At 36.6% G+C, this 72,089-nt stretch overlaps 2 protein-coding genes across 3 annotated transcripts; one reads left to right on the top strand and one right to left on the bottom strand.

The window, feature by feature from the left end:
- The first annotated feature begins 6,313 nt into the window (after positions 1-6,313).
- LOC128550510 (uncharacterized) lies at positions 6,314-6,964 on the top strand. The gene has a single exon (XM_053529962.1). It carries the CDS (start codon positions 6,314-6,316, stop codon positions 6,962-6,964), a length of 651 nt encoding a protein of 216 aa, XP_053385937.1.
- Positions 6,965-43,709: 36,745 nt separating this feature from the next.
- LOC128556527 (abscission/NoCut checkpoint regulator-like) lies at positions 43,710-71,683 on the bottom strand. 2 transcript variants are annotated; one of them, XM_053541960.1, is made up of 10 exons: positions 71,609-71,683; positions 65,899-66,020; positions 63,027-63,086; positions 57,424-57,602; positions 55,459-55,553; positions 51,979-52,159; positions 51,224-51,550; positions 49,589-49,773; positions 48,298-48,401; positions 43,710-45,803 (listed from the first exon to the last, which is right to left on the bottom strand). In XM_053541960.1, the coding sequence occupies exons 1-10, from the start codon at positions 71,654-71,656 to the stop codon at positions 45,728-45,730; spliced, it is 1,377 nt and encodes a 458-aa protein (XP_053397935.1). In that variant the 5' UTR covers positions 71,657-71,683; the 3' UTR covers positions 43,710-45,727. The 2 variants fall into 2 exon arrangements, with proteins under 2 accessions (XP_053397935.1, XP_053397938.1); XM_053541963.1 differs by lacking the exon at positions 71,609-71,683 and adding an exon at positions 71,199-71,586 and having other exon boundaries at positions 43,711-45,803.
- Positions 71,684-72,089: the final 406 nt, after the last annotated feature.

The raw sequence follows: 72,089 nt of genomic DNA, 5'->3' as shown, positions 1-72,089 counted from the left end.
TTTTTCAATTGGTATTTTCCAACAAAAACACCAGACATTGACAAAGAACATGCCGGATGAGCATAAAGCCACTTGATTGACATCTATGTTCTATTTTTAAGCACTTGAGCTCTCATCCATGAAGTGCAATATATTGCATATATCAAAACTGACGTTTAACTGCATCACTTTGTCTTCTTTTTATCACAGTTTAAGATATAATTGGGTGTCAGGGAACATTTTCATTTTACTTCTGACAATTTTTTTTCCAGAAAGAAAAGCTCGTTTGTCAGTGCAAACATCTCTCACTAAATGCCAGGTTTTCTTTTTGTTCTAGTTCCTTATCTCAGTCGACACAGCGTGAGAATTTTAGTTGTTTCGTGGAATTTTGTAATAATATCAAGTGTGTTTAAGCTCCACAATATTTAGTTTCATTCTTTTAAACGTTATTAAGTGCGTCCGGCTTGTGAAGAAACGTTCTAGTTGTATATCAAGTGATGTGCAGATGTTTTACATGCATAATGATGTTAAAGGGAAGAGTACAAAGGAAACAAAGATGTTTTGAGAGTGATATTAGCATCATGACGCAAAATCGTAACAAATAGAGTCCTTTTGCAGCGATGGCGAAATTCTAACTTACGTAATTTTGGTGCAGAGATGCGAAGACGCAAGATGCCAAAAACACAAAATTCTGACACAAAGCCTGACTAGATCTAAGGCAAAGACCTTTATGACAGATGCGAATGCAACAAGTCCTAATACCAAAATGCGAAGGTGACAATTCCTAAAACCAAGATGCGAAGACGCCATTCCAAGTATCAAAATGCAAAGGTGACAAGTCCAAATACTAAGATACGAATGCGACAAGTCCTAATACCAAACTGCGAAGAGGCAAAGTCCTAATACGATAAGTCCTAGTACCAAAATGCGACGACAAGTCCAAGTTCCAAGATGCGAAGACGACAAGTCTCAGTACCATGATGCAAAGACGACAAGTCCAAGTTCCAAGATGCGAAGACGATAAGTCTCAGTACCAAGATGCAAAGACGACAAGTCCCAGTACCAAGATGCGAAGACGACAAGTCCAAGTTCCAGGATGTGAAGATGACAAGTCCAAGTTCCAAGATGTGAAGATGACAAGTCCCAGTACCAAGATGCGAAGAAGACAAGTCCAAGTTCCAGGATGTGAAGATGACAAATCCAAGTTCCAAGATGTGAAGATGACAAGTCCCAGTACCAAGATATGAAGACGACAAGTCCTAGAACCAAAATGCGAAGACGACAAGTCCCAGTACCAAGATGCGAAGTACAAAAGTCCTAGTACCAAATGCGATCACGCAAAGTCTTATTTACACAAAAATCTAGTACCAAAATACGAAGACGTCCTTATTTTTGCAAGTGTGTCAGGATTTAGTTTCTTTTTATTTGGGTTTGTGTCATTGTATCGAGACTACGTGTGTGTGGGTTTGTTTGTTTTGGGGTTTTTTTTTGCAAAAGAATTCTTTGACTTTGTATGAGGACTTTGTGCATTTGTATCTTGGTAATTGCGTCTTTCCATCGGTTCCACGACTTTGTACACATACACACCATTTGTTTTGTAATCTTACAAGTAGTATGCCAGTAAATAATAATTGTTGAAAAACTGAAGGACCTACTTGAGGTTTGAGTCATTTTTCATTCATGAAATTGAATTAATCTCTTCCGATAAAGCTCCCGATTTTTCAATACTGGTATCAGTAAGCCCCAGACATCTACCGGTTAAGGCGACGGGATCAATTGTTCTCTATTTGTTCAAATGACATTGACGACTCTTGTCACTATATTGTTATCGTCTACCCCTTCCACTACTCCCTTCATCAGTTTATCGTTTAACATTTCCTTATCTCGGCCAATTATACCCGGTGTTTACCCAGTCCTTATATAAATTACACTTGTCTTTCGGACCTTCATTCATAAAAATACAAAAATGTACAATTGTATTGATAAAGCCTTTATTATCCCACGTTAGCAAGGTCCCGGGGATTCTGTAACAGAGAAGTATTTGAGCCGCGCCATGGGAAAACCAACATAGCAGCTTTGCGACCAGCATGGATCCAGACCAGCCTGCGCATCCGCGCAGTCTGGTCAGAATCCATGCTGTTCGCTAACAGTTTCTCTAATTATAATAGGCTTTGAAAGCCAACAGCATGGATCCTGACCAGACTGCGCGGATGCGCAGGCTGGTCTGGATCCATGCTGGTCGCAAAGCCACTATGTTGGTTTTCTCATGGCACGGCTCATTTGTTCAAAGTTCATTCATATTTCCCATTATTTATCTACAAACCGAACTGTATTGACATTCTAGTTTCATTGACTTTAACCTCATACATAAGAAAACCTAATTTTAATGTTTGAACTATACAGATCGATCGGTTTCCCAAGACGAATGTCTATACTTCTTTTAAAATCTTTTCACTAAAGGATTTATACTTCAAAAGACAAATATTTATTTTTCGACTCATTCTTGAGGTATAGTATCTAACTCATTAATATTAATTTACGTTTTAAAAATCCACAGGATTAAATGTGCACTCAATAAAAAGCAGGTTTCTTTCAAAAGCTCGACATAACAACGCGCCCATGGCGATAACCAATTGACGGATTTCTGTAACCAAGTTCTGAATCATTCGCGACTGCCTAGGTCAGCTATATCTAAATATTAAAATATTTACTTACATGTATATTCAAATTTGAGTTGTTAAATTAGAAATTTGTTTTAACGAAAGAATGGGTAAAAATAAATAAAATTGAATTGAAATAAACACACAGTGGCAGCTGAAACAGTAAAAAAAAAGGAGCCGACAGCATATTCAGTAAAACAAATAAATTGATTCTACATCTAACCCTCTTCTATTTAATAAAATAGTCATGTATGGCAATTGTCTATGGCAAGCCAATTGTCCAATAATTACGTGAACCCTAGTTCACGGTCGAAAAACTAGGATTAACGATCGATAAACTAGGTTTTTCGAACGTAAAACTAGGTTTTTCGAATACTAACTTATATTTTCGAGCGAAAACATAGGATAATGCCGTGAACCATAGTTCACGCTCGTAAACGTAGGTTCACGATTGTAAACCCCAGTTCACGGTCGTAAACATAGGTTCACGTTCGTAAACTATGGTTTACAAGCGTGAACCGGGGTTTACGAGCGTAAACATAGGATAACGATCGTAAACATAGGATAACGACCGAAATTCATAGTTCAATCGAGAAACCTAGTTTATCGAACGTAAACCATGGTTTACGATTGATATACTAGGATTATGAAATCAACTAACAATTTCGGCCGTAAACCTATATTTACGAGCGTGAACCTAGGTTTACGGCCGTGAACTACAGTTTACCTTCGTAAAACCGTGTTTATCGATTTGTAATTATATGGCAAGCCAATTGTCCAATAATTACGTGAACCCTAGTTCACGGTCGAAAAACTAGCATTAACGATCGATAAACTAGGTTTTTCGAATACTAGCCTATATTTTCGAGCGAAAACATAGGATAACGCCGTGAACCATAGTTCACGCTCGTAAATGTAGGTTAACGATTGTAAACCCCAGTTCACGGTCGTAAACATAGGTTCACGTTCGTAAACTATGGTTTACGAGCGTGAACCGGGGTTTACGAGCGTAAACATAGGATAACGATCGTAAACATAGGATAACGACCGAAACTCAAGTTCAGTCGAGATATAAAAAACGTAAATAATCGCTTTAAGTCTATTATTTTCATTAGTTCATTAACCTTTCGTTAAAAGTGATGAAATTACCAGATGTCAAAAAGCCATAAAGGTCGATGATTTAAACAATCATTTGTAATTTACCAACATGACAAGGGTTAAACTCTTTTCAGACACACCAATTTGACTTTTCGATTGTTTTGACTAACCTTTATTTACTATTTCATCTGAAAGATATGACATGTATACACACCGTTGGGAAATGTAGTATGTACCAGGTACGACTTCTATTTGGCGATAGTTGTGGTGATTTTAATCTTGCACCAGTTGAATGACCGATAGGGTACGTTTAAGTGATGGGCAGGCAAACGCCATTAAGTCATTGAAGTAGATTATTTTTGACTATAGGCTTACATGGAGATTAGCATAAATTGGTTGTTCTCTTACATTAAAAGTTCGTTTGTTATGCACCAGTTCAAATGACATTTCCGTTGAGATGCATATTAATGACATCTTTTCGATAAAATGGAATGTCTGTTTTTTACCTACATCTTCATGAGAAAGGTGCAGCGTCCTCCCTTTTTGCGTGTTCCATCTTGTGATTTTAGTAAATGCATAAATATTGACATTTGGAAAGTTATAACGAAATTTTCTAAAGTCAGTCTTCAAATAAAGTTCAAAAATATGGCTTTAGAATTACTTTTTGCTGAATATTTCAACTACATTAGATCACTTCACTGGTCTTGTCCCTTGGTATTTCTTAGTGACGATACTCGAAATTATGGAACAAAATATCGTTAAGGTCCATTTACCTTTAAGCCTTTATGACATAGAAATGAAAATAATTATATTCTTAGATTCTTGCCTCTTTAATATATCACTGTTAAATAACAATGATAGACAATGATACATATTCCTTTAATTTCCCTGGTAAACCCCTTGTCTACAGGTATACATCTGAGTAACTACAATAATGTTATAAACTATATACATCAGTAAAAGATCAATTATATTCTTGCCTATACCAGGCAAGAGAAGCCCGCCCGCTTAGCTCAGTAGGGAGAGCGTTGGTCTACGGATCGCGGGATCGTGAGTTCGATCCCCGGGGGGCGTATGTTCTCCGTGACGATTTGATAAAAGACATTGTGTCTGAAATCACTCGTCCTCCACCTCTGAATCATGTGTGGAAGTGGAGAACATGTTTGTACTGGTACAGAATCCAGGAACACTGGTTAGGTTAGCTGCCCGCCGTTACATGACTGGAATACTATTGAAAAAATGGCGTTAAACCTAAAACAAACAAACAATACCCGGCAAGAGAAGTGTTAAACTGTTCGCTCACGTGCCGGTGATAGATAAACCTCCACGCAGGAATGGTACCAATAAGGCTACTACAAATTTATTAATGGTTCTTCGGAAAATTTTAATAAAAGACTGAGCGAGCAATTTTTTTAATCGTTTTTTTTCTCTTAAGTTTGATATTTGAGAGGCGGTACATTTTTCATGGAGCTAGCGGAATATTTTTCGTATTTATCTATTTTAATGACGTTTCCAAATAATACCACTACGTAACATACACATGTCTATGAATGTAGATATTTTATCGATAATCTAAAAAAGTATTTACATAGTTTTAAATACATTAATTTACAAATTTGAGTGTACAAAATCTGCTAAAACTATATCTAGTCTCAAAATCCCAGATTGAAATTGTCTTGTACATAATTAATTAAATTGTGAGTTTAAGCCATGTTTGGCGACTACGATTTTTGCATTTACAGGTAAAATCATAGTCAACAAAAATACACACTCATGGCGTACACTGTTACTTTCAAAAATGCAACTATTCTAATGCAAAACATAATTGTCATTTTGTCAAATGCAAGACCAATGATTCTGTTTGCATATGCGCAACTTAATATAACTAAGTTTCCATTTCACCAAAGTCAAGACTTATAATTTAGCTCTTAAATAAGCTAAGGTTGAATATTCAGGTGCAGTTATTCTTTCCTAACAAATATTTTCACTAAAGTTGTTGTTACGTTAGGGTATGTTTTCAAGAGACCTGTAAACACAGTTCTAGTTCTTAGGTGACAAAGTTATCTGTACAAAGTGATTATTTCTGAAAAATTATGATAATATCTAACATCTGGTTCTAATGAACAATGTGGTATGAAAGATAAATCAAGGTAAATAGATCTACTACACTGACTTTTCAGGTTCAAAATCAGATATTGTTAACTTTTGAGAGAATAGAAATAGCCACAACTCCAGTGAGAGCCATATTTTTATCAGGTTGGCTTGTCCCTGTACATTCAGTCAGGGCTCTTATATTTCGGTTTTCTCAGATCGTTCAGCATGACTTTTATGTTCTGTCACTCACAGGAGGAACATATGGTGCCGACATGGAAGACCGAAAGAAAAGGGTAATGAACACTATATGGAATACAAATCGGCCAAACGCGAATTTAGAAGATACCACAGATATTGCACGGCACAATACATGACAGAACTAGACAGGGAAATCGACCAAACTGCAGAGCTTGACTCGCGCATGTTTTTGGAAATTAGTTAATAATAGACGTAAACAGTCATACCGTAAATTAGGCGCCGGTATGAAATTTAATGACACGGTATTTTGGGACCAACAGGAAATTACAGAACAATGGGGACACTACTTTAAGAAACTATATACACCTACTGTTGACTCCACGTATGACCCCAGCTGGAAGACAACTGTCGAAGAGAAAGTACGCGAAACATTAAACAGGTCTGTACCGGATCAAAATGTCAAGATTGTGCCGGAATCGATTACAAGTATGTTGCAAACATGCCCGTTGGGAAAAGCATCTGGAGCTGATGACATTGCATATGAGCATCTAATATATGGCTGTGCGTTTGCAATAACTATACTGACTTCCTTGTTTACCGGTATGCTTCGAAATGCATATATACCAGACGTAATGAAACGTGGAATTATTGTGACAATGCACAAGGGTGGGAATAAGAGCAGGGACGATCCTAACAACTACCGTGCAATAACACTTACATCAACTGTTCTTAAATTATTTGAAATGGTCCTCGTAGAAAGAACAAAACCTTTTATTTTACAAAGCTTAAGTCCACAACAAGGTGGCTTCCAGGAAAAGATTGGCTGCTTAATGACATCTTTTGTGTTAAGAGAATCCATTTGGTTTATCAAAGAAAATTCTAGCAAACTTCATATCTGCTTTCTAGACGCAAAGCAAGCGTTTGATCGAGTGTGACACTCTTCACTCCTCTACAAACTCACCCAAAGTGGGCTAGATTCTACAACACTTTTAGCATTTTCTGAACTGTACACAAATATGACCAGTTGTGTAAAAAATCAACACTTTGCATCGGAATGGTTCAAAGTAGAAGAAGGCACTCGCCAGGGGGGCAAAAGCTAGCCACTACTCTAACTTCTTTTCATAAATGATTTAATCATAAAGCTGCAAGAACTTGGTTGCGGAATGTGCATGTATAACATGAATATATCATCACCAACCGTGGCAGATGACATGACGCTCATATCATATTCAAGTAGGGCCTTAAGCATTATGCTTGACATCTGTTATACATATTCCCGTCAGTGGCGCTACGAATATAATGCCAGTAAATGTGCAGTTATGGTATTCAATGCAAGCCCAAGTTTCTACTCAAAACCGGAAGTATGGTCCATAGGCGGAAGCGAAATAAAAATGACACTAGATTATACGCATTTAGGCATTAAGACAGACAGATATTTAAGCACTAGACAATGTATGAGGCTGGTGTGAAATTGAGAGGTACACTTTTAGGAATTTCTAATAGTGGATTGCACCCAGAGGGATTGAACTGTATCACATTGTATAAAATTTACAAAGCGGTGGTTTTACCAAAAGGCTTATATGGGTGTGAGCTGTGGAATAATATGTCGTCTACAGATTTACTTCAACTTGAGAGATCCCACAGATTTTGCCTAAGGTTTATCCAGAAATTACCAAATAGTACCAGCACAGACTTTACTTTAAGTGCTATCGGCTCAACGTCAATTGAAAGTGAAATTGATTTATAAGAAATTACAATTTTTTGGCCAACTGTGCAGACTACCTATACATTACCTTGCGAAACTAGTGTTTACTAACAGGTTAATTCGCTTTCTTAACTATGATACACAGACACAGGGGTATATACCAGATATTTATAGGCTTATACAGAAATATAATCTAATCCACGTTTTGGTAAGATATGTTTCTCTTGGATTATTTCCGTCGAAACAAAAGTGGAAACAAATGCTTAAACAGAACATTATTCTACGTTCAGGACTTGACACTATAAACAGTTTGTGTAACGATGAAGAAGAGCATCGAGCCGACTGTCTTCTTAAGGTGAATGAGCCATGTGCTTTATGGAAAATAAGTAAAATAATACCGAGTATGTATATTTATTGTGCTTCCGCCGTTAAAGCTATAGGAAGGTTCTATTCACGAACATTCCCTCAGACTTGTTTAAAATGCAATAGTTTAGTAAATGATCTTTTGACTCACATGCTTTGCCATTGTCAGGGAAACATAGGCGACACTATGAAATTATGGAGTATTATAGTAGATGATTATGGGTTGAGCTTTTTCCGAGAATTCGTCTGACAAACCCCGTCAAAACAAGTTCAAATAATTCTGTTTGACCTTATTAATACTGACGTTGTAGATGATGAATGCATGATTTCACCTAAAAGTATTAGAATTTTGAAAGTCTTGCATAAGGTTTTAGAGGATTTAAGATGAAGGTTGCAGCATTGATAGGAGAAGAACTTGTTAGCATTCTGGCCTCTTGTGTTTCGTTTCGGCAAGTGGTTAAATGGTAGTGCTACATACAAGTTGCTTTTTTAAAATTAAGTTCAAAAATGCTTCTCAGTTAAGTATGATATAAATTTGTCGTAAGATATTCAGAAAGCAGTTATAAAAGAACAAAAGTTCTCTTAATATATAACTTTTGGTATACATGACTGTATGTCTTATTAGCTTTATTTATTAGCATAAAGAATAGAGCTGTAATGAGAATTGTACAAGTTTACATAAACAATCATGTAGACATAATTATGTTAAAATTCGTTGTGCGGGCATATCTGAAAGTATTTTGTTGGCTTCTTACCAATTTTTATTTGAATACTCGCATCCTAAATCACATATGTGTTCATGTTTAGGTTTATTTCAGTATAGGTTTAGGTCAGTATAAGTCATTTTTGAACCTCTTATACAGACTCTTTTTTATATTATGCATATTTGTATCTGCATTTGTTTGCAGAATGATCGTTTAATAATGTATTTGATTTATATGTGTTGATATGACTTGAAGTTTGTACTTTGTACTGTTTCTTTATCTTGTTATACTTTTGTATACTTCTTCTATATGTAATCTTCACATTGTGGAGGATATTAAATAAATAATAATAATAATAATAGCTTGAACATTTCGGCCTGAGTGGTCCCAATATTCCTGCTTTCATAGCTTTCGGTATTGTATACACCAATGCATGGTTATTTTGTCTATTGACAGTTCCTGATATGCAGGCTATATAACCTCAGATCCCCTTTCTAAATTCCAGTCCATTGTTTTCTCGTTTAGGGAAAACTCATTATTTTAAAGTTAACTGCGTTATTTTCACTGGGGACCATATGCCACTTTTCATGGAGTTACATGCTAGTGTATCATTCAAGGTTCCATGTGCACCGCCGTATGAACATACCTGCGGATGTCTCTTAATTGTTTTTTTTTGTACTTTTAGCATGTGTAAATGTTGAGTTCTGCTCAAGCCGGGGCTAGAGGACGTGGGCAGTAGCATCCATTTCCACTACCGTCATGACAGGCTCATTCAAATCGAGCCTGCAACATTTTCGTTTTTGTCGTGTTGGGCGACATGTGGAGTTTCCACTTTTTCTATTTTAAGTTAAAGAAATGTTTAAATTCCATTTACTGTTATTGATCAGCAGCACAATCAGAAAACATTTTTTTTAATTCGTTTTCTGTACATCAGAGCGAGTGAATTTATTTATTTTTCTTATTTACCTTTCAAACTTGTTAATCAATTGCTAAAAACATTAGGCAGGCTACATAATCCACCACAAGCAATGTATTTGCAGATTGGGTTGATTTACCCTCACAGGATCAGTGTAGGCAACTCCATTCCAAAGACAGTGATTTATCTCAGGCTCCCACATGGTTTTGATTGATACTGGGTCTAGTGATGTAACTAGACAGTCTTATTCACTGGAACAACTTGGTTTAGACATTATGAGCTATGCATCTTTTTTGACCATAGGTTTAAATGTCAAGAAAGTAGTTATTTTACAAGACTTTGTGCTACATAGAAACTGTGTAACTTACATGGAGTACATAGAGGCGTGTGGAATTGTTTTGTAGTGAAGGCATTCACCTGTCAAATGACATTGGATACCCCAAATACATGTGGAGTATACGGGATTGTATTATCCGAGCGAATCAGTGGAGTCCGAAGGAAGCATTTGACAAAAATTTGTAATATACACATATTAAGTGTGTTCATCAAAATACGTTTAGGTGTACATTGTTTATGTAAGGTGCATGTTACACTACTAATTTATAGCTCCACATGTGGAATACGTAAGGGTATTAAAATTCGGTGTTGTATTTATTTGTAGTGTGGTTTACAATTTAAATTAAAGTATTAATGGATTGAGTATATATATATAAATCACGATTTTAAAGACTTGATTCTTGAATATGCACCGGCTATACTTTGCGGTAAGCTGCATTTATTTGCAATTTTTCTCTTTCTGGATGGTTGTATTATTTCTTCAGTAGAAACAATGAACCATGCAGTCAAAGTATAAAGCCAGCTTTAAAGAAACAGAAAGAAAGCAGAAGATGCATGAAGGATTAACAAATATTATGGATGAAGCTTTTGAATTTTTTTTGTATATTGCAAGATACTGCTGTAAAGTTTACGACATGAGACACTGATCAAAGGAAGTAAGTATTTATATAGATATGAACTGAAGAATCTTATTGGCAACTCGGAGTTACTGGAATGCTTCATTAAAAAATTTCTATATCAGTTTCAAAATTTAATGAAAAAGACAGTAACGACTTCTTCATACAAGAACTTTGTGACAGTTTAGTAAAAGTATGCAGACATATATTGGAAGTTATATGAAGCAATTGGGAAACATTTTATTACAGTACCTTTCTCCCAGTTTAGAAAGGATTACTTAAGATTTGTGAAAAGGGAGAAGGCTAAAGCATTATGGAAGAAGGTAATTGGACAAAAGGATATGAAAGTCTGAAAATGTGACCATGTCTTTTATAATGAAAGGTAAAGCATTGAGAAACGGGTGTCTCATTTGAAACTGAAAGCAAGTGCATTATGTGACAATATGTTTTATACATTTTTTTTTTTTTAAGTGAAATATTGCTCACTTTACAGTCTTATGATTGTAATGTTTCATTGAAAATTAAAAAAAAAATAATAATAGGAGACAGGCTCAGAGATATTTTGATTGAAGATGAATGTGTCAGGTATATTGATTCAAGTGTGTTGAATGACAAAGCAGATTTAAACAATAATGAAGTTACAAATGGATGTGTACCTTTGTTGCACACTGAAGATAGTGGTTTAAATAATGAAAATATAACATCAACTGTAGATGAAAAACATGATGATGTAATTCAAACAGTTAGTGAACAAGTTATTGAAGACAGCACTGAACCGCATACTAGAACTGTCACAGGAGTGGCGAATTATACCCCCACAATACGGCCTTGTCACAGAAGTAAGCCAGTGTCAAAGTTGCACGTCTTGTCCTGTATTTGATAATGTTACACCTGTGTATCAAAAATGATTTAAATCTGTCAACACTGCAAAAACAGTTCTACTGTTCTGGGTCAATGTGACCTAGACCTTTGACCTACTGACCTCAAAATCAATAGGGCTGGGGTCATATGATGGTCAACTTTCATGATCCTAGGCCCAATTAGTTTAAAGTGATTATTCTTTTTCAGATGTTGTCAGCTGTAGCCTGAAAGGATTGCAAGCTATGTGGATATTACAGTTCCAGAATACACACTAGACATGTTCAAGACATTTTTCAGAACATTATTTTGAAAAAAATTTGACAGTATTTCTAGTTTTCCTGGAAGGCCTCAGGTAACACTAGAAAAGGACTTAATGATGTTCCTTTGGTATATGGGTACATTAGAAACTGTAAGATGAATTGCAGACAGATTTGACGTTTCCGAGTCAAAATTAATTTTGTTTCCCATAATAGGAGAATGCTGGATATTTTCTGTCGGGGGTGTAGCACTAGTACACTTTTTCCCAGAAAGTCAAAAAAATAGCAAGAGGGCCATGATGGCCCTGTGTCGCTCACCTGAGTACTATTGCTCAAAATGATATGATCGTTTCAAACCAATCTCATTAGAAGCTGCTAAGGTGTATTCATTTAGATAAATAATAAAGGAGGTAATCTGTCATAAATTCAGTCAATATGTATCTTCACTGATTGTCCAAGTCCATCTGTTGACATAAATGAAATTTCAGATCAGTATCTTCATTAGTTACAGAGATATACCCATTTTAATTTGAAATAAAGGGAGGTAATTTGACATAAAATCAGTCCATAGTTATCTACCCTGATTGTCTCAGTCCAACTAATGACAATAATGAAATTTCAAATAAGTCCTATAAGTACTTACTGATATAAATCCTTTTTGATTACAATCAGGGGAGGTAATAAGATATAAAATAACTCTGGAACCTACAATTGGATCTGACAGGTTCGTCATGGAATCCAAGATTTATTGTTGTTGAAGATATTTTGGAAGTTTGTATCAAATCAAACCATAAATGAAGTCTCTATATGGCTGCAAAAGCCAAAATAGCCAATTTTGGATATTTAAGGGGCTATAACTCTGGAACCCATGATGGAATCTGGCCAGTTCAAAAAAGGAACAAAGATCTTGTGGTGATACAAGTTGTGTGCTAGTTTGGTTAAAATCAAATCATAAATAAAGCTGCTATTATGCAGACAAGGTCAAAATAGCTAATTTTGGCTCTTTCAGGGGCCATAACTCTGGAACCCATAATGGGATCTGGCCAGTTCAAGAAAGGAACCAAGATCTTATAGTGACACAAGTTTTGTGCAAGTTTGATTAAATTCAAATCATAAATGAAGCTGCTATTGTGCAGACAAGATCAAATAGCTAATTCTGGCCCTTTCAGGGACCATAGCTCTGGAACCCATGATGGAATCTGGCCAGTTTAAGAAAGGAACCAAGATCTTACGGTGATACAAGTTGTGTGCAAGTTTGGTAAAAATCAAATCATAAATAAAGCTGCTATTGTGCAGACAAGGTCAAAATAGCTAATTTTGGCCCTTTCAGGGGCCATAACTCTGGAACCCATAAAGGGATCTGGCCAGTTCAAGAAAGGACCCGAGATCTTATGGTGATACAAGTTGTGTGCAAGTTTGGTTAAAATAAAATCATAAATGAAACCACTTTCGTGCAGACAAGAAATTGTTGATGCACGCACGCACAGACGAAGGACGACGGATGATCACAAAAGCTCACCTTGTCACTATGTGGAGGGTTTTGCAGTAGGGTTAAATAGAAAAGAAGAAACAAGATATGCCAAGAATATAACATTCAAGCAGTCACTGTCAATTTGATTTGACTGGCTTTTTTGTTCGGAATCTACATGAAATCGTTTATAGTTTATGATATAGTCTGGTTGATTTTTTCTTTATTTCTTTGTCTTACCTGTAATGTATATTTTAAATACCATTATTTAAAATTGTAGTTATAGGCCTATATATTCTTTTCCAGGGCATTTGGAACCAGAAGTAAGCTGCGAAAACTCAGCAGAAAATGATTAATGGAAACACACTGGTTGAGGTACTCCATGACAAAGGATGCCGTGTTTTGTGTGAACTGCTGTTTGTTCAGAGGCATAGACTAACTGGAGAAAACTGTTACAGCTGGTATGTGGATTTGGAAGAATATTTTCATGCTGATAAAACATCATGCAGGTGAAAAATACCATCTGGACATGTCTGTTTGTGCCAGAAGCTTCATGGATATCTTGTCTGGGAAATGTGTGAATCGATTAACAAAACAGAGCGAAGGAATTGGTAAACAAAAATCGATATATATTGTCAAGAATTATTGAAGTTACTGTACTTTGTGCAAAGCAGAATATACCATTGCATGGACACAACAAAAATAACAGCAATTTCACGGCTGTACTAAGGACCTTTACATACAAGAGCTGTCACAGGAGACAGCGTGCTCGACTATTTCGATGCTGGATAGTGAAACTGGGCATATCTGAGGAAACTAGAGCTATCACTGGAGTGTTTATGACTCCAATTGTGGATGAAGATATTGCACAATAGCCTGAGTCTATGTCAAAAATATCAACTTAAAGTAATAAGAGAGGTAAAGATAAAATGTATCAAAACACTATATAAGTATATCCTAAGCAAAAAGGGGCATAATTCATTAAATATTGGTGCCAGAGTTATGCAGCTTGTGTAATACAGTGTGGGTGATGATGTTGAACAAATGTTTTAAGGATAACATGGTGTAATAGCCATATTTCATATCTTGTAACTGGGTGGTAATATTTAAATGAAATTTGGTCACTTTAAAGACATACAAAATTAAAAACGTTTCACCGAGAGATTTTTCATAATTTATCATTTTTGGGGGAGATAATCGGTATTGAAGTTAATATTGATGCCTATGGGAAATATATAATTTCTTTGATTATAAGAATCTGAACTTGAGTTTCGAGAAAATTTTGCGGTAGAAAGCTGCATTATATTATTCTGATACAAATATCAAAAAGAAATCTAAAATTCACCGTAGGGAAAAGGAGAAAATCATTTTTTCTAGTTTTCAGGGGAGATTACTCATGAAAAACTAAAATTATCAGGGGAGGTAATCTAAAGGAATTTTTTGAGAACTCCTGTCACTATATAACTTGTCAATATGCACCTTATTTCTATCGTTTGACATTTTCAAAGCTTACATTATCAAGTTTTATCTACGCTTTTGGTGAAATTGAGGCCTATTACGGGTAGTCATCCTTAAGTTTGAATCAAATTCATTCAGTTATAACAAAGACAGAGTGAAAGTGCATCAAAACTTTAACCTAAAATTCTAAGTAAAAAGGGGGAATAATTAATAAAAGATTGGTGCCAGAGTTATGCATGATAAGGGTAATGATGTTGAACAATTGTTTAAGTTTGAATCAGATCCATTCAGTAATAACAGAGATAGAGTGAAAGTGCACCAAAACTTTAACCTGAAATTCTAAGTAAAAAGGGGAATAATTCATGAAAAATTGTGCCAGAGTTATGCATCTTGTGTCATATGATGTGGGTGATGATGTTGAACAACTATTTTAAGTTTGAATCAAATCCATTCAGTAATAACAGAGGTAGAGTGAAAGTGCACCAAAACTTTAACCTGAAATTCTAAGTAAAAAGGGGAATAATTCATGAAAAATTGTGCCAGAGTTATGCATCTTGTGTCATATGATGTGGGTGATGATGCTGAACAACTATTTTACGTTTGGATCAAATCCATTCAGTAATAACAGAGGTAGAGTGAAAGTGCACCAAAACTTTAACCTGAAATTCTAAGTAAAAAGGGGGAATAATTCATGAAAAAATGGTGCCAGAGTTATGCACCTTGTGTCATATGATGTGGGTGATGATGCCGAACAACTATTTTAAGTTTGAATCAAATCCATTCAGTAATAACAGAGGTAGAGTGAAAGTGCACCAAAACTTTAACCTGAAATTCTAAGTAAAAAGGGGGAATAATTCATGAAAAAATGGTGCCAGAGTTATGCACCTTGTGTCATATGATGTGGGTGATGATGCTGAACAACTATTTTAAGTTTGAATCAAATCCATTCAGTAATAACAGAGGTAGAGTGAAAGTGCACCAAAACTTTAACCTGAAATTCTAGGTAAAAAGGGGGAATAATTCATGAAAAAATGGTGCCAGAGTTATGCACCTTGTGTCATATGATGTGGGTGATGATGTTGAACAACTATTTTAAGTTTGAATCAAATCCATTCAGTAATAACAGAGATAGAGTGAAAGTGCATCAAAACTTTAACCTGAAAATCTAAGTGAAAAGGGGGGATAATTCATGAAATATTGGTACCAGAGTTATGGCCCTTATGTCAGATGATGTGGATGATGATGAGGAATAAGTATTTCAAGTTTGAATCAAATCCATCAAGTAATTACAGAGATAAGTTGAAAAAAGAGAAAGTGCACCAAAACTTTAACCAAGGTGGGGACGCGGAAAGACGCCGACGCCGACGCCGGGGCGAGTAGGATAGCTCTCCTTATACTTCGTATAGTCGAGCTAAAAATGACAAAATTCTAGAGCAAATCATTTAGACAATGCACAATATAACAGTTAATACACTTCACCAGAAATCCAAAATGAATTGATTGGTATTTGCACAAGTAAAGGTAAAGAAGCAACTTTTGGAAGACTATGGCTCGTGCCCCTGGTACTAAGCCATCATGGTTGATAAAGCAACTGACAAATCTACAAAAGAACAACTGTCTTTTTGTGTGTGTTTCGTCAATGGGAGTTGCGCAGTCAGAGAAGAATTTCTTGGATCTGTCGTGTGAATCAAAGGAGTCGCACTTTGCGCGTTCATGCAAGAAGTCTTGGTTGAACTTTAAACTATATACATGGTTAGCACAGCCTTGAAAAGGTCCGGAATTTTGGGTGTTGTCCTAAATAGTCCCTAATTTGCATTAAAAGCCCTAAAAAGCCCTAAAAATCCCTAATTCTGCCTATCTTCAGCCCTAAATTTCCGCGCCCGCAGATTGCCTGATTTGTAAGTTGTAGTATTTCATTCTATTTTAAAATCGTTCTATTTAAAGAACAGTAACATTGATATCGGCGATAAAATCCGAAGACATCCAATTATTGAATGATGGGTATTTGTTTTAAAAGCAACGTATGAGTGGCGTACATTGAGGAACAGAGCATCAAATTTGGTAGTCGGGTATGCGCATGTACCTGGCATACATTGCCTGCAGCCTGTTTTTCCGAGATAGGCTGACTGACAAACAATAGTGGAAAGTTGAGGTAAAATGAGTTCATTGGTAATTTTTATGATATGAAACCATGCATAAAACAAATATCTTGAGGACAGGATCCTTCGAGAACATCGAAATTATAAGGCTAGAGAAGTGTATTAATTAGTCCTAAATGAAATATTTAGTCGAACTGAAACAGTATTCAAGTGAAATTATTGGTAGTATGGGATATTGATGATGTTGTAGTACTGATGTGCTGGTAAATCTGTTCGAAGTAAATATCAGTGTACACCATTCATATTAGCAGCTGTGTCACAAACAAATCCGCCCTTATTAATGGCGTCGAATCGTCGTTTGCATCGCTTTTCAGAAATTATAATAAGAGGGTCATGATGACCCTGGATCGCTCACCTGAGTAATATGAGCTACATGTTTCAAATGTCAAACTGATGATAAAATATAACGAAAGTCAGTGGGTCACATTCATGGTCAATGAAATTCAGTTTTACGACTGATGTGCAAAACTGTGTATGTCATCAAAATTTCAAGGCTGTATCTTAAACAAGAGGGCCATGATCATGGCCCTATATCGCTCACCTGGTTAAATGGTTGCTATGAAGATTTGTATTTAAGCTTGACCCCGGGGTCATGATTTGAAAAACTTGGTAGAGATCCACTAGGCAATGCTACACGCCAAATATCTATATTTATTTATTTATTTGGGTTTTATGGCCCACCAACACAGTACAGGTTATATGGCGCCAAATTTTATTTCTAGACATTTTTTGGAATATTTTCCTATGTACAATCAAGTAACCCCTGGGGCGGGGTCAATTTGATACCGGGGGGGGGGGGGAGGTCATGATTTGAACAATTTTTGTAGAGGTCCTCTAGGCAATGCTACATGTCAAATATCTAAGCTCTAGGCCTTCTGGTTTATTTTTAGAAATTTTTTGAAGATTTTCCGATGTACAATTAAGTTACTGCTGGGGCGGGGGTCAATTTTACCCTGGGGGTCATGATTTGAACAAAGTTTGTAGAAGTCTACTAGGCAATGTTACATGTTAAATATCTAAGCCTTCTGGTTTATTTTTAGCAAATTTTGAAGATTTTTCTATATACAATCAAGTAACCCCTTATGGCGGGGTCAATTTGACCCTGGGGGTCATGATTTGAATAAATTTTGTAGAAGTCTACTAGGCAATACTACTTTGAAGATATCATATTTTGAAGGTACATTTGTACATATTTTGAAACAGATTTTGCAAATACATATTGCAAATAGTGAATACTTTACTTGCTACTATTGCTTCTTACAATTTCATAAATTGGCGGTGTATATGATTTTAGTTAAGACAGCGCAACCTTTGCTGCAAACTCAATGTTAATGTGTATTACATTTTCAGTGGTATTTGTTTCTGAGACTTAAATTATAGTATCCAATATACAGCCAGTTTACTCTCATTTTTGATCAATAACTTGTATGGGGTTTATGACCAATGAATTTCAGAATTCATACCGAACCACTACATTTACCAAAAGGGAATACCTAGAATGTTTATCAGTGGCAAAGATGAGAATGTTTATCAGTGGCCAAGATGTATGACATATGTTGTTCAATATGCCAATAGAATGGATTAAACCTACTGAAAAAACGTACAAAAACATATTTAAAATAGAATATTAAATAGATTTCAATATATCTAAGAAAGACAAATGTGACACATGTGAAGAGATAAAGATGGTTGATGACTTAGAGCATATAGATGAAAGCATTAAACATTATGAACAACACTTCGAGGACAAAATCGATACAATAGGTGAACGAGATGCTGATAGAAATTATACAAATGATTTGGTTATATATTTTTATCTAGATAATGTCCTTTAAGTTACTTAGGGCAAATTTTTCAGACTTTTTCTGCAAAAGAAAACTGAACAATTTCAATCTGACAGGCCCATTTTTCTATCGATAAAACTGCATATCATGCTGACGGCTGGCCGAAGAAGCAAAGAGATAGCCAGTGCTTTATAGTATTAGTATTACATTTAGTTAACAAGAGCATCCAACCAATATGTTGAACTTACTTTGGTCCCCAAATAGGAATTCCATAATTACATTTGCACATTACATCATGACCCAAACAGCTGTGTACTCCGATAACATTTTCCTTAGTACATGCGGGTAGCTAATAGCGCAATATACAATGGTTCGGCACGCTGCTTAATATGTGCCTGCTTTTAAATTAAAAGTTATTAAAACTGCCGAAGAAAAGGGTAAACACTTTGCCGCAAATTTGTTTAAAGTCAACAGGAAGCGTGTGCGCGAGTGGTGCAAAAACAAATCAAAAATGTTTTTTTCGGAGATGTTTCTACAAGATTTTCTTTGTTAGCATCTCTGCCACATTTCAAATCTGCCTGGTCCATTTCTTCTCTTCATTGTGTTGTTCCATGAAGTCTTGCTAGGAGTGTATGAAACTGACTTCTGTGGACAGACACCATTTCAGCCAACAATACAAGCTACTTATTCTATTGCAGAGACAATAACAAAATTAAAGCAGATAATTGCTGCTGAAGACGTAAACAAACTGTGTTTAAAGCATGGATTGCATACAAGTACTGCTGATGAATGTGATATGAAACGTGCACCCTGTCCCACCACTGTTAGTATTGAGACTACAACAGGGGATGAGCACAGATGGGCAAGAAGCTGTAATTAGTATAAAGATATGCATGAAGATGGCCTTGAAGTCAGCTTTTTGACTACTGATGCAGATACCAGAGCCCACTGGCAGTGGCTCAGTACAAAAAAAAATTACGACTACAGAGCCATGTCATCAGTTTAATACCAGGCATCTTGCGTAAAATCATAGAAAGCAAATGTGTAATTGCCCAAGGATTTTGATGCCTGGACATGATTCTGTATACAGGAACTATCTTTGCTGCAACAGATTATCACCGTCTTAATTTGAGCAAGAAACTTGTCGACATGTTTTTCTTAAGGGAGCATGGTGATATTGCAAAAATTATTGACAAAATGAAATCCTGTGTCAATATTGTCAAACCTGTCCTCTGCAAGTAACTGCCAACTTCCCCACATGCATCGGAGTGGAGGACTAATAATTTCAGACACAACGTCATTTATCAAATAGTCACAGAGAACATATACCCAGCATGAGGATTGAATTCACAACCCTGGGATCCGCAGACTAACGCTCTACCTCCTATATTTATACTAAAATTTAGAGTAGCATAGAAATAGAATATAAAACTTAATAGATTTCAAGTTTAATCATTTCAATAGGAAAGACCTAATTATCATGCTTACTGTCCTACCAGAATTTGAAAACCAACTGTTGAACTTTGGAATCTTTACCTCAGTTGAAATCTTTATACTTTCAGTCAAGCTACATTCAGAACAAAAGATATAAGAGATGGTCATACTCTGGCCAATGCCTTATCGGCATCTTTTGAATTTCAAGGGAAAGCAAAGACAGTACTTTTCATAAACCTAAAGAAGAATGATTTCTTAAATCTCCTGAATGAGCAGTTTAGATCTTTCATAGACAACTTCCCCAATGCAGCCATGTGTCTTGTTACAAGAGTCGGCCTGCAAGAAGACATGATAACAGTGCTATGTCCAAATGAGGCTGTTAACAGACTAGGAGAAAAGGTAACAATAAGAAATTGGTGCGAGAATGATGTAAACATTGTACAACACATGCCCCTGAACAGTAAATAATGAAAGGGGCAAAACAAACTAAACATCTAAAATCATCAGATAACAGGACTAGGATTTTGAATGCAACTGTAGGTGGAGTTGAGTACAGAATATTCTAAGTATAATTCTGATGGAGATGCTTAAAAATAGGGTAGACTTTATAGTTCTAAACCCTACAGTTTATCTCTCTTTTCAGACACAAGGTTTTTTTCTTGATTTCTGTTTTAATAAAAGATGATACAATTTATATTACACCACATAGGTATAGGAAATCATTAGGCACCAATTTTAAGAACAAGAGGGCCATGATGGCCCTATATTGCTCACCTGTTATCATTGCACTTGAGGACAAGAAGGTCCTCAGAAAAAATATCTAAGTCCAAAGGACAGGAACAACAAAGGGAAGAAATTTAACCAAAAAGAAAAAAAATCTTACAAGGTATAGATATGTTAAAATACACCTAAAACTTGGAGGTACCATCCATGTTGTACCACAGACAACTGGTCTTGTGATTTCCCAACGGCCAAAAATAAAAAAGTTACTAAAAATAAGCTATTTATAGTAACGTAAAAGGAAAGTAATAAAAAAAAAATATTGTAAGTGGACAAAAGAAGAATCTACCAAATAAATCTGTTGACATAAATGAAATTTCAAATCAGTATCTTCATTAGTTATGGAGATATAACAATTTTAATTTGAAATAAAGGGAGGTAATTTGACATATAATCAGTCCACAGTCATCTACCCTGATTGTCTCAATCAAACTAATAATAATAACGAAATTTCAAATAAGTCCTGTAAGTACTTACTGAGATAACTCAATTTTTATTAAAATCAGGGGAGGTAATCAGATATAAAATAACTGGAACCTATGATTGGATCTGATTTGTCATGGAATCCAAGATTTATTGTTGTTGAAGATATTTTGGAAGTTTGTATCAAATAAAACCATAAATGAAGTCTCTACCCTGCAAAAGCCAAAATAGCCAATTTTGGACCTTTAAGGGGCCATAACTCTGGAACCCATGAGGGAATCTGGCCAGTTGAAGAAAGGAAGCAAGATCTTGTGGTGATACAAGTTGTGTGCAAGTTTGGTTAAAATCAAATCATAAATGAAGCTGCTATTGTGCAGACAAGGTCAAAATAGCTAATTTTGGCCCTTTCAGGGTCCATAACTCTGGAACCCATTAAGGGATCTGGCCGGTTTAAGAAAGAAACCGAGATCTTATGGTGACACAAGTTTTGTGCAAGTTTGATTAAATTCAAATCATAAATGAAGCTGCTATTGTGCAGACAAGGTCAAAATAGCTAATTTTGGCCCTATCAGGGGCCATAACTCTGGAACCCATAATGGGATCTGGCCAGTTAAAGAAAGGAACCGAGATCCTATGGTGATACAAGTTGTGTGCAAGTTTGATAAAAATCAAATCATAAATAAAGCTGCTATTGTGCAGACAAGGTCAAAATAGCTAATTTTGGCCCTTTCAGGGGCCATAACTCTGGAACCCATAATGGGATCTGGCCAGTTCAAGAAAGGAACCGTGATCTTATGGTGATACAAGTTGTGTGCAAGTTTGGTTAAAATAAAATCATAAATAAAGCTGCTATTGTGCAGACAAGATCAAAATAGCTAATTTTGGCCCTTTCAGGGGCCATAACTCTGGAACCCATAATGGGATCTGGCCAGTTCAAGAAAGGAACCGTGATCTTATGGTGATACAAGTTGTGTGCAAGTTTGATTAAAATAAAATCATAAATGAAACCACTATCGTGCAGACAAGAAATTGTTGACGCACGCACGCACAGACGGACTGACAACGGACGAAGGGTGATCACAAAAGCTCACCTTGTCACTATGTGACAGGTGAGCTAAAAAGTCTATTTTGACTGTATTTGTGACAAAGTTAATATTAAACTGCCAGGACAGATACCTTAGTTAGTGGAAAAGCAACATTATCATGTAAACATGGAGCTACAATTCCCTGACCCCTGGCCCCAACATGTTGCTTTTTGGAGGTTTGAAGTATGAAGGTGAAGATCATAGGTCAAGGTCATTTATATATTAGTCTTTCTAAAAGGTTCGTTGAATGTGAATATGAACTCAATCGGGTATTAAATGTTGGCTAAAGGAACAAGAGGCCCAAGTGGCCCTAAGTCGCTCACCTGAGAAAGACTGATCTAATTAGATCCTGCTTGTGACAAAGTTTTAAATTCTAAAAAAAGAATTTAATTTTTTTCGTTAATTCAAATAAAACAATTCTTTTCAAAGTATTTCTATTTTTAGATCCAGCGGCCCCAAAAAGTGGCGAAGTGCCCACATTTGAACAAACTTGGGAGAAAACCGCTTGTTCAAAGCATGGATTGCATACAAGTACTGCTGATGAATGTGATACGAAATGTCCCTCCACTGTTAGTATTGAGACTACAACAGGGGATGAGCACAGAAGGACAAGAAGCTGTCCTAAAGATCAAGAGGTGTTATGCCAGTGACCACTCTGGCTGCTGATTGTTGGTTTTATTGACACAAGTTGTCTACAATATATGATAATTTCATGCTGCCGGTGATTTTGAGAGGTGATTTTCTCAATAACTTTCATGTGGATGTCATAAATTTGAATTTTGTCTGATTTCCTTGGATTGTTGTTTTTTCGTGTGTGATAATAATTTATTATCGCATTTATATACTACACTCCATAAGTATAAGCTGGGAGAAAGTTTTTGAGTGTATGTATATACATTTTATGTATTTATATGCATTTTGACGGTGTTTTTTCATTTTAATGAATTTCTAGATTGTCATTCGGTATATTTTGCAAAAACATCAAATGAGCATAAATATTTTTGCATTTTCAAGTGTTAATTTGAAAAGTATTCAAATAACTTAAATACTTTCGAAGTCAGGAGTGATTTAATGCAGATGGGAGAAATTTTTTTATATTTACAAGTAGCAGGAGGTATTTATACTATATATTCATGTCAATATTTAATTTGAATGTTTCTAGCTATTTTAGGATCAAAATTACTTTATTTTAAAAATCTTAACCCTTCTCTTGCTAATCGCGTATATTGACGCGACGGCCAGTCTATTTCCAGACTGCTAATCGCGTATATTGACGTTTTCCGACCTGGTTTAAAAATAGTGATCACATGTCTACCCAGAATGCCTAACTATACCAAAGCGATATTTCACTGGATCGTAGGATGATAATTCCCTCTAAAAATAGCAATTAGTCATAAAATTTCCAACTTTAGGCCGTAATTTACTATTTATAAATCGATTACTGGAAACCACAATTCCTTGCGCAAAATCCAGCACGGCTGCGCCAAGTGTCACACTGACGATGAGGCTGAAATACGGGCAATTTTTGCCGATTCTTCATCAGATAGCGACTTTGAAGGCTTTGAAGTTGATGATTTATATAACGATACGGAACTGCTAATTGACATTCATAATGGCTGGTTGAGAGAAGATTCCCCACCACTGAATTCACCATTCGTTGGAAACACGGGTTAAACGTTGAATTACCTGATGGTCCCACTGTATTGGACTTTTTTGATTTACTTTTTAGTGATGAAATGTGGAATATATTGGTTGACCAGACAAACTATTATGGTGATAGACATGCACAAAATATTTTGAGCCCATTTTCAAGACAAAGAAAATGGGAACCGGTGACAGTTGATGAAATGAAAGTTTTTATCGCGTTGGTTCAGCTATGGGTTTGACACTAAAACCTGACTTGATAGACTACTTGTCTAAAGATGAAACTTGCAGTACACCATTTTTTGGCAACAATATGACCAAAGATCGTTTTCTACTTATACTAAGCAATTTGCATTTAGTCGACAACAACCTTGCAAGCACGGATAGACAAAATATGTCCATTCATAAATATGTGTCAAGAAAAATTTCAAGTGTATGATCTTGAGCAGAAACTGTCTATGGATGAGGCTACATGTCCTTTCAAGGGAAGAGTGGTATTTAGAGTTTATATAACCCACTAAAGCCAAATAAATTTGGCATAAAGATATACCAGAGCTGTGAAAGTTCGAGCAGATACTGTATTTGTTTCGATGTGTATGATGGCACACAAGGTGCTGCTTTATATTCAGAACTCGTAGATACAAATCCCGACCACGGACAGACCACGAAATTTGTTGTAGGGCTATTAGCACGACGGGGACTCTTGCACAAAGGGCATATCATATATGTTGTTAATTATTATAATAGCCCTACACTTGCCAAGGAACTTGATGCTCACGACACTTACATTTGCGGCACAGTTTGTGTAAACAGACAAGGGATGCCTAAAGCTTTTCCAACTGTGAAGCTACAGCCTAATGAAACAGTGTTCAGAAGAAAATGTAATGTTCTGGTTCTAAAATATCACGAGAAAAGAGATGTTCATATGCTTTTTACATGTCACAGTGCAACACACACTGTGCTAAACAAATGAAACCGGAGAACTGGGGACCCAATCTTCAAACCGACTCCGATAGTCGACTACTGCAAGAATATGGGAGGAGTGGATCTGTCCGACCAAATGTTACAATATTATGATTGCCTAAGATGCACAGTGAAATGGTGGAAGAAAGTTTTCTTCCATTTGTTGAATTTGTTGACACTGAATGCTTACAAACTTTATGTGAAGTTCTGCAGTCCGAGTGCTAAATGGTCTCACCAGAATTTCCGGTCATCACTTGTCACAGAACTTGTAAAATCAGCACCCAATGCTCCAAAGCCAGAAAGTACTGCAGGCAGGAAGCCAATGAACCTATGGACAGACTTGTGCCGGAAGGACATTACTCAATATACATTCCAGCAAAACCTGGAGCAAAGCGTGCTCATCCACAACATGATTGTATTGCCTGCAATGTCGGTGTGACGGTCACAAGCGTAGGCAAACAATTTACATGTGTTGAAAATGTGAAAGAGCATTGTGCATTCCAGACTGTTTTAGACTGTACCACACTCGCAAACATTACAAAAGGTATCTCAATCCGCAGTCAGTTCAGGACAGCTCAAGTTTGGACAGTGAATAGTTATATTCGTCTGAGGTCAAACTTATAAGGTCATGCATATTGTGTTTCACTGGTTCCTAGATCTATAATGTGTCAAAACTTTAAAGAATAACAAACACAAGACAACTTGTTGAATTTGCTTTATTCAATGTCTATAAATGAATTACAAATACAAGTGCAAACATAAACATGTGAAAAAAAATAACGTGAATAACAGTTTTACAGACATCTAACAGTGTTCATTATGATTCACCTGTACAGGTGAAGAATTACAAATACATGAAAAAGGTATCAAATAAATTGTAAAATTTAAATAATTATATCCTTCAACAACAAAATTTGATATATTGGAGACAATACTGCGTCATTTTATATAGAGTATATGAGTTACAACAAATTTTGAGAATTTTACAGGTAAATCTAATTAACACCTGTAATTTCACATTTTTAAAAATGAAATAATTTTCAAAGTAATCATTATATGCTTCATTTAATGTAGATGCATTTACATACAGGTTTTATGCCTGTATCTTGAATAGTAAAAGATCTGTTATAATTTGAAAATCATATGTGTATTTCTTTTGTTTTCCAATTAAATATTCAGCACTGTTGCATAATAGAGTGCAATTAGTGAATAGCGGGAGAAGGGCTAATATGATAATGTAATAGACATATTTATGAATAAATAATGGAAGGGTTTGGAAAATCAAAGTACCAGAAATATACCAATAAAAAATTCCCAATATGGGAAACACTACATTTTGATTACTGATGTAATATAATATAGTAAGTACATAATTGAAACAGACTTTGCAGAAAGACTTTTTAGTGCAAAATATCTTGTTAACAAGAGCTGACATCTTACAGCAAAATTTAAGTTGCTTTCTATCAGTACTAGAATACAGAAATAAGATAATCAGGATGCTGATACTGTTTTTTTTTTATAATTGTAATTTGCCTTCCAATATAGTTCTGGATTCTTAAAAATATCCTGATGTGAAAGGAAAAATCATAGTTTCATAATCAAGTTTTGATCTTAACCATCAGGAGAAATAGTTTAAGCTATAGATTAATGTTCCTTTTGAAATCTTGATGTCAGATTTTGCACGAGTGTTTCAAACAAGAGCTGTCGGAGGACAGCAACGCTCGACTATTCAACAGCCTTGTCAATTGAATGAATACAAAAGTTGAAAAAGGGGCATAACTTTGTAAAATGCAAAGTAGAGGTATTGAACCTCTGTACTGCATGTCATATCATGACAGTGAACAAGTGTGTGAAGTTTCAATCCTTTCCAATTTGTGGATACTGAGATACCAGCTTACATACAAAAACTTAACAAAAAACTGCTAAGTCAAAGGGGCATAATTTTGTAAAAATGCCAAGTAGAGTTATGGGACCTTCACAGTGCATGTTAGATCATGACAGTGAACATGTGTGTGAAGTTTCAATCCATTCCAATTAGTGGATATTGAGATATCAGATTACATACAAAAAATTAACCAAAAACTGCTAAGTCGAAAAAGGGGCATAATTTTGAAAAAAAAGAGAGTACAGTTATGGGACTTGCTTAGTGCATGTCAGATCATGGTAGTGAACAAGTATGTGAAGTTTCAATCCATTCCCATTAGTAAGTACTGAGATACCAGCTTACATACAAAACCTTAACCAAAAATTTCTAAGTCGAAAAAGGGGCATAATTTTGTAAAAAAGCAAAATAGAGTTATGGAACCTGTGCAATGTAGATCAGTTCATCACAGTGAATAAGTGTGTGAAGTTTCAATCCATTCCCACAAGTGGTTACTGAGTTACCAGCTTACATACAAAACCTTAACCAAAAATTTCTAAGTCGAAAAAGGGGCATAATTTTGTAAAAAAGCAAAATAGAGTTATGGAACCTGTGCAATGTAAGTCAGTTTGTCACAGTGAATAAGTGTGTGAAGTTTCAATCCATTCCCACAAGTGGTTACTGAGATACCAGCTTACATACAAAACCTTAACCAAAATCGGGACGCGGACGCGGACGCGGACGCCGACGCCGACGCATGGGCGAGTGCAATAGCTCACTATTCTATGAATAGTCGAGCTAAAAATGCCATTATTGCTCGTTTTTATGTGAATGATATCAAATCATGTTTGTGGTCTTATAAAATCATGTGTGCAGTCTCATTGGAAGGGCCACCCTTTACATTCTTGGTGTAGTGTTACTTTAATGTTTATTTTCTTTGTCTGTAAAATAGAATTTATTAAACTGATGAATAGTGAATAAATATGAATCTATTTAAAAACCTTTCAGCAAATGAATTCTACATCTATGCAGTCACCAGGTGCAGAAATCTCACCAGCAGTTCAGCTCCCCTCAACCTCTACGCCAATTCTAGCACAGTCTGAAGCATACCTGGTACCAGCATCAGCAGCCTCTGCAGTAACATATAGGGGATTTACCAAGGTACACTTTCTTAAGTCTAATCTAAAGATATACAGTCTAAGAAATACATTGTATTAAATCTCTTAACAGTTTTTACAAACGATTGTTTATTGTTAAAAAGACAACAGCGACTGTTATAACCAAAATAAAAGATTGTATCAACAGAATTACTAATTGCTGAACAAAGTTTATAACTGCCTCGATAGCCTTGTGGAAGAGCGTCCGCTTCAAGTGCAGGAGGTTGTGGGTTCGACCCCCGGCCGCGTCATACCAAAGACATGAAAAATGGTATTAGCTCCCTTGCTTGGTGCTCAGCATTAATTGGGAAACTGGCCTCTTCTCTCATACCCACATAGCAATGGATTCCATCAGAAATGAGGTGTCGAGAGTGATTAATATAAGTTGTAGAACATTTCACAACTGACCTAAAATAATATATGTATAAACTAAAGTTTAAAAAAAATTTCTCATTTAGTATTTATGCATAGTGTATTAATATGAAATCATACCTGAATATTCATCCATGGCTTGGTTGATATATTTCATCATTTAATTTACATCATTGACTATTCAGGAACAAGTGATGGTGGAACTCAGTCATTTCAGAAAGATTACAAAAAAGGCACGTCCAGAGCATTTCGGATGCTCTTCTCTGAAGAAGAGAGGATTGGCAGTTCGCTGAATGGGCAAAAGGGGTGCAATAATGAAGTGAGGCCAGCCCTAGAAAATAGGGAAAAACTAAAATTTTTGGAAAGTGCTAATTTACCTAAATTTTGTTGGTAATAATAACATGGAATTCTCATTTTCCTTCTTTGTAATAAAAAGAGTTTCAGCCAGTAGATTTATCAGTATCTACATTATGTATATACACTCTACCATGGCTCAACAAGAAAAAATTCAAGCTTTGTATAAATTATGTTCTGCAACAAACAACTGTTGACAGCAAGAGAGCATTATGACATTAAATTGCCACTTGGCATCCAGTTCTTTACTGCTCTGATAAATGTAATCCAGCACAATTTTTACTAAAATATTTCAATGAACATGTGAAAATGAAAACATTCTAGGGGTTCTTGTGGTAAATCATAAAATATACCAAGGTTCATTGTTCAGATACTTGAATGTTATAACTTTTGGGTTAATACCATAGTGGTAATCCATCCTTGCACATATGAACTAAGAAAATTGATAAATTATGTAACTAATCACCTGAAAGCCTTATTTTTTAATTATGATATTGTAAGATTTATATGATGAAAGTACTTATAATTTTTTATAGATTGTGTGAAAGAGCAATGGCGGGATTGTTCCATGGATGATATAAGGACTGTTATCAGGCACATCCTAAAGCCATCTGGAAACACAAAAAAGTTGGGACAAATGAACAATACAGTGTAATTTTTGAAAAGAAAGAAGTGTAAATATTTGGATTGGAAAAAGAGATAGCAAACAGGAGAATGGTTATTTTGTTGTATTTTATTCCATGTTAAGGTTTACCTTGTTTTTTTTTTAAGCTACCTACAGGATCAAAAACAGTGGCATTTAGTGGCAATTAATGGCAAAAGTCATCAAGGATACCATGGCAAAGGCTGGCATTCAGTGGAAAATGTTCCAGTATGCCAATGACAGTGGCATATGCTGGAAACCTGTGCCACTGTCATATTGATGGCAAACTGTGAGTGGCAACTTTGCAGTGGCGAAAGGTGGAAAGTGTTCCAATACTCCATTGATAGTGGCAATCACTGTAAAACAGTGGAACTTTTTTACACCAAATGCCATGGTAATACTGATGGCAAATGCTGGCAATTTCGCAGTGGCAAACAGTGGAAAGTGTTCCAATACTCCAGTGATAGTGGCATGCAGTCACTGTAAAACAGGGGATTTTTTTTTACATCAAATGCTGCAATAATATTGGTGGCAACTGATGGCAATATTGAACTGACGTTTTGTGGAAAACTGTTCCAATACTCCATCAGTAGTGTCATTCAGTGGAAATTTGTGAATTTTTTAAAGATCACATTTTTCAATCCCCCATTTTTTTCAATGTTTTTCACTGATTTCCACAAAGATGCTTGTTCCAATACTCCACTGTTTGCCACTGATTTTTAAGTGGCCAATAGTGGCATATTTACAGAAGGGAAGTTTTATGAAAATACTTCAATTGGTTTAGGAGATACAGAGCTCAAACCCTTGACCTTGACTTGTGACCTTGATCTTTAGTTGACATGGCTGACTCTGAGTTCTTGATGAGGTGATCATTTGACCAAAGTTTCATGAAAATCCTTCAAGGGGTTAAGGAGATACAGAGCGGACACAAAATGGAAGGCTAAAACATTTGACCCTAAGTTGTGGCTTTGACCTTGAGCCAGCATGCACATCGTCCTGATGAGGTGATCATTTCATCCAGGTTAAATAAAAATCCTTCAAGGGGATTAGGAGATACAGAGCGGACACAAAATGGAAGGCTCAAACCTTTGACCCAGAGTTGTGACCTTGACCAATGTGTAGGACCAAGAGGTTCTCCCTTGCACAACATTTACCTCTCAGCTGGGTTATTGTTGCAGAAGTCTGTATAGGTGATTCTCTCGTCACTAATAGTGTCAGTGTAGATAAGACCTTCCTGGTGGGTGATGGGCGAGCTTCACTTTTGCCTCCATGCAGAGTAAATTCCAGGTGTCAGAGAAAAGCAATTTAAATGATTGTGAACATGATTGCAATAGTATGTATGAATAAGACAATCATTTATGGTAGATATACACTATTCAAACCTTGTAGCAATGTGTTGACTTCTGATTGTACCTTCATGTACAATAAGGCCTATGTGTTCACTACTGATGTCCATGATGATCATGAGTTCTATAGACTAAGCTCTCTATATTCCTCAAATAGTCAAGCTCAAAATAAGATTGATGGAGAGAGAGAAACTGAAATCCAAGTAAAACCAACGTGATAGTTTTATTGCATTATGTCTTGACTTACATGAAGTTTAGGCTTAGAGTCTGCCCTATATTACAAGCATAGACTTAATACTTTAGTGTCTATAATCTTGGGACAAGCGAAGCACACTGTTATGTTTGGAATGAGTCTGTGTCTGGGAGAGGTGCATGTGACATTTCAAGTTGTATATTTAGTAATATTCAAGACAACGCAGTAAAGGATAAAAAGAACTTTGTATTTTTTTCTGATAACTGCAGATCACAGAATAAAAATAAATATTATATGTCTCCATGCTTTGGTATGCTCTGTAAAAATTCAATTTAACTTCAACTGAACTTAAGTACCTTGAAAAGGGCTGCACTTTTAATGAAAATGATGCAGTGTAGACTGCAATTGAAACAGCCAGTCGTCATGTCTCTGTGTACACTCCATCTCAATGGACTGCCATCATAAGAACAGCAAGGCCATAAAAACCATATAAACTTAAAGAAATGGATATTTAAAAAATTTTCAATTTTAAACAAATAGCAAGTGCTTTGAAAAATTTTGATCTCAATGACACAGACAGAGAGAAAGTTTACTGGCCTGAAGTGAGAAGGTTTTGTATAAATGCTAGAGATCCCAATACTATTATGCTACAGTATGACTATGATGAACCTGTCCATTTCCTCAATCTGGCCCATCATTTACACAGAGTAGAATTACTGAAAATCCCAACAACGTAGCTTTAGACAGGCAGAAATACTATGATTTGCTATCCCAACCATTTCTGGTATATCTTTGCAGCAATATCATCACAGTACATTGCAACATGTTTCTAGCCCCTGAATGATTAGTCCATACAGTGTCAACACAATCTAGTGCAGGAACCAGTTTTTCCATGCCTGTGTCTGGTACCAGTTTTTCCACGCCTGTGTCTGGTAAGCCTTTACAGCCTCATCATTACACTGCAGTGCCATAATTATGTTTCTCAACCCCTGAATGTTGATTTTCTGTCTCAGTCTATCCATTCTGAAAGTCCTGCTTTGGTGTCAGCTCCGTCTATTGAGGGTGCAGCAGATTCAAGTTTTTCCACCCAAAGGACTACTTGGCAGCCACATCATTACAATCCAGCTTTGTTTTACAGTCCACAGGAATGAATCTATATATCAAAGATATATCTGCCCACTTCTATCGCATAGTAATAATATATTCATTCCGTAAAGACTGTAAAAGTTGGCAGATGGATCAGGGTTTGCTGATTTATATGGTAAGAATTTATAAGAAGGATAAATTGATTTATGAACACTATAGTCTTGTGTATTTTGCAATTGATGAAGAGGCTTTAGGCACTGTTATATAATAGATTTACAAGCTAAAATGCCTCAGCGTATCTGCTGGTGACATGTATGTTTATCTGAAAAGTTTGGCATCCACGCCCAAATTATGTAATTTTGTGCAGTGGAGGCAATGATTAGAACACTCAATATCTCACTAGCAAATCAGCAGAAGAGGTAGCCAGTCTGTTAATTGCTACAACAACTGACTTACAATCTCGGTACCGGCTGAAGCACATTGTATATTTGTTTGTTTTGGGTTTAATGTTGTTTTTCAACAGTATTTCAGTCATGTAACTGCGGGCAGTTAATCTAACCAGTGTTCCTGGATTCTGTACCAGTACAATCCTGTTCTCTGCAAGTAACTGCCAACTTCCCCACATGAATTATCAGAGGTGTAGGACGAATGATTTCAGACACAATGTCTTTTAACAAATCTTTACATAGAACATACGCCCCGCCCAAGGATCGAACTCCTGACCCCGCGATCCGTAGACCAATGCTCTCCCTACTGTCAGAGCTAAGCGGGCAGGCTCCAAGCACGCTGTTGTTGAGCAGCTCTTACAAAGACAAAGGACGAGACACGTGTATACGACATTCAACAATGAAAAGACTACACAGTATAACGAAATCTCTACATCTACCATTATTTACAGGGTGCCATTATCCGATGTGTTTAACATATAAAGTGTAGTTTATACAATTCCTTATGAAGAAGGGTTTTCATAAGTGTGGTTACATAATGTATTTGAGAAAGAATGACAGCTCTTGTCACTTTATTTATGAATTGAATTATTCTTTCATGATAGATAATTTCCAGTTCAGGTTCAACTACCGACAATCCACCACAAGAGATGTCGGTACCCAGCAACCTGACAAACTTGAGAGGTATTGAACTAAGTATGGGCATTGACCCCATTTCAAGTTCAACCACAAGTTTCACTACTCCTGCCATGAGCACACTCACAACCACGCCTTCCACCAGCATTATAGCTGCAGCAGCAGATCCAAACCAGTCTGCCTCATCCTCTAACAACAGGACAAATGGAAGATATACAAAAGTAATTATTATAAAACAAGCAAATAACTCAAAGAACTGGAGTAAGCCGGTGGCAAGCGAAGGCATCAGTTATGGCTTTCTGAAATCAACTTTTAACAGATTCAAGTAATTCTATCTTTTCTCTACAAAATGATAATTATGTATGTCTAATTAGGTAATGAAAAAGGAACAGTGACAGCTCGCATTTTCTTCGAAAAGTCGCTAAACATTAAGAATTTCTATCTTTATGTAATTTAATGTAAAACTTGTTACAAAAACTATTTCAGGCCCAGCTATTGTCCGACATTGCATAAATGATACAAGCAAGGCCGACAAGAAGCTATTGCAGCACGTCTACACTGAGCAAGAGAGGTTAGGCAGAAGTCTCTCTGGGGGCAGGACTTCCAAACGACCAGGTTTGGAGGACTAATCAAAACTACAAATTGTCTTTGGTAAGAATTAGACAATATCTTTTGCCTAACATTGAAACCAAGACAATGTTGTAGTTGACAGATTTTATTAGCAAGGCCAGCGTTAGTTGGTTCTCTGAAATAGCAGACAACTTTGCAGCGGCCATTATTTTTGTTTACATTCTTCCTTGACAACTGATATGAGCGGAAATGCACGGAAATGATGCGCAAAGTACGGGGACTGCTATTCTGGAATCTATCCCAATACAGTGAAACACCGCTCGCTAGAGCATCGATGACTCAAGCACCCGGGCTCGCTCGAGCAATTCATGTGGTCCCGGCCTATTTCCTTCTATTTTCTATGTGAAATTACCACGACTGGGTCGAGCATCGATAACTCGATCGCTCAAGCATGACACCTAGTCCCTGTGTATTAATTTACTCTTTGTTGCTTATGGCAAACTTGAGCAGAGGTATCATAATTTTTCACACCTTCGGCGATCAGAATGTATCAGTTAATTTAAAATTTTCGCACGTCGTGAGAATTGCATGGTCTATTCCCCGACTATCTTAAATACAATATCTTTTGCCTAACATTGAAACCAAGACAATGTTGTAGTTGACAGATTTTATTAGCAAGGCCAGCGTTAGTTGGTTCTCTGAAATAGCAGACAACTTTGCAGCGGCCATTATTTTTGTTTACATTCTTCCTTGACAACTGATATGAGCGGAAATGCACGGAAATGATGCGCAAAGTACGGGGACTGCTATTCTGGAATCTATCCCAATACAGTGAAACACCGCTCGCTTGAGCATCGATGACTCAAGCACCCGGGCTCGCTCGAGCAATTCATGTGGTCCCGGCCTATTTCCTTCTATTTTCTATGTGAAATTACCACGACTGGGTCGACCATCGATAACTCGATCGCTCAAGCATGACACCTAGTCCCTGTGTATTAATTTACTCTTTGTTGCTTATGGCAAACTTGAGCAGAGGTATCATAATTTTTCACACCTTCGGCTATCAGAATGTATCAGTTAATTTAAAATTTTCGCACGTCGTGAGAATTGCATGGTCTATTCCCCGACTATCTTAAATGTTTGTTTGCCGGTATATTTGATCTGATAATGAGATCAATTATTGATGAAAGGTGGAAGAAAAATTTTACTGATCAAAATTGTTATTAATTATTACTTTTTTCTGCGGGATCGAGATGATAATTATGAGATCTTAATATTTTAATCAACAGTTGTTTGCATGCAAATAAAGGAAATAAGATAGCCTTTTCATAAAATTGAAACGATAACTAGAAAATGCTTTTGTAAAAAAGCGCATGTCTCCCCAAATGCAAAGTCCTATAGGCAAGAAGTCAATAGGGGTCAGGAGCGAAAGTCAAAGAGACACTGATGGTTGGCTGCAATAGGGATCATCTACTTGGCATGTCCAGTCATCCCGCTAAATTTCAACACTCTTGGCCTAGTGGTTCTCAAGTCACTGTTCAGGCTCCTGTGACCTTGACCTTTGATCAATGACCTCAAAATAAATAGGGGTCATCTACTCTGCATGTCCAATCATCCTATTAAGTTTCAACATTGTAGGTCAAGTGGTTCTCAAGTTATTTCCAAAAAATGATTTTACATGAACAGGCCACTGTGACCTTGACCTTTAATTGACTGACTCCAAAATCAATAGGGGTCATCTACTCTGCATGTTCAATCATCCTATGAAGTTTCAACATTCTGGGTCAAGTGGTTCTCAAGTTATTGATCGGAACTGGTTATCAATGTTCAGGCACCTGTGACCTTGACCTTCAACAGAGTGACCCAAAAAAAAATAGGGGTAATTTACTCTGTATGAACAATCATCCTATGAAGTTTCAACATTCTGGGTCGAGAGGTTCTCAAGTTATTGATTGGAAATGGTTTTCCATGTTCAGGCCCCTGTGACCTTGACCTTTGATGGAGTGACCCCAAAATCAGTAGGGGTCATCTACTCTTCATGATCAATCATCCTACGAAGTTTCAACATTCTGGGTCAAGTGGTTCTCTAGTTATTGATCGGAAATGGTTTTCCATGTTCAGGCCCCTGTGACCTTGACCTTTGACGGAGTGACCCCAAAATCAATAAGGGTCATCTACTCTTCATGACCAATCATCCTATGAAGTTTCAACATACTGGGTCAAGTGGTTCTCTAGTTATTGATCGGAAATGGTTTTCAATGTTCAGGCCCCTGTGGCCTTGACCTTTGACGGAGTGACCCCAAAATCAAAAGGCGTCATCTACTCTTCATGACCAATCATCCTATGAAGTTTCAACATTCTGGGTCAAGTGGTTCTCTAGTTATTGATCGGAAATGGTTTTCAGTGTTCAGGCCCCTGTGACCTTGACCTTTGACGGAGTGACCCCAAAATCAATAGGGGTCATCTACTCTTCATGACCAATCATCCTATGAAGTTTCAACATTCTGGGTCAAGTGGTTCTCTAGTTATTGATTGGAAATGGTTTTCAATGTTCAGGCCCCTGTGACCTTGACCTTTGACGGAGTGACCCCAAAATCAATAGGGGTCATCTACTCTTCATGAACAATCATCCTATGAAGTTCCAACATTCTGGGTCAAGTGGTTCTCTAGTTATTGATCGGAAATGGTTTTCAATGTTCAGGCCCCTGTGACCTTGACCTTTGACAGAGTGACCCCAAAAACAAAAGGGGTCGTCTACTCCAGCAGCCCTACAACCCTATAAAGTTTGAAGGTTCTAGGTCAAATGGTTCTCCTGTTATTGCTCGGAAATGAAGTGTGACGTACGGACGGATGGACGGACAGGGCAAAAACAATATGTCTCCTGGGGGAGACATAATTATGAGATCTTAATTTGGAGAAGAAAATTGCGAATTCGATTACAGTATTTCAAATAAAAAAAAAAAAAAATAAAATGTCTTAGCTGTTTCTTCACATGTGCCATTTACGATCTATCATAAGTAACGTTTGTAATACGTTTTTTTTTAAATGTCACAAGTGTGTTATTATTACGCATCACCGTTTCCTCTGCAAATGGTCTCGATGACAACTGGTAAAACAAACTTCAATTTTCTTCGTATGTTGGTCAATGTTTGGGTCGCTCGAAACCATGGATAACTCGAGCAGTTTGCTCAGCGGGCAGTGTTTTACTGTACAACTAATAATTGTTTATCTCTCCTTTTTGTTATCGAAAAAACAATTATTAAGTTTGAAGACGCGTTAAGTGAATATTGCCTAATGGAAAACAAGAGATGTACCTTAGTTTTCGCATGTTTCTGATAAGAGTGGGGAGGGGGGGGGGGGGTATTTATGTATGTTTTTGTACACCACCTTTTTCGAAGAAAACAGCTAGAAATAGGCTGTGTGCTTCCATCCGTCCGTCACACTTAAAATCATTTGGCATAAATATTCCCCATAGGGAGACGATATATGCCATGAGTAAGACCCAAGTCCCTCTCTCAAAGGTCAGTCTTATACTTAGAGGTCAATCATAATAGGTATTGTTTGGTCAGTAACTTTACATTGCATGTATGAATCTTCGAGTAACTTGTCGCTAATAATCAACATAAGAAATTGATTTGTTTCATGTAAGACTCGGACATCTAACACTGTACAAGATCAGCTCAACATCTTTGTGAATTACATTAACTATAGGTAGCATTTACATGCATTGTTGCCCTATTACATTGTTTTTGTAGGCAATGTTTTGTGAGAATAAAAATGTCGCTAGGTTGGGGACGCTGGTTACTCTGTTTCAAAATAGTGTTAAACCTCACGAACGAAAAAAAAATACTTCTGTAAAAAGGAATATTTCAGTATAATTGCTGACCATTTTTTATCATAAATTAATCATTAAAATCGTATTTAAAAGGTTTCGATATTTAGCCAATATAAATGAAAATAACATTGACAACTTTTGAATAACTTTTCAGAATGATGCATTTATTACACATTCCGGAACAGGAAATTCAAGTCCCATCTCAAACGTAATAGGTAAGAATTAGTTTAAAGTAAAATACCATGCTAGTTTTATATACATAAATGAAAATAAGTAGTAATGCGTTATTAGTCAATTCAGATATAGATGAATCTTCAGCAACAGTTGCATGTAAGAAGCAATTGTACTACCTGTCGGTTAGCTGCCTTCAAAAACTAATTTCAAGGCAACCAGCCAAATTCCTAGCTCCTAAAGTATGCGGTTAAGCTTGTTTGTTAGGGATATGAATAATATCTTTAAAGGATTCCTTTAAAGCACACACACACACACACACACACAAATAACGGAGTCCTTTTCAGAGGCATAGTTATAGCTCTCATGTGCCCTGGTACCCACTGAAACTGTAATCTGTTTTACTGACACTTGATTGTAAATAACCAAACATCAATCATATATCAAAAGAAAATACGCATTGGACAATATCATGTAATTGTGACTCAAATTTGTAATGTATGCTTGTTTTTATGTTGTTCTTTTCTTCATAGAATATTATCTATTAATCAATTATAAAATGCATTTTAATATCCGTAACAGGTAGAAGCATTTTGGTGCCTATCGAAAACTTGACAGCTCCCGCTCATTGTAGACAAGTGCGGGACCTAGATCAAAATCATGTCAAAAATCTAGAACACCAATTGATGAAAAGCAAATGCACATTTGGTGTGTTAATCGGCTATGTTGGAGAATATGTGGGCCGTATCGACATTGAAACACCAGGCCGACGTAAAATTGAAGTTATAAGAGGAAATCACACCCGTCAGGCAATTCAAAATTTGAGAGACCAGAGACTTGACCATATTACCCATGTTACAATGGACATATATACTAAGCTGACCGATAACGAAGCGTTTAAAATCGGAATGCTATATAATGAACAACATGAGCACTTGATGGCAACATCATTTGAGGATAAGGTAAAACTATTCAGACGGCAACATCATTTGAGGATAAGGTAAAACTATTCAGACGGCAACATCATTTGAGGATAAGGTAAAACTATTCAGACGGCAACATCATTTGAGGATAAGGTAAAACTATTCAGACGGCAACATCATTTGAGGATAAGGTAAAACTATTCAGACGGCAACATCATTTGAGGATAAGGTAAAACTATTCAGACGGCAACATCATTTGAGGATAAATTAAAACTATTCAGACGGCAACATCATTTGAGGATAAGGTAAAACTATTCAGACGGCAACATCATTTGAGGATAAAGTAAAACTATTCAGACGACTGTACACTACATCAAAAGCAATGTATCCGCACAATGAGAAAAAGTGTGCAACTCACCTTCGGGACACGTCTGCTGAAGTAATGGGCGTCGACGTAAGTAATTCAACGTAGTATACCATATATACATGTATAATTATACAGAAGTAACGTCTTCTTGAAACTGATTGTAGTTGTACTGCAAAGGGTAATCTAATATACGACAATTAGATTAAAAACAAGAGAAGTCTTATCAGAACAACGCATTTGTTTACATATTAAAGATCAGATCTCCGAGTTTAATAAAAATTGCATTTTTAACAATGAATAATTCAAATCAACTGTTGTTTAGCACCATGTATTTGGTGGATATCAGAGTATCAAAAATGTTGATCGAGTTGAAAATCTCATGAACTTATAATAAATTCAATGAATACTTATTATAATACTCCAGATATTTGAAAAACCAAACTTGTTTCTTTGCAGAGAGCCAAGACCAAAAATGTACTTGAGGTTGAATTACAATGTGCCGTACTGAACGATGAAGTCTGGGGCGTTTTTCTTAAATTCACAGAAGCGTGGAAAAGACGGGAGATATTGGGGTAACCTGACACGCCATTAAGACAAACGCACGTGAAGAAGTTACTTCGAATTAAGAGTATAGAGGAAAGAAAGACATACCTAGAGGATACCTAGATAGATACCTAGATTTTTTAGATAATAGTATGTAATGTTAAAATTTATTTTATTGCGAACATTGCTTAATAACAAGAGGACCATGATGGTCCTGAATCGCTCACCTCTTCCCACATGACCCAGTTTTGAGTACGACGTCGTTTTTTCTATTATTTGACATAGTGACCTAGTTTTTGAGCTCATGTGACCCAGTTTTGAACTTGACCTAGATATTATCAAGATAAAAATTCTGACCAATTTTCATGAAGATCCATTGAAAAATATGGTCTCTAGAGAGGTCACAAGGTTTTTCTATTATTTGACCTATTGACCTAGTTTTCGAAGGTACGTGACCCTGTTTTGAACTTTACCTAGATATCATCAAGGTGAACATTCTCACTAATTTTCATGAAGATCTCATGAAAAATATGGCCTCTAGAGAGGTCACAAGGTTTTTCTATTTTTATACCTACTGGCCTAGTTTTTGACCGCACGTGACCCAGTTTCGAAATTGACCAAGATATCATCAAGGTTAACATTCAGATCAATTTTCATGAAGATCCATTGAAAAATATGGCCTCTAGAGAAGTCAAAAGATTTTAATAATTTTAGACCTACTGACCTAGTTTTTGACCGCAGTTGACCCAGTTTCGAACTTGACCTAGATATCATCAAGATGAACATTCAGACCAACTTTCATACAGATCCCATGAAAAGTATGGCCTCTAGAGAGGTCACAAGGTTTTTTAATTATTTGACCTACTGACCTAGTTTTTTAAGGCACGTGACCCAGTTTCAAATGTGACCAATAAATATCATCAAGGTGAACATTCTGACCAATTTTTATGGAGATCCATTCACAAGTATGGCCTCTAGAGAGGTAACAAGGTTTTTCTATTTTTAGACCTACTGACCTAGTTTTTGACCGCACATGACCTTGTTTCGAACTTGACCTAGATATCATCAAGATGAACACTCAGACCAATTTTCATACAGATCCCATGAAAAATATGGCCTTTAGAGAGGTCACAAGGTTTTTCTATTGTTTGACCTACTGACCTAGTTTTTGAAGGCATGTGACCCACTTTTGAACTTGACCTAGATATCATCAAGATAAACATTCAGACCAACTTTCATACAGATCCCATAAAAAATATGGCCTCTAGAGAGGTGACAAGGTTTTTCTATTATTTGACCTACTGACCTAGTTTTTGATGGCACGTGACCCACTTTTAAACTTGACCTAGATATCATCAAGGTGAACATTCTGACCAATTTTCATAAAGATCTCATGAATTATGTGGCCTCTAGAGAGGTCACAAGGTTTTTCTATTTTTAGACCTACTGACCTAGTTTTTGACCGCACGTGGCCCAGTTTCGAACTTGACCTAGATATCATTAAGGTGAACATTCTGACCAATTTACATGAAGATCTTATGAAATATATGGCCTCTAGAGAGGTCACAAGGTTTTTCTATTTTTAGACCTACTGACCTAGTTTTTGAAGGCACGTGACCCAGTTTCGAACTTGACCTAGATATCATCAAGGTGAACATTCTGACCAATTTTTATGAAGATCTTGTGAAATATATGGCCTCTAGAGAGGTCACAAGGTTTTTCTATTTTTAGACCTACTGACCTAGTTTTTGAAGGCAAGTGACCCAGTTTCGAACTTGACCTAGATATCATCAAGATGAACATTCTGACCAACTTTCATAAAGATCCCATGAAAAATGTGACCTCTAGAGTGGTCACAAGCAAAAGTTTACGGACGGACGCACGCACGCACGGACGACGGACACCGCACGATCACAAAAGCTCACCTTGTCACTTTGTGACAGGTGAGCTAATAAGAAAATGTACAGAAATTGAAAGCTTTTCCTTCATAACAATATTTCACTATATAAGTTATTTCTCCATGAGCAGATGTTTGTGAGTTACAGCCCATTAAAAAAGAGCAAGACCTGATGGATGAGATATAGAAACAAAATGCTGAAAAGAATATCCTAGACAAGATCACAATAGACGACAACAACAACCTGACTGAACAGCAGAATAGACGGATCAGAGCCTTGCTTCAGAAGTACATTGATTCATATTTATAAGATGACACTGATATAGGAAAGTGCACAAAGTTCAAACACCAAACAGATTTAGTTGACGATGTTCCATTTAAACAACTTCATCTTAAATCTGTCAACCCTTTCATGTGTCCAGAAACCATGAGTTTGGCGTTTTTTAAGTTGGAAAGAAGCCATAACTATTTCAACAAGCAAATTCGATGAATTGGTATCCCCCACTGAAAGGGCTTGAGGTGAGGAATGGCAAAAAAATGTCTCTGGCAAAAATTCAAGGACGTTACTAAGAAGCAAATCATTTCATTAGTCAAAATCAATTTAACAGAAAAATTTTTTGGTTGGGGGGCGGGCGGCGAGGGGGTAGCGGGGGTGACCGGGTGAGGGTACAAAATTTCACATGTTGATTAAAAATATTGATGGAAAATTAAAAATTAAAACAAATAATAAGGAATGATTTTTTGTGTGTGTGTGGGGTGGGGGAGGGGGAGGGGGAGGGGGTGTTATCAAGGCAAGATGGTGACCAGGTGTGGGTACAAAACTTCACATGTTTATAATAAATGTTCATGGAAAAGAATGAAAGAAGTTTAATGAAATTCTACCAATTGGTTGCTTTGTTATGTACAAATCTGTAGATTTTAAACAATTAAAGGGCAATAACTCTAAGGAAAATTGACCAATTGAAAAAAAAAAATGACAGGCATCATCGAAGTATAATGGTTTACATTTGTACCAAAAATTGTTTAAATATGTCCAGTCTTTCAAGAGTTATTGTCCGGAAACCATGAACACCAACGGATGGATGGACCAACCAACAAGCTCACTCCATTATTACCCCCCAAACTTATTTGTGGGGGTATAATGACACTGCTGTAGATCATTACTTTAACATTAACAGTCACTGAGACCCCTGTAGAAAGATGGACACTGGAAATGTAGGCAGCTGGATGCGAGAATCTCGAGGTGGAGCTGTTCCTTGTGGATGGTAGCTCCTACAACTTGCCAATAGGCATTGGGCAAAGATAGAGAGCCTGCTCATAATGAAATGGCCTTTTAATGGCCCAATAACCTTAGTAGTACCATCAAAAAGGGTTTTAATTTGCTTATTTTAACTTTGTTATTGTCATAAAGGTGAAGGAATCACAGACAGAAGTGAAACCATATCTATATAATCAATATGCATAAATAATAGCATGTGCTATCCAAAGATATGCACATGAAAATAACATCTTTCTCCTCCAAATTTTCTAACCTTCTTAAATCTGGAAACCACATATTACTATACTATTAAATAGCAGTTTGGGCCCAAATCATAATATCATACCAACAAAATACATCAACTTTTAAGGTTCTAATACACTTCTTATGTACCTAAATTTGTCAATTAATACAGTCATTCCCTTACACCACCGAGCTCACTGTTTAAGTTTCCCTTAATGACAAAATACCATCTATGCATCATCTTATTTTAATATAAGACACCTATACACCACAACTCTTGAAATGTTCAAATGATTAGAAAATCTATTAGCTTCCTATAGTGGTCTGTAATTTATAATTTAATGAAAAATGATTGATTTAATTATAAATAACTGCATTTGTTATAATAAGCTCTGAACTCTTTTCTCCATATTATAGTTTTCCTGACTTGTATGATTAATATCTACATAATGCCATTCCTAGAAATGAAGTGCTTTCTTAAGCTGCATAAAAAATACAAAGAAGTCACAAAGGCATTGCCAAGTTGGTACATGTTGAATTTTGTTTAACCAATGTCCAATGATGCACAATTACTTTGTCCACATTAACAGATGATGAAGTACTTATTTATAACATATAAATGAGCCATGCCATGAGAAAATCAACATAGTGGGTTTGCAACCAGCATGGATCCAGACCAGCCTGCACATCCACTCAGTCTGGTCAGGATCCATGCTGTTCACTAACAGTTTCTCTAATTGCAGTAGGCTTTAAAAGCGAACAGCATGGATCCTGACCAGACTGCGCGGATGCGCAGGCTGGTCTGGATCCATGCTGGTCGCAAACCCATTATGTTGGTTTTCTCATGGCACAGCTCAAATATTTATCTAACTTCTAAATTAAATGTGAATCAACACATTCACATCTATAACAGCTAATATGTATGTCTAAGCCACAGTTCAAGATTAAATATTTTGTGATAGGAATTTTTTCAAATGACTGTAACATTATGTACTTTCTGTAACCTATATCTTGGATACACTTTTTAAGACTCTATATGACTTCTAATTTCTCCCTTAAGTATGAAAACTCCCAACTTGAAATTTGTGTGTTTTCTACTACTTTATTCTTTTTTCTTCACTTGACAGAAAGCAATAAAACTACAAATACTGCATAGTATAGTCAATTAGAATTCAGAACATGGTTTTTGTCCATATCACGGGTGGTAAACGCGCAATCCAATTCCCACTGGGAATACGCTTAAAATGGGTTGCGCAACGTCCGGTGCTGGTGTTGCGCGTAAAAAAAGACGAAATTGAGGTATGTGAAGTTATGATTTTGCTTAGTATGAGACAATAATGAATTTTCTTGATCAAAAAGCAAAATGCTGTTCGACACAAATATGATAATACATCATATGTGTAAAATATCTGGTTTGTAAGTTATGATTCGGCTCTATTATCACAAAAACTCAGGGGACAAGAAGCGTGAAAAAAGTATGAAATCAACAAAGATGGATGTTTCTGACCTCATATGCCTAATCTGAGGATATTTGATGCTTTTTATGATAACTCAACTGTTATAAAGTAATGAATATCAAAATTATTTGCTTCAAATCCTGCTTACGGGGACATAATTGACAAAAAAATAATCGGGAATGGGGTTGCACACCGGGAATGGAGTTGCTCGTATACATCATAATGTATATAATGTATACACGCAACTCCATTCCCGGGGCGCAACCCCATTCCACACAACTCCATTCCCGGGGCGCAACCCCATTCCGGGAATGGAGTTGCTCGTATACATCATAATGTATATAATGTATACACGCAACTCCATTCCCGGGGTGCAACCCCATTCCCGATTATTTTTTTGCCAATCTTTCCCCCAAAAGCATTAAAGTGTATGTAATATTCATGACTGTTTTGCACGTGTTTGATCATTAGAAGCGTCACATTTCCAGAAAGAAGGCACAAGAGTTAGAAAATTGGCATTTTTCATGATTTCATGCTTTTTTGACAGTTCGAGCCAGCAGAGTTTTTGTGATAACAGAGCTGATTCTTAAATTAATAAGTTGGTATTTCACACATATGATCTTTATTCATTTTTGTGTCGAATAGCATTTTGCTTTTTTCGAAAACACTCGTAAATGTGTCATTATTTACAAAAACAAAAACCCACCTACCTCGATTTTGTATATATTGATGCGCAACACCAGCACCGGAAGTCGCGCAACCCATTTTTAGCATATTCCCAGTGGGAATTGGATTGCGCGTTTACCACCCATGCATATGCTGAATTCTCATTTTAATTTGCTTATTTTAACTTTGTTATTGTCATAAAGGTGAAGAAGTTACATGAAACAAACACAAAAAGCTATCTAGAATACTATTTTCCGATATGTATTTATCAGTTTTTGCAGTGTGTATGCTCTCCAGAAAATGCAGAATCATAACTTAAAAACACGTGTTCCTATTTTCCTTTCAAAACCAAGTACTTTCTAGGCTAATCAATTTATGATATGTGATAATTCTCCTTTGAGATAAAATGATATTCAAAGGTTACAAAAGTTGAACCTGATGACCAGTCTCAATATACCCCAGAATTTGATTGGTTGATTCTGAGCTCAATGTTGAAACTGACCAATGAAAAGTCTTAAATCTTAGAATAGTCTCAAAATTCAAGTTTTGTAACATTAGAGCCAGATCTTAGCATAGATTAAATGTAACAAATACAGAAATGCAAGGAAATGAAGCATTTCATTTATATAAATGCTTACAGTAAACACTTAATAACAAGCATGCAACAATAAATGAATATATCACAGATGGGTAATGACAAGCCTGTCAGTGCAATCTTCACGTTTTCACATCTTGAGGCGGAGTGTATTTCAGTGTGACATGGTCTGTAAGTCCTAATTCTTTATGGCCTTCTCTGAAATATCAATTATACAGATTGTACGGCAGGTTACATGAGAAAAATCCATTCAAAATGGCTGTACAATTTCTGAAACTGCAAATTGCTTAAAGAACTTTCCCCCAAATTAACTAGTCCAAGAGCTATCAAGTGATTCAGAACCCCATAAAATAGTTCTGTCCTAGAAGGACCGTCATGATTTCTTGAAATATAATCAGTAATGGTAATTGATCAAAATGAAGTTTTTAATACTAGAAAATGCTTTTGTAAAAAAGCGCATGTCTCCCCCAATGCAAAGTCCTATAGGCAAGAAGTCAATAGGGGTCAGGAGCGAAAAGTCAAAGAGACACTGATGGTTGGCTGCAATAGGGATCATCTACTTGGCATGTCCAGTCATCCCGCTAAATTTCAACACTCTTGGCCTAGTGGTTCTCAAGTCACTGTTCAGGCTCCTGTGACCTTGACCTTTGATCAAGTGACCTCAAAATAAATAGGTGTCATCTACTCTGCATGTCCAATCATCCTATTAAGTTTCAACATTGTAGGTCAAGTGGTTCTCAAGTTATTTCCAAAAAATGATTTTACATGAACAGGCCACTGTGACCTTGACCTTTAATAGACTGACCCCAAAATCAATAGGGGTCATCTACTCTGCATGTTCAATCATCCTATGAAGTTTCAACATTCTGGGTCAAGTGGTTCTCAAGTTATTGATCGGAACTGGTTATCAATGTTCTGGCCTCTGTGACCTTGACCTTTAATGGACTGACCCCAAAAATAATAGGGGTCGTTCACTCTGCATGAACAATCATCTTATGAAGTTTCAACATTCTGGGTTGAGAGATTCTCAAGTTATTGATTGGAAATGGTTTTCCACGTTCAGGCCCCTGTGGCCTTGACCTTTAACAGAGTGACCCTAAAATCATTAGGGGTCATCTACTCTGCATGACCAATCATCCTACGAAGTTTCATCATTCCGGGTCAAGTGGTTCTCAAGTTACTGACCGGAAATGGTTTTCAATCAGCCCTTTTTTTGTAAATTTGGGGAAGGGTACCAGGTCCCTTTTGGAGGGGAAATTTACGTCGCGAAATCATTGTCTGGAGGAATATATTTGCTGAAAAGTTGTTAAAATCAGGACTGAAAATCAAAACTAATTTCATTTTTTTTTTGCATGGGGAATTTTTGGCCAAGGTGGGGAAAAAAGTATACTTTTTAGATTGGGGAATGGGGCCGAATTTCGGCCCTAAAATCAGCATAAAGAAAGGCCTGTCAATGTTCAGGCCCCTGTGACCTTGACCTTTCACAGAGTGACCCCAAAATCGTTAGGGGTCATCTACTCTGCATGACCAATCACCCTATTAAGTTTCAACATTCTGGGTCAAGTGGTTCTCAAGTTACTGACCGGAAATGGTTTTCAATGTTCAGGCACCTGTGACCTTGACCTTTAATGGAGTGACCCCAAAATCAATAGGGGTCATCTACTTTGCATGTACAATCATCCTATGAAGTTTCAACATTCTGGGTCAAGTGGTTCTCTAGTTATTGATCGGAAATGGTTTTCCATGTTCAGGCCCCTGTGACCTTGACCTTTGATGGAGTGACCCCAAAATCAATAGGGGTCATCTACTCTTCATGACCAATCATCCTATGAAGTTTCAACATTCTGGGTCAAGTGGTTCTCTAGTTATTGATCGGAAATGGTTTTCCATGTTCAGGCCCCTGTGACCTTGACCTTTGACGGAGTGACCCCAAAATCAATAGGGGTCATCTACTCTTCATGAACAATCATCCTATGAAGTTTCAACATTCTGGGTCAAGTGGTTCTCTAGTTATTGATCGGAAATGGTTTTCAATGTTCAGGCACCTGTGACCTTGACCTTTGACGGAGTGACCCCAATAACAATAGGGGTCGTCTACTCCAGCAGCCCTACAACCCTATGAAGTTTGGAGGTTCTAGGTCAAATGGTTCTCCAGTTATTGCTCGGAAATGAAGTGTGACGTACGGACGGACGGACGGACAGGGCAAAAACAATGTCTCCTGGGGGAGACATAATAAACAAATTCACACCCCAGCATCCAGCAAATTCTCCCTGACTAACATCTTAAAGCTTAAAGTCAACGTAAAATTCTCATCCCTGTAGAACATTTTATCATAATTTTGGTGCCACCTTTTCACAATTTTAACAGTGTTTTTTCATCCTTATATATGCACTAAGATTCAGGAATACACTGTTACTACTGTATAATGGGTCGCAACAATAAAGTACGTAACAATTCATGAATGCTGTCCATTAATTTCTAAATTTTTTTTAAACCTTCGCACACATCCATCTCAAAAATGAACCAGGGATCCTTCAAATCTGGATTTCCAGAATAATCCAGAATTTTACCACCACTGGTACCCAATGAACTTTTGTTTTAGTTAAATGTGTATCAATTCACTGGTTTGCAGTATAGATCTCTATCACATCAAAAACATCACACAATGGCATCATCACTAAAGATACTTACTTGAAACACTGGTTACAGTACAGATCTCTATCACATCCTAAACATCGCACAGTGGCATCCTCAGTACAAATACAACAGTATGGCAGCTCATCTGGGTCATACCACTGAAAAAATTATATAACTATTAAAATTCTTGTAATATTAAAATGTTTCTGAAGTTTCATCCATAAATCCAAACTGCAGTAGTAGGTTTTTCCTTTAGATTCTGTCTGCTTCATGCAACTTTTATATACATTTTTGTTGATTTAGTTTTAATTTTATTGAACTATAAGCCACAACTATTTCTGTAGCTTTCAGCTGTAATGGTGCAGGATTTGTTTTGTTCTGAATCATTCTGTTTGAAGTCTAACATAGTTCAGGCCACATGGCTATTTTCAAGCTTTAAAGGTGGGTCTCATTTTGCGCTGTTATTTCAGCCACAAGTACACACTAATGTTTATTTCTTTTTGTTTTCTTTTTGTTTTTCAACAGTATTTCAGTTATGTAACGGCGGGCAGTTAACCTAACCATTGTTCCTGGATTCTGTACCAGTACAAACCTGTTCTCCGCAAGTAACTGCCAACTTCCCCACATGAATCAGAGCTGGAGGACTAATGATTTCAGACACAATGTTGTTTATCAAATAGTCACGGAGAACACACGCCCCGCTCGAGGATTGAACTCGCGACCCCGCGATCCATAGACCGACGCTCTACCTACTGAGCTAAGCGGGCCGGCTACACTAATGTTTATGCAAGCCTGATTTCTCATAATGCAACCTAAGAAAGATGACCAGCAAGACATATAAAGTCTGCAACTTTTAGCTTCTTGGCCATATAAGCCCAGAACCATGCCCCTCCAGCACTTTGCATTTTTTCATTAAAGCCATTAGCTGGAATCCGGATAGCACCACCATTATTCTGAATGTCAACTGGATGGCATCTTCATAACAAATACAACCAAATATTGAAGGAACCACTAGCAGCTAAAGGTGTGTGATTTGACTAAATATAATCTGTAATCAACTGTAAACAATAAAGCTTGAAAATTGTATCAAACTGTTGTGTTTTTGTTTTACATTTTCAATTACTTCATCAAAAGTCTTGTTTTTCAGAACATATGCATGCAAACTGATCTTCATGAAATTAAATCTGTTACCAATACTGTGAAGTCATTTACGAGTTCTTGCCACTTTCTTACATTAATCAAGCAAAAAACAAAGGTCTAAAGATGTTTAGAAGAATTTTATAAAACTAAGGAAACATTTTTTTGTTATGACAGTTTCAACCTCAGCTGTAAAATTTTTGAATACCTCTTCATCAGTATTCATTATTTTTTTGGCAGTTTTTGAAGACTCTTCAGAGATTTTACTTGTATCATGACCATCTCTAGCAGCAGCCTCATCCAGCCTGTTCTCTTCTATAGCCTGGCGTATTATTGACTGTGCTACAATCTCATCCTCCTCATTCTCACTGCCAGAGACTGCCTCTTCTTCATCTGTTGAAGAATAAAAACAATTATCCATTTGATGAGCATTTAATACGAACAGGTCCTTTAAAATTAATTCATGAAATGGGAACTGGGGTAGCAAGCTGTGTATAATAAATAAATTTCAATTTTCCAAGTCCTAACAGCTCTGCAGAGGTTGCAATGCCATCTATCCAAAGCAACAAGGTAACAATTCCATTTTTTCAAAAAACTAGATGCCCACAGGCAACATGTCAAGCCCATCATTTGACCCCCAACTGTGACCTTGACCTTGGAGATAGGAACCTGGGGTTTGCACAAGACACTCAGTCTCACTGTGTTAAACACTCATGCCAAATATAAACTAGAGCTATCACTAAAGGTGATGAATGTACCCCCCGCATGCACTGACACAGTACATTGCAATTTGATGCACACAAGATTGCATAATTATGTGGACTGTATGTATATAGACTGTATGTATACAGTATGGTAACAAAAAACAAAGTCCCATAACTATGCAGAATATTTATCTAAAAGAATATAACATGCACCATGCACAACTAGGGTTGGTACTGATCACTTGTGTGCAGTTTCATTAAATTGTGTGCAAGGGTTTGGTAGATTAGGCATGCGCAAGTTTGAATATGCAGACTGTATGTACATAGTATGTTAACAAGAAACAAAGTCCCATAACTCTGCAATTTTTGTCGCTGAAAGAACCTAACATGCCCCATGCACAACTACTGTTGTTACTGATCACTTGTGTGAAGTTTCATTAAATTGTGTCAAGGGGATGAGGAGAGATGGTGCGCACAAGATTGTGTCTTTGTATATAGTATACCGGTAGTAACAAAAAAACAAAGTCCCATAACTCTGCAAATTTTTTTTCTAAAAGAACCTAACATGCACCATGCACAACTACTGTTGGTACTGATCACTTGTGTGAAGTTTCATTAAATTCTGTCCAGGGGATAAGGAGAGATGGTGCGCACAAGACTGCGTCTACGGACAGACAACCTGAAACCAGTATACCCCCCCCTTAAAATTTTGTTGTCAGGGGGGGGGGGGGGTACAACTAGAAATACATTCTGCATGTACAGGGGCAGAATGTTGAGCTCGCCAGCACTTTTGGTCTCTAAGTGTGACCTCGCATGACACTCTGCCTCATAATGGTGAACATTCATGCCAAGTTACATCAAAATCCCACCATGCATGAAAAAGAAATGCCCCGGACAAACTTCAATTTGACATTTGACCTCCGTGACCTTGACCTTTGAGAGAGGAAAATCGGATTTGCGCATTACTCTCCTTCTCATTGAGGTTAACATTCATGCCAAATATACACAAGATTGCTCCATGCATGTCAATTTTATGGTCAGGACAAACAAATCCAGATGAACACACGCACGCACATACCCTGAAGGTGAGCTTTAAGTCAAAGAACATACATTTTGTGAGGAGACTAATGTTTCAGTACCTTTGTTCACATCTGAAGAACTTTCTTTTCTCCGTTGTTTGATTTCCTGTAATTTTTTCATAATCTCCTTATCCTCCTGTAGGTCCTTAAGAGCTTTCTGAGCATCCTGTTCCAGCTCCAGTGCTGCCTCATTGAGGATCCTACTCACATCCTCTGGACTCACTGCCTCCCCTTCCTCATCACCAGCAGGTTTCTGTTCGCCCTGTGACTGTGATGTTTTCTGCTCTGCTTTGGCATTGGGAGTCTGAGAGCCAGATGTTGAAATGTTGTGAGAAAATGTCTGCGAATCTCTCATTGATGGCTTATTTAAATTGTTCTCATCTTTTTCTGTAAAAGTTAAAGCATGCAAGTGATGTCATGATTCAAAAATGAAGTTCAGATCTGTCTAAAATATAATGTTTTGGGGTTTTTTTTGTTGGGTTTAATGTCGTACAAACACAATCACTTGTCATAAAACAACTTTCCAGCTTTATGGTGGAGGAAGACCCCAGTTGCCCCTCCATGCATTATTTCATCATGGACAGGAGTTGGGTAGAACCACCAACATTCTGTAAGCCAGCTAGATGGCTTCCTCATATGAGGAATTCACTGCTTTGAGTGAGGCTTGAACCCGCATCGGTGTGGGGCAAAAGGCTGGAAGTCAGCAACTTAAACCATTTGGCCAGGGAGGCCCCTAAATACTGATGTGCTTATAATAGAAAGCTTCATTACAAAATATCAGTCCTAGATTTTCAGTAGAATTATAAAAAGCATACCTGAAGTGCCTGCTTGCAAGTTACCTGGCACAGGCTCAGGCTGTTTCAATTTAGCCAGTCTAGCAGCAATCTCCTGTGCCGGATCTGGAAGATGGGAGTCAAGTTCTACTTCATTGCTTATTTCATCTAAAAGGTCATTCATTTGTTCTTGCTGTGTCCTTCTATCTGGTGGATGATAAACCTAGACAAGAAGAATCATGTCAACACTGTAGGACACATGCCCCATGAAAATGCTTGATAAAACAATATTTTATTTGTTTGTTTTGGGTTTAACGCCGTTTTTCAACAGTATTTCAGTCATGTAACGGCGGGCAGTTAACCCAACCAGTCTTCCTGGATTCTGTACCAGTACAGACCTGTTCTCCGCAAGTAACTGCCAACTTCCCCACATGAATCAGAGGTGGAGGACTAATGATTTCAGACACAATGTCGTTTATCAAATAGTCACGGAGAACATACTCCCAGCCTGAGGATCGAATTCACGACCCCGAGATCCATAGACCGACGCTCTACCTACTGAGCTAAGCGGCAGGTAAAAATTTAAAAGTCCTAAAAAGGGGCAAGACTGGAAAAAAAATCAAACAGACACAAAACTCCAAACATAAAATGTGCATGTCTACTTCATGTTTATGATGTATATCAAGTTTCATCTTCATTAAATGGAAACTGTAGGAGTACACAATGTTCTAATGTAGTTGTAATATTTCAATGTCAAACAAGAGGACCATGATGGTCCTGAATCGCTCACCTATCCCCACATGACCCAGAGTTGAACTGAGTATGACCTAGTTATTTCTATTATTTGACATAGTGACCTAGTTTTTGAGCACATGTGACCTAGATATCATCAAGATAAAACATTCTGACCAATTTTCATGAAGATCCATCGAAAAATATGACCTCTAGAGAGGTCACAAGGTTTTTCTATTATTTGACCTAATGACCTAGTTTTTGAAGGCATGTGACCCACCTTTAAACCTGACCTAGATATCATCAAGGTGAACATTCTCACCAATTTTCATGAAGATCTCGTGAAAAATATGGCCTCTAGAGAGGTCACAAGGTTTTTCTATTTTTAGACCTACTGACCTAGTTTTTGACCGCACATGACCAAGTTATGAACTTGACCTAGATATCATCAAGCTGAACATTCTCACCAATTTTCATGAAGATCTCATGAAAAATATGGCCTCTAGAGACATCACAAGATTTTTCTATTTTTAGACCTACTGACCTTGTTTTTGACCGCACGTAACCCAGTTTCGAACTTGACCTAGATATCATCAAGGTCAACATTCTGACCAATTTTCATGAAGATCTCTTGAAAAATATGGCCTCTAAAGAGGTCACAAGGTTTTTCTATTTTTAGATCTACTGACCTAGTTATTGACCGCACGTGACCCAGTTTCGAACATGACCTAGATATCATCAAGATGAACATTCTGACCAATTTTTATAAAGATCCCATGAAAAATATGACCTCTAGAGAGGTCACAAAGTTTTTCTATTTTCAGACCTACTGACCTAGTTTTTGACCGTACGTGACCCAGTTTCAAACTTGACCTAGATATCATCAAGGTGAACATTCTGAGAATTTTTCATGAAGATCCATTGAGAAATATGGCCTCTAGAGAGGTCACAAGGTTTTTCTATTTTTAGACCTACTGACCTAGTTTTTGACCCCACGTGACCCAGTTTCGAATCTGACCTAGATATCATCAAGGTGAACATTCTGACCAATATTCATGAAGATCTCATGAAAAAAATGGCCTCTAGAGAGGTCACAAGGTTTTTCTATTTTTAGACCTAGTGACCTAGTTTTTGACCCCACGTGACCCAGTTTCGAACTTGATCTAGATATCATCAAGGTAAACATTCTGACCAACTTTCCTGAAGATCCATTGAAAAATATGGCCTCTAGAGAGGTCACAAGGTTTTTCTATTTTCAGACCTACTGACCTAGTTTTTGACCGCACGTGACCCAGTTTCGAATATGACCTAGATATCATCAAGGTGAACATTCTGACCAATTTTCATGAAGATCCATTGAGAAATATGGTCTCTAGAGAGGTCACAAGGTTTTTCTATTTTTAGACCTACTGACCTAGTTTTTGATCCCACATGACCCAGTATCGAACTTGACCTAGATATCATCAAGGTGAACATTCTGACCAATATTCATGAAGATCTCATGAAAAATATGGCCTCTAGAGAGGTCACAAGGTTTTTCTAATTTTAGATCTACTGACCTAGTTTTTACCCCCACGTGACCCAGTTACGTACTTGACCTAGATATCATGAAGCTGAACATTCTGACCAATTTTCATGAAGATCCATTGAGGAATATGGCCTCTAGAGAGGTCACAAGGTTTTTCTATTTTTAGACCTAATGACCTAGTTTTTGACCCCACGAGACCCAGTTTCGAACTTGACCTAGATATCATCAAGGTGAACATTCTGACCAATATTCATTAAGATCTCATGAAAAATATGGCCTCTAGAGAGGTCACAAGGTTTTTCTATTTTTAGACCTACTGACCTAGTTTTTGACTCCACGTGACCCAGTTTCGAACTTGACCTAGATATCATCAAGGTGAACATTCTGACCAATTTTCATGAAGATCTTGTGAAATATATGGCCTCTAGAGAGGTCACAAGGTTTTTCTATTTTTAGACCTACTGACCTAGTTTTTGATGGCACGTGACCCAGTTTCGAACTTGACCTAGATATCATCAAGGTAAACATTCTGACCAACTTTCATAAAGATCCAATGAAAAATGTGACCTCTAGAGTGGTCACAAGCAAAAGTTTACGGACGCACGCACGCACAGACGGACGGACGGACGACGGACGACGGACGCCGCGCAATCACAAAAGCTCACCTTGTCACTTTGTGACAGGTGAGCTAAAAAGGGCCATAACTCCAGAAGAAAGAACTTTCAATTATATGGGCATGTCCACTTCATGTTAATGAAGTATACCAAGATTCATTTCAACTGGATGGGCTGTAGGAGGAGTTGAATAAACAATGTTCCAATGCAGTTGTAATACTTCAAATTCCAAATAACTTGGAAGTTTCAAGAATATGTGCATATCCTTTTCATCCTGATGAGGCTTACCAAATTATACTGGATGGAAACTGTAGGAACTTAGTACCAAAGAAAGTGTGATGGAATAAAGAATCAATGGACAGGCGGATGTCCAGAGATGGACAGTTCAAACACTATATACCTCCTGGGTCTTTCGTATTGAGGGAATAAAAATTTCAAGTCAATGTCTGTTAAATGCAATTTGAATCAAAACATGACTTCTAACCTTTTAAATACTCTACAAATACTTACCATAGCTAAAAACAATCATAATTTATTTTGTACTAATATGAACAAAACCTACAGTATTTTATATCTTTGTATAAGAAGAGAAAGGTCCTAACACTAATATTTTCACCAAAATGATTCTAAAACTAACAAGGAACATACATGTTTATTAGAAGTGTTGTATCTTGAAGGATCCATGCCTTTCATTTTTGCCAATCTGTTGTCTAGTTCGTGTGTTGTCACCTTGGAAGCTGCAACTGTAACAACAAGAGCTGTCCGTAAAACAGTGCGCTCGACTTTTCTCAGTGCTTGACACTGAATTAGAGCTTTGCCAGTAAAAAAAAAAAATCCAAGTTAAAAAGGGACATAATTCTGTCAAAATTCAAATCAGAGTTATGGGAATTGTGTCTCCTGGTGTAGATTTTGATAGTAAATAACTATTTTGAGTTTCAAGTCAAAAGCTTTAATAGAAACAGAGACAATTGACTTTATCAAAAATTTTAACAAAAAATTCTAAGTTAAAAAGGGACATAATTCTGTCAAAATTCAAATCAGAGTTATGGGGATTGTTTCTCGGGGTGTATACTTTAATAGTAAAAAACTATTTTAAGTTTCAAGTCAATAGCTTTGATAGTAACAGAGATATTTGACTTTATAAAAAACTTTTAACAAAAAATTCTATGTTAAAAAGGGGCATAATTCTGTCAAAATTCAAACCAGAGTTATGGGGATTGTTTCTCCTAGTGTAGACTTTGATAGTAAATAACTACTTTAAGTTGCAAGACAATAGCTTTGATAGTAACAGAGATATTGGACTTTATCAAAAACTTTAACCAACAGTGACGGCGACGCCTGGGCGAGTACAATAGCTCTACTTTTTCTTCGAAAAGTCGAGCTAAAAACAGAAATCAGTTAGTTTCAAATGTATATAGTAAAACACTGACCGATGCTGGAGGCTACAACGTGATGACCACAATGCTCTTTTCCAGAGTTTTAAGTGATCCAAACATTGAAAATATGAGAAAAACGGCTGGGTATCACATAATCATCTCATCAAGCCTGGATACATCACTGTATATATTGATTGTGATGGAAGCTTAAAGCCTTTCTGAGCCATTCTCGAGTTCACTTTCATGACAGTCCAGTACTAACCAGTGTCCTAACAGGAGACAGGAGTTCAAACCAAAGACCTGAGGGCTTAGCACCAACAGATTTTTTTCTAAACAATGTAAAGAAAATACATGATATCAACTTATGATTTCATTAAGTGTATGCAAAACTTTTTACCCTGAAGGAATATTTGTTTGTATTTAGTGTAAAATGTGCCTTTTTTCAGGGCTTTTCATCAAGGATTTACATAGAAATCCTTGCCTTTCGACTTGAAAAATTCATCTGCTATTAGCACCCATCTTGGAATTAGGGCATTTTAATGAATTGTCCATTTGCCCTTTCATATTAGAGGTCTGTAATAGGCTGTAAGTTGACAGCTCCGCAATCCAAAATTTGCTCATTATTCTCTATGTTGAGAAATATAACTTTTATAACATTTTTTCTTTTTTATTTATGGGAATTTTTCTACCACAATCGTGTAAAAGATTTTTTTCCAATTGGACACAATATTAGCCTCTGTGGTATATTTAAGGGTGAATGCCCTGTTCCAAATAGAAACAAAGTAATTCACCAAACTGACACGTTCTAGTCAAAACTCCCTTCGATCTGTTTATGCTAACATGCCTGCAGCAGAGCATATGTAGACTGTAAGACTGAATCACTCGGATCTCTAAAACAGCACTCTTTGCTAACAAAATTTCTTCTGATGCAATACATGTATAAGATCCACCTGTCCTAAAATAACGTTGTGTTTGTTAGATATAATTTGAGGGGGTATGCAGAGCATGGATGCCCCCAAACCATTATCCATTCCTGAAATAACATAACTTGTAACTCAAACCTGTAACAGGATTAACAAGCTCTCCACAACTTCTCCACAAGAAACAGAGGAGGAGAACAAATTACTTCAGATGAACTGTATCCTGTTAAATGTTCACTGAAAATATTTTTCTCCATTGTTAGCAATAATGAAAAAGTGAGTGTTAGCAATAACGAGAAAAGTGAGAAAGAACTTACTCTCCTGTGGTGTTTTTTCTCTCAGTTTCTCCAATCTCTCCTGTATTTCTACATCTGCTTTTGACATGCCCTTGGTCTGGGTTTTGTGAGTCCCTACCCCATGTCCACCATGTGGTTTGCTCCCTGTGGCCCCTGACCTGTGACCCCCAGCTTCTCTCTCTTCTAATGCCGCCATTCTCCTTGATGATTAAAGAACATATCAATGGCTTAATGCAAAAATAATCTCGTTCTGACAGAGGGAAGATGACACTTTTGGGGTTAAGTTGCCTACCCCTCACCCATCCCAATCCCATTCCCCTATCTTCTCAAGAGAACAACAGGCCTGGCTATTTGAGACCCTTCTACATGTTTATTAAGCAAGGAAAAATATGTCACACACAACTAAATTTCATAGTGACTCAACATATATGATGTTTCAACGGAATCCCTTTAACACTTTTTGCAGCAGACAGACCGATCAATAAAAACAAGAGCTGTCGGAGGACAGCAACGCTTGACTATTCAACAGCCTTGTAAACTGAATGACAACAACAGTCGAAAAAGAGGCATAATTTTGTAAAACTGAAAAAGAGGGTTATGGAACCTGCACAGTGCTTATCAGCTCATGACAGTGGACAAGTGTGTGAAGATTCAATCCATTCCCATTAGTGGGTACTGAGATACCCTGAAATCCAGAAAATAAGCCGCGGCTTATTTTAAAATTTCGTAAGGATTAGGTGGCTTACTATCGAGACCAGCTTATTTTTGAGTCCGGCGAACTTTTGAGTACATATATTCAGTAATGGATTAAAAACCGGCGTATTTTCGAGTACCGAAATACCAAAGATATGGATGTCATATATTTTGCTTTTTAGTAAAAACACTGACGTCGGTAAATACTTATACTTCTCACATACCAGTTTTGTTACAATTTGTTACAATTTCTTAATAAAAATAATCCGATGATAGAAGATAACTAGAAAATGCTTTTGTAAAAAAGCGCATGTCTCCCCCAATGCAAAGTCCTATAGGCAAGAAGTCAAAAGGGGTCAGGAGCGAAAGTCAAAGAGACAATGATGGTTGGCTGCAATAGGGATTATCTACTTGGCATGTCCAGTCATCCCGCTAAATTTCAACACTCTTGGCCTAGTGGTTCTCAAGTCACTGTCCAGGCTTCTGTGACCTTGACCTTTGATCAAGTGACCTCAAAATAAATAGGGGTCATCTAATCTGCATGTCCAATCATCCTATTAAGTTTCAACATTGTAGGTCAAGTGGTTCTCAAGTTATTTCCAAAAAATAATTTTACATGAACAGGCCACTGTGACCTTGACCTTTAATAGACTGACCCCAAAATCAACAGGGGTCATCTACTCTGCATGTTCAATCATCCTATGAAGTTTCAACATTCTGGGTCAAGTGGTTCTCAAGTTATTGATCGGAACTGGTTATCAATGTTCAGGCCCCTGTGACCTTGACCTTTAACGGAGTGACCCCAAAAACAACAGGGGTCATCTACTCTGCATGACCAATCATCCTATGAAGTTTCATCATTCTGGGTCAAGTGGTTCTCAAGTTACTGACCAGAAATGGTTTTCAATGTTCAGGCCCCTGTGACCTTGACCTTTCACAGAGTGACCCCAAAATCGTAAGGGGTCATCTACTCTGCATGACCAATCATCCTATTAAGTTTCAACATTCTGGGACAAGTGGTTCTCAAGTTACTGACTGGAAATGGTTTTCAATGGTCAGGCCCCTGTGACCTTGACCTTTAGTGGAGTGACCCCAAAATCAATAGGGGTCATCTACTTTGCATGTACAATCATCCTATGAAGTTTCAACATTCTGGGTCAAGTGGTTCTCTAGTTATTGATCGGAAATGGTTTTCCATGTTCAGGCCCCTGTGACCTTGACCTTTGACGGAGTGACCCCAAAAACAATAGGGGTCATCTACTCTTTATGACCAATCATCCTGTGAAGTTTCAACATTCTGGGTCAAGTGGTTCTCTAGTTATTGATCGGAAATGGTTTTCAATGTTCAGGCCCCTGTGACCTTGACCTTTGACGGAGTGACCCCAAAAACAATAGGGGTCTTCTACTCCAGCAGCCCTACAACCCTATGAAGTTTGAAGGTTCTAGGTCAAATGGTTCTCCAGTTATTGCTCGGAAATGAAGTGTGACGTACGGACGGACGGACGGACGGAAGGACAGACGGACGGACGGACAGGGCAAAAACAATATGTCTCCTGGGGGAGACATAATTACCCATTAAAAGTTTTGTCTGGCCTAACAAACAAATATACCTAATAGGTATTACCTATGATTTATATCGGCCAAGGGTATGAACAAGCAAATTCGATGAATTGGAATCCCACGCCGAAAGGGTCAGAGTTGAGGAACGGCAAAAAAATATATCCAGCAAAAAGTTAAGAATGTTACCAAGAAGCAAATAATTTCATTAGTCAAAATCAAATTAAAAGAAAATGAATGGTTTGTCTGGGTGGGTGGTGGGGCGAGGATACAACAGTTTACATGTTGATTATAAATATTGATAGAAAACGAAAAATGAAAATAAAAAAAAATAAATAAATAAATTGGGGGGGGGGGGGTGACCAAGGTAAGGTGGTGACCAGGTGTACACAACATGTTTATAATAAATGTTCATGGAAAAGAATGAAAGAAGTTTAATGAAATTCTTCCAATTGGTTGGTTTGTTATGTACAGATCTGTGGATTTTAAACAATTAAAGGGCAATAACTATATGGAAAATTGACCAATCGAAAAAAAACTTGAAGGGCATCGTCGCAGTATCTTGGTTCATGTCTATTTCAAGTTTGATGAAATTCTACCTGCTAGTTACTGAGAAATGGCTGCAGACGGACATTTTTCATTAAATCAAGGGCAGTAACTCTGACGGAAATTGACCTATCAAAAAAAAAACTTGACGGGCATCAGGGCAGTATCTTGGTTCATGTCTATTTCAAATTTGATGAAATTCTACCAGTTAGTTACTGAGAAATGGCTGCAGACTGACATTTTTAATTAAATCAAGGGCAATAACTCTGAGGGAAATTGACCAATCAAAAAAAAAACTTGACGGGCATCATCGCAGTATGTTGGTTCATGTTTATTTCAAGTTTCATGAAATTCTACCAGGTAGTTACTGAGAAATGGCTGCGGACGGACGGACGGACTGACAACGCCATTTCAATACCCCCCTCCCGATTTCATCGGCGGGGGATAATAACTTACACAATACGTGATAAACACTGCATTATGTTATAAAGACCGGGCATGTTAATTAGTAGGAAGTGTTTGAGACTGTAAATTTTTTGCTTTTTAAGTTTTAATTTGTCAGAGGTTTTAAAATCAGCACAACTTGCATTTTTTTTAAGAGTTTTTATTCCAAAGTATGTTTAATTGCTATTACATGTGGAAATAAATCTGCTATGTACACGTTGGTAACTTTTGCTATCTCATATGGTGTCCTAACAAAGTCATTGATACTATTACTGATACAAAAAACTGAATGGCTTATTTTTGAGTGCGGCTTATTTATGAGCCCTTTCTGCCTGTAGTGAAATGGTGGCTTATTTTCGAGACCGGCTTATTTTCAGGATTTCAGGGTATCAGCTTACATATAAGAATTGAACCAAAAACTTCTAAGTTGAAAAAGGGGCATAATTTTGTAAAATGCAAAGTAGAGTAATTGAACCTTTGCACTGCAAGTCATATCATGACAGTGAACAAGTGTGTGAAGTTTCAATCCTTTCCCACTAGTGGATACTGAGATAAACTTACTAAAAACTGCTAAGTCGAAAAAGGGGCATAATTTTGAAAAAAATGCTAAGTAGAGTTATGGGACCTGCTTAGTGCATGTCAGATCATGACTGTGAATGAGTGTGTGAAGTTTCAATCTATTCCCATTAGTGAGCACTGAGATACCAGCTTACATACAAAACCTTAACCAAAAATTTCTAAGTCAAAAAAGGGGCATAATATTGTAAAAAAGCAAAATAGAGTTATGGAACCTGTGCAATGTAAGTCAGTTTATTACAGTGAATAAATGTGTGAAGTTTCAATCCATTCCCACATGTGGTTATTGAGATACCAGCTTACATACAAAAACTTTACCAAATCGGGACGCGGACGCCCACACCGAAGCACGGGCGAGTCCAATAGCTCTACTATTCTATGAATAGTCAAGCTAACGACTCCTATATACCCACCTAAACTTCCGATTTCAGGAGTATAATCAAAAGCCTTCTTTATCCATTTAAAATGACAGCTTTGAATCCAGCTGGGGTAACAAACAAGCCTAATGTATACTGTTTTCACTTTGCTAAATTTACTTATTTGTCAATTTTCATTTGGTATAATGATACATAAGCTCCTAGTATCATCATTTAACCAGCTTTAAGTAATTCTTATTTCTTCCATAATTATATCTCTTTCTTCAAGTTTATATGAAAACTTTCTCCAAAATAAATCACTCTGAAGAGGTAATAATTTCACATTTGCTTTATTAACCTTTGAAAAGATAGCCATGAGCTGCAACTGCATAATCTGTGATTTTATAGATACCTATGAATACTGGATATAGTGTCCAAGGTATTTCCACTAAAACAAAATAGAACAGGAGCTTAAACCAAACCAAAAGGCTATAGGTGTTGCAAAACAAGACATAAAACATAGAGCTAAGAACAACTTTCATCTTAACCTTACAAAAAAAAAACAAGAGCTGTCCATAAGACAGACAATGCTTGTCTATTCGAAATGTTGTCCCAGAAGCAGGAATATTACCCTAAAACTTAAAATATCTATAGAGCTTCAATCCAGTATTTGCAATAGTTCTGCACGCAAAACTTTAACCAAGAATTTCTAAGTCTAAGAAGGGGCATAATTTGGCCAAAATGCATGTCAGGGTTATGGGACTTGATACTGTCACCTAGTTTTATAACTCCGAAGACACAAGTCATGTGAAGTTTCAATTCAAAATCTGTATTAGTTTTGGAGATAGTAACTTGCATGCAAAACTTTAACCAGGATTTTCTAAGTCCAAATGGGGGCATAATTTGCCCAAAATTCATGTCAGAGTTATGGGACTTGACCAAATGAGGTTGGTAATTGACCTAGAAAAAGAAACAATAAGTTTCAATGCTATATATGCCTTAAAGTAATAGCTATATGTACTTGCAGGCAAAACTTTAACCAGGATTTTCTAAGTCCAAAGGGGGGCATAATTTGGCCAAAATGCAAGTAAGAGTTTGGGACTTGATGCTATCACCTAGTTTTATTAACCCCGAAGAGACATGTGAAGTTTCAATTCAATATCTGCATTAGTTTTGAAGATAGTAACTTGCATGTATAACTTTAACCAAGATTTTCCAAGTCCAAAAGGGGGCATAATTTGGCCAAACTACATGTCAGAGTTATGGGACTTGACCCAGTGAAGTTGGTAATAGACCTAGAAAAAGTAAAATAAGTTTCAAAGCTATATGCTTTTAAATGATAGCCATATGTACTTGCATGTAAAACTTTAACCAAAGTATGACGCCAAAGCCAGGGTGAGTAGAATAGCCAGACTATTTTTCGAATAGTCGAGCTAAAAATCTTACACTTACTTCTTGTAATTTTCTGGTGGGGAGTATTTTGCAGGATTCTCCTCCTTTGGCTTAACTTTTCTGTAAACACATCAAAATGTATAGATTGATATGGACATGTATATCAAATTCACATCAAACAAATCACAAAGTTACCGTATTATCAATACTTTATTTATTTCAATCTGATCATAGCAAAACTTAGACTGCAGAAATTATTCATATACATGTATAATCTGATCTGTCACAACTTGCAAAGAATACATTATAAAGTATAGTCTGAGTATAAACAGGTTACATGTGTTCAACGACAAGTGCCCAGAATGTAGTTAGGATTCATCCGCAAAGTCTCTCGGAAGAATTAACGTACTGCACATATCTTATTCGGGTCATTTAAAATAAAGCTGTCATAATTTAATTTCATTGATGTGGTAAACTCTTTGATAAGAGACATTCCAATGCTTTCAGAGGTACCCAACTCAACTATAATAATAATAATAATAACAAGAGCACCACCTTGCGGGTGCTGACGCTCATCTGATTTTTTTTGTATAATAGAAATATTGTCCTACCCATGATTTTCTAAGTCTAAAAAGGGCCATCACTCTTGCAAAAAGCAGGATAGAGTTATGTTTCTTGATGTACAGTGTCCACTTATGATGGTGAAAAACTGTTGCAAGTTTTAAAGCAATAGCTTTGATAGTTTATGAGAAAAGTTGACTTAAACATAATATTCAACCAAGAAAATGATTTTTCTAAGTCCAAAAGGGGCAATTATTATTGCAAAAAGCAGGATGGAGTTATGTTGCTTGCTGTACAGGGTCAGCTTATGATGGTGAACAAGTGTTGCAAGTTTTAAAGCAATAGCTTTGATAGTTTAAGAGAAAAAGTTGACCTAAACATAAAACTTAACCAAGAAATCTGATATTTTCTAAGTCCAAAAGGGGCCATAAATCTTGCAAAAAGCAGGATGGAGTTATGTCTCTTGCTGTACAGGGTCAGCTTATGATGGTGAACAAGTGTTGCAAGTTTTAAAGGAATAGCTTTGATAGTTTCGGATAAAAGCTGACCTAAACATAAAACTTAACCAAGAAAACTGATTTTCTAAGTCCAAAAGGGACAATAATTCTTGCAAAAAGCAAGATGGAGTTATGTTTCTTGATGTACAGGGTCTGCTTATGATGGTGAACAAGTATTCCAAGTTTCAAAGCAAAAGCTTTAATAGTTAAGGAGAAAAGTTGACCTAAACATAAAACTTAACCAAGAAATCTGATATTTTCTAAGTACAAAAGGGGCCATAAATCTTGCAAAAAGCAAGATGGAGTTATGTTTCTTGCTATACAGGGTCAGCTTATGATGGTGAACAAGTATTCCAAGTTTCAAAGCAATAGCTTTGATAGTTTAGGAGAAAAGCTGACCTAAACATAAAACTTAACCAGGCAACGCCGTCGCAGACGCCGACGCCGACAACCGCTCAAGTGATGACAATAACTCATCATTTTTTTTCAAAAAATCAGATGAGCTAATAACGACTTTATTTATGAGGCTACATTTGGATTACCCAATCTTCCATGTGGGCTTCCAGATACTTAATATGTTACAATATTTACAAAGGATGTATATACAATGAGAAATGCAGTAACACAGAACAATATTGAAAGGTATTAAGAAAGATATAACATAGAATAGAACTATTTCAAAGACAACTCTACAGTAAAGCACTATCATTCAGTTCCACCAGAGAACTTCCAGGTTAAATACATCTTCTTAAATGAAGTTAAGTTTTCTGCTGTTCGCACCTGAATTAGATATTGTTCCAAATCTTCGGCCCAGCATATGCCAGGGACTTCCTAAAGAATTCAAGTTTGGGCTTAGGTAAATACAGTAGTTGGTTTGTTGTTGATCTAAGAGCTGTATGGTACTTCTTCTAAATTTATCTGTCATATATTGTGGGCTTAAGTTATTAATAGATTTGTATACCAAAATTGCTTTTAATACTAGCAGTATTTTCTGGAACTATATTTTGTCTTTCGCTGGATGTTACGCAAGCTTGGTAAGCCTGTGCAATTCATGAAATGCACAGCGCAATAAATTTGTTATTTGCGCAATGATTTTAAAGATTATTTTTTTAAACGGACAGGGTAACAAATGAATAATTTGGCTAATAAGTTAATATGCAGTTTTTATTTGAATTTGTGAACATCATATTTGCTATTTTGTGACAAAAGGGCAGGGCATAAAATTAGTCACCATAATCATATGCGCAAATGTATTACCAAATCCTGCAGAATCGTTATGCCTGTTTATGCTCTTAATGAGTTACCGCGGAAGAAAATACGTGGCTTTATTCGAGTATTGCACAGTTACACTTCATAAATGTGACAGATTACATCGTATATTGGTCATAGCAAATGGGATTGACATAACTGAACTTCATCCGATCAATGAACTCTTTGAAATTAAAGACAATCTAATGGAACTACATCAATTTGCTGTGTTGTGAGGCCATTTAATGTGAATGAGAAATCGGGCAATAGCAAGGACTCGTCAAACGCTTTCAGCTCAATAATGTTACTTAGCATACACACTCATAATTTATGATGTCAGTTTTACAAACTGAACAATAGTTTCACACATGCCTAAAATAATGCCCACACAGGCACTGGGTGTTTTTCTCTCTCTACATAACTGAAATATTGCCTGCATTGGCACCTTGGATCTTCCCCTCTAGACTCATGTGAAATGTCTCCGTCAGGAAAAATAGGACAGTTGCCATGAGACATAAATTGTGTCAATTTGATTCAAAACCCAGTAAAATAAGTTGAACAAATATAGCGTAGGTCCTACACACAAAAATATATGTTACACAATCTACTAGCATTAAATTTCTCACCCAGTTAGAATATTGTAGCATTTCATGCAAACTCTGTGTTTTTCGTTGTTCATCTTTGCTATAGGGTACTTGTTTGGCAAGCATTTCATACAGAATGAAAATCCACAGTTCTTACAACCATGCTGAAAGCAGAATGAGTAAACATATACAATTTATTATTTGTAAATGCCACATAGTTTAAACAGCAAACACCTAAAACGACATTTTGCTTCTGTTTAGGTAAGATTCTGATCAATTTCTAGATTACAGTGACAAACTCCATAAAACAACAAGAGCTCGAAGGACACGAAATGCCCCCTTGATGCATTCAGTAACTGCACAAGGAACAGAAACCACTTGCTCACTGTGCACTGGACGTTTGACATACTGACCTCAAATCAATAATTAGGGGTCATTTACCAGTCATAAGTGACATCGCTTAGACCAAAGCATTCTCTAGTTATTTGGCAAAAAAATTCAACTGTTCCGGGTCCTTGACCTTGACCTTAGACCTACAGACCTCAAAATCAATAGGGGTCATCTGCTGGTCATGATCAACCTCCTATTAAGTTTCATGATCCTAGGCCCAAGCATTCTTCAATAATCGTCCAGAAACAATTAAACTGTTCTGGGTCAATGTGACCTTGACCTTTGACCTACTGATCTCAAAAGGCCATCTGCTGAACATGACCAACCTCCCTATCAAATTCCATGATCAACTTTCCCAGGCCCAAGCATTCTTGAGTTATCATCCAGAAAGCGATTCGTCTATGGGCCGACGGACCAACATCTGCAAAACAATTCAAATGGGGGCATAATAACAGACATGTCAGTGCTTCATATAAGACAATATGCTGGAAAAGTTATGGTTATTGACCTTCTTACTCATCTACTGATAATGGAAATTTCAAATATACTTAATTAATATTGACGACATCACAATATTTGCTTTGTGTACACATAGCCTATGCACGGCACTTTGGCTAGAGAACCGATTCCAGACAAATAAGTTTGCTGTCTAGGTAGCCGCTGCCAAAAAAAAATATACATTCAAAAATGCACCGAGGCAATTTCATGCTTGAATGTCAACATAAACTCATTATTTATAAGAGATGTAATCATTACAAATACATTGTAAATGCACCAGAAACGTTCCCAACAGATTTCATTTGGGATTTCCTAACAGAAATATGCAGAATAAGTTTTGACGCAACGGGACAGCGAATGCAGCGATAGTCAAAAGTTATTATACTGCCCTGAAAAGTTCAATTATTTGGACTAATAAAAATGTAATCAGGCTTAAAAAATCTTTCAAGTTTGTTTCCAGTAACATGCTCAAAAAAATTAGGGTAGGTAAGTCGGAATTTTTTTTTTTGACTTTTTTTTTGACTTTTCGGAAAATATTTATTATATGTCAAACAAGAGCACCGCCTTGCGGGTGCTGACGCTCATCTGATTTTTTTTGTATAATAGAAATATTGTCCTACCCATGATTTTCTAAGTCTAAAAAGGGCCATCATTCTTGCAAAAAGCAGGATAGAGTTATGTTTCTTGATGTACAGTGTCCACTTATGATGGTGAAAAACTGTTGCAAGTTTTAAAGCAATAGCTTTGATAGTTTATGAGAAAAGTTGACTTAAACATAATATTCAACCAAGAAAATGATTTTTCTAAGTCCAAAAGGGGCAATAATTATTGCAAAAAGCAGGATGGAGTTATGTTGCTTGCTGTACAGGGTCAGCTTATGATGGTGAACAAGTGTTGCAAGTTTCAAAGCAATAGCTTTGATAGTTTAAGAGAAAAAGTTGACCTAAACATAAAACTTAACCAAGAAATCTGATATTTTCTAAGTCCAAAAGGGGCCATAAATCTTGCAAAAAGCAGGATGGAGTTATGTTTCTTGCTGTACAGGGTCAGCCTATGATGGTGACCAAGTGTTGCAAGTTTTAAAGCAATAGCTTTGATAGTTTAGGATTAAAGCTGACCTAAACATAAAACTTAACCAAGAAAACTGATTTTCTAAGTCCAAAAGGGGCAATAATTCTTGCAAAAAGCAAGATGGAGTTATGTTTCTTGATGTACAGGGTCTGCTTATGATGGTGAACAAGTATTCCAAGTTTCAAAGCAATAGCTTTGATAGTTTAGGAGAAAAATTGACCTAAACATAAAACTTAACCAAGAAATCTGATATTTTCTAAGTACAAAAGGGGCCATAAATCTTGCAAAAAGCAAGATGGAGTTATGTTTCTTGCTATACAGGGTCAGCTTATGATGGTGAACAAGTATTCCAAGTTTCAAAGCAATAGCTTTGATAGTTTAGGAGAAAAGCTGACCTAAACATAAAACTTAACCAGGCAACGCCGACGCAGACGCCGACGCCGACAACCGCTCAAGTGATGACAATAACTCATCATTTTTTTTCAAAAAATCAGATGAGCTAAAAATGAATACAAATAAGGGGTTTATGTCTTTAAAGCATCAGTAAGTTGATTTCTAACATCACTGACCATGTTTAAAGCATAAAAAAAGCAGTTTTGCAACTTTTGTTAAAAAGTTGAAAAAAATATTATCCAAGCCTTGGAGAATATTTTTTTCAACTTTTGAAGGTCATGAAAACATTTAGGTTCGGGCCAAAATTTTAGGGTAGGTCGTAGTTCTGGCTAACATAACTTAACTGAAGCTGTTTTTATTTTCTGATGGTCAGCGTCCATTAAGTTATGGCGAAACCCAATTTGATAAACTAATCAGTGTCAAACTGCAACATCTTGCACAGTCCCTCATGAAAAACTGATGATATCATGCAAAAAGTTCAGAGCACATGGTTAATTTTTGAAAATCAAGATCAAAATTTTGCATATTTATGAATCTAATTTAATCATAAACGTAACCATTTTTGATAAAGTTCATAAAAAACATCATCATAACCTTAGAAGGTTTAAGTTCTAAGATAAGGTCAATAAATAACAATTCTATACTGCCTATTGGTTTTCAAAAATTAGGTGACAACTGCAATGGCAGACAAAATATTGCAGACAGGGGTACCCATCGGAAACTTGTGTGTATAACTTGTGTTCAAATTATGTTGCATAGATCAAAAGAAAAATGGATTAGAAATATTTTAAAATAAAAGGCGAGTCTATTGCATTTCATTTGTTGAAAATATAGCGTGACAGACTTTTGGCACGATTCTTGGTTAGGTTTCAGGTAACGGTAAATTTTATTTACCGTTGATTTATGAAACAATTAACATAAACTCTGCAGTGCTTTTGAGAGACCCTATTTTAAGAACAGTTAAAACCAATTATGCCATTTTCTCGTTATTCCGAGCCCCTTAACCGGTATTTCAGTTCTTGCCAGTAACAGATTTAACTTTCAAAAGATTTTTTGCCATAGTTTGATACTACAACATCTTAACTTAAAAAATCCCCATGAAGAAAAATTCTAAGGACTGCTGTCAATGAATAATCCAGGCTTTCACACAATGACCCTCACCCTCTGAAACAGCCAGATACTTTCTCGTTGAACCGAGACTTGTGATCATTTGCACTAGCTCTCAAAAACTTAGGGTTTAAAATTAAGAACAGATATATAATTGTGTTTGCAGATAAAAAAGTTAACACAATGAGTGATTTCTGTTTCCTGTAAGAAGGTTATATATTACCCCAGTGATTTTAGATAAGCAAATTTTGTGCCAAAATTTTCTGATGTGTATATTTCTATTTTAAAGTGAGTAATACTATTTTCTTTTTGTTCTTGTTTAACTGTCATATGATTTGCCACAACATGCATAAAATAGCTGCTAGTGCAAAATTTCTAAAGGCTCGGATCAATGAGAAGGCTCGGAATTACGAGAAAGAGGCATATACTTTGTATACCAATTACCAGGATATACATATTACCGTTAATGTCCTGTTTTGACACTTAACATGAAAAGTGGTTTACATTTTTTCTCTCATTATTTATGCTCAATGTGCTTAGAATTTTAGAAAAATTATTTTTAAAAATTAGAGTGTCTTTCTTTTTATTTCACACTGATTCCAGAAATTAAGGAATTCAGCTAAGTGACTTGTCGTTATGGTTAATCTTTGCCAGTTTTTTTCACTAATTTTCATTGAAGTTGCTTATTTCTGCCATATATGTTTCATATTTAGTTTAACCCATTGTAAAATAGAAATGCTTTCTTTGCCTTAGATCAATTTAACAACTTCTTTAGACTGAAAGTTGAAATTCACGGTAATAGGTATATGCCAGAAAATGCTTAAATTCCCCACCTCTGTTCTTTGAACGACAGAACTAAAACTTTCATCTGATGTTTTGATGAATTTTTTGCCAAAAGTCTAAAGCTAAAATATAACTTAATTAAACAGAATAAGATTTATTCTTTCATACAATCATTTTGTTATAAATAAGAGTCCAATGAATACTGGACTCACGGTAATTGGTGTAACCAGTATGGAAGTGTCTAGGGGTACGGATCCGTACATCTAGACAAGCCTGTTAGGGGTTTTCTAGGGGTACGGACCTCCAATTTACTAGAGATTAAGGGTCATCTACATTTCAAATTTTGTTAAAAATGAAATAACAAATAAGAATTCATCAGAATTCACCTTAAACTTGGATCTAAAATGGTTTACTGATGACAACGTTCACCCGATTTGTTACATTTTCTTTCGAAATGTAAATAACCGAGGAACACCGAATAAATCATGATGATTCGAACTGGCAAAAAAAAAATATATATATATATATATATATATATATATATAAAGATTAAACAAAAAAAAAAGTTAAATATCTTTGGGGAAAAACTATTTTTACGATAATTAACCCCTAGGGTATTTATGTTTTCCACACATTTGGTAGCCGTGGACGTTTTCACAAACAGTTTCTTTTACTTAATGTCGGTTAATTGATTATAAAACAATCAGTTCCATGCCGATTATCATTATATCTTGTTAAATAACAAAATAAATAGGTGCATATTACTATGCTTAATTTATTTTTTTCTGCTGAATTTCAAATAGAATTCATTAAAGAGTTTAAAACACTCATTTATCTGTTATCAACAGTTTATTTTACAACAAACTTATCCGCACGGAACAGTGTATTCATTTGGAGTTCCTCGGTTATTTAGGTTTTGAAAGAGAAGGTAAACATCGGGTAAACGCTGGTATCTGTAAACCATTTAGATCCAAGTTTTAAGTGAACACTGGTTAAGTCTTATTTTTTATTTCATTTTCAACAAAATTTAAGATATATATAACCCTACATATCTAGAAAAAGGAGGTCCGTACCCCTAGACACTTCCAACCAGTATATACCTTGCCCCCAGCAATTTGCTGGTACCCATTAACAGCTGGGTCGGCTGAAGTGATCGTGATAAAGTGCCTTGCCTAAGGACACAACGCAATGGGAGTAGCCAGGATTCAACTCCGTAGGATTCTAGGAAAGCGTCTTTGCCCTCTCGACCACCGAGTCCACTAGGATGAAATTTATGAAAATACTAGCTAAGAAATAAATACAGCTAATGTCATGCTGTATATTTTATGATTAAAGGTATTTACTTTAAAATTCATGAAAATCTCAGTAAATATAATAGGGGGCACCAAAAGTCCCAAAGGCCAAACTGGCACTAGGCAGTCCCGGGACTCGGAATGTGACTGTCTCCCATCTGGAAAATCCCTGCGAAACCCCTGCCTTTTTTGGTTTATGTTGTAGTAAGTCCGTCTACCTCTTTTTTAAATGCACTAAATGTACTGCCACACCCATAACATGACATCTTGGTGCTACAAGTCTTTTTCGCAAATTCTCCAAATTCTCAGCTTCTGCAATGCAATTAACACGCAGTGATAATCACATTGGACAGCTCTATTCTGCGACCATGTGGCAAATTTGCGGTCATACTTGCGCTGCAGATTAAGGAGGAAAGTTATAGTTATTTATACAAGTCATGCAAATTAAAATTTGTGAAATTACGTATTTACTTCAATACAGAGCTTTGGGGTATAGCAGATTTAGCTTATATACGATAGGTTGGTAATTTTTAGAGAAAGAATATAGTGATAAAAACTTAGAGTGGAAGAAACTAAAAATAACTTTGGTGATATAAAAAGATTAAAACTTGAGATTGCAGGATAACTAGGGCGAGACATGTTCAAGGCTGCAAACTGCAGCACTGAACTGCTCTAGGGTAGGGAGGTGGGCAACACCGG

This window comes from Mercenaria mercenaria, chromosome 1 (genome assembly GCF_021730395.1).
Source record: "Mercenaria mercenaria strain notata chromosome 1, MADL_Memer_1, whole genome shotgun sequence".
NCBI lineage: Eukaryota > Metazoa > Mollusca > Bivalvia > Venerida > Veneridae > Mercenaria > Mercenaria mercenaria.
This window is presented reverse-complemented; position numbering and strand designations above follow the sequence as displayed.

What these genes read in the sequence shown, in the direction of transcription:
- LOC128550510 (XM_053529962.1), top strand. Translation starts at nt 6,314, where the DNA reads ATGAAATTTAATGACACGGTATTTTGGGACCAACAGGAAATTACAGAA.
- LOC128556527 (XM_053541960.1), bottom strand. Translation starts at nt 71,656, where the DNA reads ATGTCATGTTATGGGTGTGGCAGTACATTTAGTGCATTTAAAAAAGAG. An exon ending in TTAGTGCATTTAAAAAAGAG is followed by an intron (nt 66,021 to 71,608) that starts GTAGACGGACTT and finishes TTCTGCTTTCAG; the next exon opens with CATGGTTGTAAGAACTGTGG. An exon ending in ACAACACTTCTAATAAACAT is followed by an intron (nt 52,160 to 55,458) that starts GTATGTTCCTTG and finishes CTTCTTGTCTAG; the next exon opens with GTTTATCATCCACCAGATAG.